This window comes from Aspergillus pseudonomiae (genome assembly GCF_009193645.1).
Source record: "Aspergillus pseudonomiae strain CBS 119388 unplaced genomic scaffold BDV37scaffold_28, whole genome shotgun sequence".
NCBI lineage: Eukaryota > Fungi > Ascomycota > Eurotiomycetes > Eurotiales > Aspergillaceae > Aspergillus > Aspergillus pseudonomiae.
In genome coordinates this window covers 256,048-320,803 of record NW_022476020.1, presented here as the reverse complement: position 1 = coordinate 320,803, position 64,756 = coordinate 256,048, and the positions used below count along the sequence as shown (strand labels likewise).

At 47.1% G+C, this 64,756-nt stretch overlaps 17 protein-coding genes and 4 non-coding genes across 21 annotated transcripts in view; 11 read left to right on the top strand and 10 right to left on the bottom strand.

Annotated features, from left to right (window-relative positions):
* BDV37DRAFT_106287 (glutamate--cysteine ligase) overlaps positions 1 to 2,446 on the top strand; it is a 2,563-nt gene extending 117 nt beyond the window's left edge. The window contains exons 2-7 of the mRNA XM_032078266.1: positions 54 to 126; positions 195 to 260; positions 322 to 464; positions 521 to 646; positions 698 to 1,283; positions 1,334 to 2,446. Coding sequence (XP_031942097.1) covers positions 54 to 126; positions 195 to 260; positions 322 to 464; positions 521 to 646; positions 698 to 1,283; positions 1,334 to 2,338 — 1,999 coding nt within the window. The 3' untranslated portion in view covers positions 2,339 to 2,446. The remainder of the gene's footprint in view (positions 1 to 53; positions 127 to 194; positions 261 to 321; positions 465 to 520; positions 647 to 697; positions 1,284 to 1,333) is intronic.
* Positions 2,447 to 2,554: 108 nt separating this feature from the next.
* BDV37DRAFT_282573 (uncharacterized protein) lies at positions 2,555 to 3,025 on the bottom strand (the record flags this gene model as incomplete). Its single annotated transcript, XM_032087078.1, has 1 exon — positions 2,555 to 3,025. The coding sequence occupies one exon, from the start codon at positions 3,023 to 3,025 to the stop codon at positions 2,555 to 2,557; it is 471 nt and encodes a 156-aa protein (XP_031942096.1).
* Positions 3,026 to 4,493: 1,468 nt separating this feature from the next.
* On the top strand, positions 4,494 to 6,350 carry BDV37DRAFT_271218 (Alpha/Beta hydrolase protein; the record flags this gene model as incomplete). The annotated part of the gene is made up of 4 exons (XM_032084691.1): positions 4,494 to 4,760; positions 4,828 to 5,014; positions 5,061 to 5,681; positions 5,758 to 6,350. 4 exons carry the CDS (start codon positions 4,494 to 4,496, stop codon positions 6,348 to 6,350), a joined length of 1,668 nt encoding a protein of 555 aa, XP_031942095.1.
* A 220-nt stretch (positions 6,351 to 6,570) lies between these two features.
* On the bottom strand, positions 6,571 to 8,058 carry BDV37DRAFT_246936 (uncharacterized protein). Its single transcript, XM_032081817.1, has one exon. The coding sequence runs from the start codon at positions 7,545 to 7,547 to the stop codon at positions 7,101 to 7,103; it is 447 nt and encodes a 148-aa protein (XP_031942094.1). The 5' UTR covers positions 7,548 to 8,058; the 3' UTR covers positions 6,571 to 7,100.
* Positions 8,059 to 8,257: 199 nt separating this feature from the next.
* Positions 8,258 to 8,731, top strand: BDV37DRAFT_246935 (uncharacterized protein). Its single transcript, XM_032081816.1, has one exon. It carries the CDS (start codon positions 8,308 to 8,310, stop codon positions 8,518 to 8,520), a length of 213 nt encoding a protein of 70 aa, XP_031942093.1. The 5' UTR covers positions 8,258 to 8,307; the 3' UTR covers positions 8,521 to 8,731.
* A 3,716-nt stretch (positions 8,732 to 12,447) lies between these two features.
* Positions 12,448 to 13,861, top strand: BDV37DRAFT_246931 (uncharacterized protein). The gene is made up of 3 exons (XM_032081815.1): positions 12,448 to 12,585; positions 12,688 to 13,293; positions 13,349 to 13,861. Exon 2 carries the CDS (start codon positions 13,026 to 13,028, stop codon positions 13,179 to 13,181), a length of 156 nt encoding a protein of 51 aa, XP_031942092.1. The 5' UTR covers positions 12,448 to 12,585; positions 12,688 to 13,025; the 3' UTR covers positions 13,182 to 13,293; positions 13,349 to 13,861.
* A 6,292-nt stretch (positions 13,862 to 20,153) lies between these two features.
* Positions 20,154 to 22,664, top strand: nsdD (GATA-type sexual development transcription factor NsdD). Its single transcript, XM_032081814.1, has 5 exons — positions 20,154 to 20,658; positions 20,717 to 20,792; positions 20,890 to 21,829; positions 21,909 to 22,232; positions 22,367 to 22,664. Exons 2-5 carry the CDS (start codon positions 20,758 to 20,760, stop codon positions 22,574 to 22,576), a joined length of 1,509 nt encoding a protein of 502 aa, XP_031942091.1. The 5' UTR covers positions 20,154 to 20,658; positions 20,717 to 20,757; the 3' UTR covers positions 22,577 to 22,664.
* An 8,522-nt stretch (positions 22,665 to 31,186) lies between these two features.
* BDV37DRAFT_t101 lies at positions 31,187 to 31,258 on the top strand. The gene has a single exon. It is a non-coding gene; the product is annotated as a tRNA-Met (tRNA).
* Positions 31,259 to 31,667: 409 nt separating this feature from the next.
* BDV37DRAFT_t102 lies at positions 31,668 to 31,739 on the top strand. The gene has a single exon. It is a non-coding gene; the product is annotated as a tRNA-Met (tRNA).
* Positions 31,740 to 32,433: 694 nt separating this feature from the next.
* BDV37DRAFT_282569 (macro domain-containing protein) lies at positions 32,434 to 33,530 on the top strand (the record flags this gene model as incomplete). The annotated part of the gene is made up of 2 exons (XM_032087077.1): positions 32,434 to 33,068; positions 33,122 to 33,530. The coding sequence occupies 2 exons, from the start codon at positions 32,434 to 32,436 to the stop codon at positions 33,528 to 33,530; spliced, it is 1,044 nt and encodes a 347-aa protein (XP_031942090.1).
* Positions 33,531 to 34,511: 981 nt separating this feature from the next.
* BDV37DRAFT_271216 (fungal specific transcription factor domain-containing protein) lies at positions 34,512 to 36,505 on the bottom strand (the record flags this gene model as incomplete). Its single annotated transcript, XM_032084690.1, has 3 exons — positions 34,512 to 35,355; positions 35,415 to 35,852; positions 35,916 to 36,505. The coding sequence occupies 3 exons, from the start codon at positions 36,503 to 36,505 to the stop codon at positions 34,512 to 34,514; spliced, it is 1,872 nt and encodes a 623-aa protein (XP_031942089.1).
* Positions 36,506 to 36,840: 335 nt separating this feature from the next.
* On the top strand, positions 36,841 to 38,353 carry BDV37DRAFT_293659 (aspartate aminotransferase family protein; the record flags this gene model as incomplete). The annotated part of the gene is made up of 1 exon (XM_032089468.1): positions 36,841 to 38,353. The coding sequence occupies exon 1, from the start codon at positions 37,034 to 37,036 to the stop codon at positions 38,351 to 38,353; it is 1,320 nt and encodes a 439-aa protein (XP_031942088.1). The 5' UTR covers positions 36,841 to 37,033.
* A 2,774-nt stretch (positions 38,354 to 41,127) lies between these two features.
* BDV37DRAFT_246894 (uncharacterized protein) lies at positions 41,128 to 41,678 on the top strand. Its single transcript, XM_032081813.1, has 2 exons — positions 41,128 to 41,495; positions 41,573 to 41,678. The coding sequence occupies exons 1-2, from the start codon at positions 41,383 to 41,385 to the stop codon at positions 41,625 to 41,627; spliced, it is 168 nt and encodes a 55-aa protein (XP_031942087.1). The 5' UTR covers positions 41,128 to 41,382; the 3' UTR covers positions 41,628 to 41,678.
* A 129-nt stretch (positions 41,679 to 41,807) lies between these two features.
* On the bottom strand, positions 41,808 to 41,879 carry BDV37DRAFT_t98. The gene has a single exon. It is a non-coding gene; the product is annotated as a tRNA-Met (tRNA).
* Positions 41,880 to 41,981: 102 nt separating this feature from the next.
* BDV37DRAFT_t97 lies at positions 41,982 to 42,053 on the bottom strand. Its single transcript has one exon. It is a non-coding gene; the product is annotated as a tRNA-Met (tRNA).
* A 727-nt stretch (positions 42,054 to 42,780) lies between these two features.
* On the bottom strand, positions 42,781 to 45,743 carry BDV37DRAFT_246890 (putative vacuolar segregation protein (Pep7)). Its single transcript, XM_032081812.1, has 6 exons — positions 45,208 to 45,743; positions 45,107 to 45,129; positions 44,562 to 45,055; positions 44,137 to 44,511; positions 43,868 to 44,087; positions 42,781 to 43,812 (listed from the first exon to the last, which is right to left on the bottom strand). The coding sequence occupies exons 1-6, from the start codon at positions 45,481 to 45,483 to the stop codon at positions 43,179 to 43,181; spliced, it is 2,022 nt and encodes a 673-aa protein (XP_031942086.1). The 5' UTR covers positions 45,484 to 45,743; the 3' UTR covers positions 42,781 to 43,178.
* Positions 45,744 to 45,816: 73 nt separating this feature from the next.
* Positions 45,817 to 50,220, bottom strand: BDV37DRAFT_246889 (ion-transporting P-type ATPase SPF1). Its single transcript, XM_032081811.1, has 4 exons — positions 50,046 to 50,220; positions 46,698 to 49,995; positions 46,508 to 46,644; positions 45,817 to 46,457 (listed from the first exon to the last, which is right to left on the bottom strand). Coding segments are annotated over exons 1-4 (3,897 nt in total). The 5' UTR covers positions 50,048 to 50,220; the 3' UTR covers positions 45,817 to 45,997.
* Positions 50,221 to 50,512: 292 nt separating this feature from the next.
* BDV37DRAFT_246887 (putative integral membrane protein) lies at positions 50,513 to 52,447 on the bottom strand. Its single transcript, XM_032081810.1, has 5 exons — positions 51,727 to 52,447; positions 51,547 to 51,651; positions 51,103 to 51,494; positions 50,971 to 51,035; positions 50,513 to 50,902 (listed from the first exon to the last, which is right to left on the bottom strand). The coding sequence occupies exons 1-5, from the start codon at positions 51,877 to 51,879 to the stop codon at positions 50,520 to 50,522; spliced, it is 1,098 nt and encodes a 365-aa protein (XP_031942084.1). The 5' UTR covers positions 51,880 to 52,447; the 3' UTR covers positions 50,513 to 50,519.
* A 3,229-nt stretch (positions 52,448 to 55,676) lies between these two features.
* BDV37DRAFT_246883 (GLTP domain-containing protein) lies at positions 55,677 to 57,143 on the bottom strand. Its single transcript, XM_032081809.1, has 4 exons — positions 56,808 to 57,143; positions 56,694 to 56,752; positions 56,521 to 56,639; positions 55,677 to 56,387 (listed from the first exon to the last, which is right to left on the bottom strand). The coding sequence occupies exons 1-4, from the start codon at positions 56,929 to 56,931 to the stop codon at positions 56,072 to 56,074; spliced, it is 618 nt and encodes a 205-aa protein (XP_031942083.1). The 5' UTR covers positions 56,932 to 57,143; the 3' UTR covers positions 55,677 to 56,071.
* A 114-nt stretch (positions 57,144 to 57,257) lies between these two features.
* BDV37DRAFT_105871 (sporulation-specific 71 family protein) lies at positions 57,258 to 60,783 on the top strand. Its single transcript, XM_032078263.1, has 3 exons — positions 57,258 to 57,472; positions 57,525 to 60,014; positions 60,066 to 60,783. The coding sequence occupies exons 1-3, from the start codon at positions 57,353 to 57,355 to the stop codon at positions 60,624 to 60,626; spliced, it is 3,171 nt and encodes a 1,056-aa protein (XP_031942082.1). The 5' UTR covers positions 57,258 to 57,352; the 3' UTR covers positions 60,627 to 60,783.
* A 1-nt stretch (position 60,784) lies between these two features.
* BDV37DRAFT_105863 (putative mitochondrial inner membrane protease subunit Imp2) lies at positions 60,785 to 61,894 on the bottom strand. Its single transcript, XM_032078262.1, has 2 exons — positions 61,269 to 61,894; positions 60,785 to 61,195 (listed from the first exon to the last, which is right to left on the bottom strand). The coding sequence occupies exons 1-2, from the start codon at positions 61,742 to 61,744 to the stop codon at positions 60,823 to 60,825; spliced, it is 849 nt and encodes a 282-aa protein (XP_031942081.1). The 5' UTR covers positions 61,745 to 61,894; the 3' UTR covers positions 60,785 to 60,822.
* Positions 61,895 to 64,756: the final 2,862 nt, after the last annotated feature.

The following is a 64,756-nucleotide window of genomic DNA, read 5'->3' as shown; positions in this document are numbered from 1 at the left end:
TACCAGACATTATTGTGCGGCTTACCCCGGGCTAACATCCAATTTTCTTATAGAGCACTAGGAACTGCCCTCGATTGGCCCGAGGCGAAGAAGCGAGCGGATCAGGTGCGAAAATGGGGTATTGAGGTACGTCATTTCCTTCTATTTCTGCTATCTAGCGATACATGAACGGGCGTTCACCTAACGCACATTAGCAATTGCTCGCCAATTGGCGCCGAGCGAAAGGGAAAGAGCGCGATGCTCTTCTTTGGGGCGATGAGGTGAGATTCCAATGTCAAAAAGACTATAAAGCTCAAAGCTAACTAATCTATCCTTACTCAGGTCGAGTACCTTGTGGTTGCCGTTGACGACGAGGCGAAAAAGGCACGGTTATCTCTTGCTCAGGCCGAGATTCTCAAGTCCCTGGCTGAGGATGAAGCCAATTGGAAGTCTGAAGGGTCAAATAGTATACAGAACAAGGAACAGTAAGGCAAACTGGTCTTCTATATCAACTCCGAGGAACTTTTCTGATGACGCCTAGTGATGGAGAGGATCCCCCTCATTTCCACCCGGAATTCGGTCGCTTCATGCTGGAGGCTACTCCGGGGCGGCCATGGGGGATTGATTTCAAAGACCTATTGAAGGTAGAGTCAAACATGAAGTGGAGGTACGTTTATCCGTCCGAAAATTACTAGCTGAGCCTAATATGGTACCTTAGACGAGAGGTTGCCAAATCTCACATGGCACCAAATGAATATCCTATTACTCTTACCACATTCCCCCGCTTGGGTACGAAAGACGACTACATTCAACCATACTATCCTCCATCTGGAGCCGCACTCCGATCTCAGTTCGTTCCTGATGAGATCGCCAATCCCCACATTAGGTTTCCAACGCTAGCCGGTAATATCAGATCGAGACGGGGTCGAAAGGTCGAGCTGAATGTACCGGTTTACAAAGATACAAACACCCCTGAACCTTTCAATGACCCAACGGTGAACTATGACCTCCACAACTGGCCTGAAGACGATGATGTCAGAAATGGAGCCGCTAAGGAAGGGCATGTTTATATGGACGCCATGGCGTTTGGCATGGGCAGTTGTTGTCTTCAAATCACCTTCCAGGCAAAGAATATGACGGAAGGGAGAAAGTTATACGACCAACTGAGTCCGTTGGGACCCATCCTTCTTGCACTTACGGCCGCAACCCCCATATACAAGGGCTTCCTTGTCGACACCGACGTTCGGTGGAACCAGATCGGTAATGCTGTAGATGACAGGACACGCGAAGAACTTGGTGAAGCTGTGAGTTATCCCTCTATTGAATGCCGGTCCCGAGCTAACATCCCAACTAGCCTTTGAAGAATGATCGGTGGAGAATTCCCAAATCTAGATACGCATCAAACTCGACTTATCTTTCCCAGGACCCTAGGCTGCGGAAGGAGTACTTGGATCCTGATTTGATCGTGGACGAAGATATCAAGAAGCGCTTGATTGAAGGTGGTATGGATGAATTGTTAGCCACACATTTCGCGCATCTTTTCATACGCGACCCACTAGTCATCTTTTCAGAAGACCTGGAGGAGTTGGACCTAAACAAGGCAGACCATTTCGAGAACCTGCAATCGACAAATTGGCAACACATGCGCTTCAAGCCACCCCCACCGGAGAAAGACGATATTGGCTGGCGAGTTGAGTTCCGCTCAATGGAAATTCAAATGACCGACTTCGAAAATGCGGCATTCAGCATATTTATTGTGCTTGTCACCCGCGCGATTCTGAGTTTTGACTTGAACTTCTATATCCCTATCCAACGCACGACCGAAAATATGGAAACTGCACATGCACGAAATGCTGTTTTGGACCAAAAGTTCTACTTCCGCAAGGATCCCTTCTCTCCTCGCGCACGCAGACCGTACCCACAGTCTTCTACTAATAGTGAAGTGTCGTCTGCCACGTCATCCGCCGTTAATACGCCACCCCCGTCACCTCCACTTAAACCAGTAGAGTCGGAATATGCGCTCATGACTATCTCAGATATAATCAACGGTTCTGCTGACGGATCGTTCCCCGGGTTAATCCCGCTTGTCGAATCGTACCTGAACAGCGTCAATGTGGACGTTGAAACGCGCTGCTTTCTGGCAACCTATCTCGATCTCATTCGGAAACGGGCAAACGGAACTCTCTGGACTGGAGCGCGGTGGATCCGTGAATATGTCGCTTCGCACCCTGCGTATAAACACGATAGCGTCGTCTCAGAAGAAATTTGCTACGATCTCGTGAAGGCAGTTGAGGAAATGTCTGTAACAGAAGGAAAGAACGGGAGTGTTGGATGGGAGCTTCTTAGAGGCAAGAAGTAATATGGCAAAAAGTTTGGCTCTCTATAGACATGGAGATTTCATTCCGGTAGTAGATAGGATTGTTTCTCCTGATATCCTCCTTCATGGTTAAGAGTTCATTTTTTTTACCGTGTGCACATTGCATCTAGCCCTATTATTATCTTTCCATCTTATTCCTCACAACCTCATCCGAGGCTCCAATGCATATTAACAGGCAGGATTGGACAAATGTATCGCTTATAGCAACGAATATTTCTCTTCTTCAGTTGGCCATCGACATGAATCAGCTAACCCGGTTACCTTCCATTCTCCGTTGAGTTTGTGAAGCACGAAAAGTTCGATACCCACATGGTTCACAATGCCATTAATCTTCGATCTGAACGGCGCCCACACCGCGGCCAGATTACCTGATTCGTATACTTTCAACTCAGGGTCCCAGATCCGCTCGTCGATGTCGTCCTGCACGTTTACAATTTGCTCCACAAAGACTCCAATTGTACAGAAACGGGGTACCATGGGCGGCGGTGGACAAAGTGACATGCCTCCTGCTCGGATGCAGTATTTCTCGAAATCGGCTGCCGACTTCGCATTCAATGCCGCAAGGAAGCCGTGCGTGACGGCGATGATGGCTTCTTCCTCAGGTGATGGAGGCGATGGAGAGACTGGAGTCATAGGAAGAGGCTCAGGTGATAACAATGCCCACCACATTCTGCAGATACGGCTGAACAGCGAATATATGACGCGAGGGTAGATACACGATGATAGTATCCTCTTGCTCTCTTGATTTTCGAGACTTTGGAAAGCCGACAATCGCATAGTGGATCTGCGATTCTCAAGTTAATGGTGCTTCGAGGTGCTTCGATTGGATGCGTGTTGCTTGACGACCGCGGTCCAGGAGCAAATTTTTGGTGCAATGAAAGGAGTTTAGATCACCGAATGCAGTTATACTTGAGCCTTCTTGCACTTATACTGTGCTAAGGAGCATGGGGTAGTTGAGATAGACACTTGCTCAAAGATACCGATTGCCACCCTTATGTGAAGAACCAGGTTCTCAAGCAAGCCCTTAAGCCAGACCGTCCAGGGGTGCTACAATGCTAAGACTAGTACGACTCTGCTTCACCAGGCAGCTCTCACAGCCGATGCATGTCAGGGCCACATAAGGGTCCCATGTAGATCCAAGGAGGCTAGCTAGCTGGTCGTGCCACAAGCATGCCCAGAAAACGAGGATCTATAACAGAAGTCGAACATGATGCTCAATGAAACCTCTGTTTTTGAACCCTTTGTAGAATGGACGGCGCCAGCTATTGAATCCTGTACGACAAAGCAATACTGGTCAGGGGTTCTCCATGTGACACACTATCTCATCTAACATACGTTATCTTGTCCGGGTGTAGAACGTGGCTAGATGGTTGATTACTGGTACATTTTAGGATACGAACCATCTCAGTAAGGTATATCAATGAGTGTTCTGGAAGATGCTGTTTCAGGAAAGCTATCTGGGCTATGTGTTAACCCTAGGGATGTGCCATTCACGTGCAGGGAAGCCTTCTACTTACACTCCAAGCAATCCCACATACAGCTTGTAACATGTCATCGTCTCTACAGCCTATTCAAGTGAACCCCACATATTCAAGCACGCAACTCATCAAGCCAGCTGCCCGAGAGAAAGAAAAAGGAAGATGGTCAATTAGCTCCCTAGTCTATCACGTTATACCCAACAAGAAGAGGCCTCTGGGGCGACCGGCAAATCTTCGGGACATTCATCAATCAAACTTCAACCGCGTGCACTATGAACAATCCCACCCCAGAAGCCCCACGAGTCGTCAACTCGGGAGCCGACAATCTTCTCTACAAGGGGAAATTCTCTTTAACCGGTTGTCCATTCATTGAATGCCAAAATTCACCCCCGCAACTCTATAACCCCAAATACTCCGGATCCCACTGCGTCATCAACTCCACCCCCACAATATGCACTTGTACGATGAAGTCGGACCTCGACCCTTTGTCCCTCATCGCTCAAGTCCCGACTCAAGTCCCGAGAGCATAGGGGAAGTTTCATATTGGGCTGTATACCCCGCAACTGATGGCCTTCCATATAAAGAGCGCAGGGTGGGTGTTGCAGGATGCGCGAGTTGGCACGGTCGTGTAGATTCTTTTTTATTTGAGGGCACACAATATGCTCAAGACAATATTCTGTCTCTCTGCGCTGTGGGTCGCTGGAAATGCTGCTCCGAGTAGTATACCAGGCCCAACAGCTCATGTCCGCAATGGGACATATGTCGGGGTAAAGAACGACCACTACCAGCAGGACTTTTTCCTAGGCATGCCATATGCGCAGCAGCCAATTGGTGACCTACGGTTTACGGTACCCCAATCGTTGAATGAAAGCTGGGATGGAGTACACGATGCGAAAGAGTACTCCAAGATCTGTGTGGGATATGGCGTAAGTGATGATTGACTTGATATGCCTGCTCCCGACCTCAAGATTGGCAAGCTAACAAGGGATATAGACGGATTCAATCTGGTATCCGATGTCTGAAGCTTGTCTTACCTTGAACGTGGTCCGAGGGTCATCTGCGAGTGAGGGCTCTGATCTTCCCGTGGGTGTTTGGATCCACGGTGGTGGATTCTATATGGGTTCAGGGTCAGATGAGCGGTATAACATGTCTGCTATTGTGGAAAACTCGTATAAGATTGGTAGGTCGTTTTGGTTGAGTTGTCGAATAGATACTGATCCATGCAGGCAAACCGTTCATCGCCGTGACCTTGAACTATCGCCTCTCCGCGTGGGGCTTCTTGAGCTCCAGTGAAGTCGCCAGTAGCGGAAACACCAACCTCGGTCTCCGGGACCAAAGACTGGCGCTACAGTGGATCAAAGAAAACATTCGGGCCTTCGGGGGCGATCCAGAGAAGATCACGATCTGGGGAGAGTCCGCAGGGGCAATGTCCGTTGGCGCTCATCTCCTCGCATACGGTGGCAGAGATGACGGTCTCTTTCGCGGAGCGATTATGGAATCAGGCGGATCCATAACAGCCAGTCCAATGAATGACACCGGCTACCAGGCGATGTACGATGAAGTGGTGGCAAAGATTGGTTGTTCCAATGCCGCCAATACGCTACAATGTTTGCGCGAGGTTCCATTCGAGGACTTGAATGCCGTTTTCAACGGCACTGATGGCAACCCAGTGTACTCCTTCTGGCCTGTCGCTGACCAGGATCTCCTGAGGGGCCGGGGAAGCGTCCAGCTGGACCAACATGAATTCATCAAAGTTCCCATTCTTGCAGGCACGAATACAGACGAAGGGGCTAGTTTTGGTCCCACGGGGATCAATACCACGGAGCAGTTTTACGCATACCTCACCGGTTAGTATTATGAATTACTTCTCGCCTCTTTCCCCTGGTCACATGTATATGTACTAAAGAACATCCACATCACCAGACGGAACATCCGGCTTCAAACTCCCATCGTCTACGGCAAACCAGATCCTCGATCTCTACCCGGACGACCCATCACAGGGAATCCCGGAGTTCCTCGGCGACCAGCGGGTACCCTCGAAGGGCTACCAGTGGCGCCGTACATCGGCCTACGCAGGGGACTACTCAATGCACGCGAACCGACGACGACAATGTGAAGCCTGGGCAGAAACCACAACCCCCGCCTACTGCTACCGATTCAACATGCGAGGGGCGGATGTTCCATATCTGTCCGGCGCTGCGCACTTTGAGGAAGTCGCCTTTGTGTTCAACAACATCGAGGGGCTTGGGTATCATTACGGGAAGCCGTTCGCAGGGATGCCCGAGTCGTACAGCCAGCTGAGCACACTGATGGCGAGCATGTGGGCGTCGTTCATCCACGACTTGGACCCGAATTCGGGCATCGAGGACGGGGAGGTTCGCTGGCAGGCGTATGGGGCGGAGCAGCCGGTCGATCTGGTTTTCGATGCGAATGTCACAAGCTACATGGAGCCGGACACGTGGCGGAAGGAGGGGATCGATTATATCAATTCGATAGCAGGGACTTATTGGCGGTAGTATAGCTGAACAGGTAGTTCTGGCTTGTTCATTACCAGATTGCACACTCCCCAATCCAAGTTAAAGTGAAGTCATGACAAGATCTCTTCGAAATGACAATTCGCCAAATCGGGTAAAGCTAGTGCTCCTAACCAGCCACAAACACAAGCCCCAGCAGGACCTACAAACATCACCTTCTTCATGCAATTTCATTTCCAGAAATAACCAAGGCGCAAAGAATAAAAATAACCCCCCAAAAATATGAATCAAACTACGTTAAATTAAATTAAACCAAGACTATAATTCCAATAGACAGAAGAAAAGAAGAAAAGAACCCAAAAAAGAAGCAGCCAAATACCGAACCAGCCAATTCCCGAACGCACTGTCCAAAAATAGCACGCTTTTAAATTAAGCAATTAAACCAAGTGCGCGTGATTATAAATGCTTACAAGCACAGGGAAAATCGACCAAGCAAGCCCCATACAGACTACGGGATGTCCGATAACGCCCCCCATTCCCGTCAAAGTGCTCCAACGCCCCAGTCCCCGAATTCAATAGTGCGCAACGTTCCAAGTGGGCGACTGGAGTCGCCTGTCATGGCATGTCCCGAGGCAGGTTGGAAAGCCGGTATTCAGGCAGAATTTCCTCGGTAGCGAATGAGACCTGTGATGATGGGGATTGCGTCAGGATCTTCAGTCTACGTTCTCTTCTCGACTCGGGAGAGGGGCAAAGAAAAACCAACCCATGTTTCTTGTTTCTTTCCTGGTAATTTTACTTGAAATTTTGCATGAATAATCTCAACCCACCAAAAAGAAATCCAGAGATAAGCCAAAAAAAATTAGCCACGCGTAGATTTAGACCCGAACGCCCGGGACTCCCGTGCAGAAAGAAAGCCATTATCAAAGCAACCCTCTCAACCATGGTACGAGCCACGGATAACACGTCTTCTAGAACGTCACAAGTCCCTGAACACGGAAATGACAAGCGAGGATCCAGTGTCTTGGTTTCCCTGGTTGAAGCGATGAAATTACCCGGTTGGCAGGGTCTTGACTCTTGAACACTCAATTGGGATCGCAAGTGGCGGTGCAAATCTGTGGTTAGTTTGATTATATGCTGTCGATCAGTGATTGCAGATTTGTATGTGGGTAATAACTGCTCTCGGGGACCTCGTCTGGCTGGCCCTCCTCCTCCCTCTTTCTCTCTAGCCGCCCCTTTCATTTATTTATTCTTTTTTTAATTTTATTTTTGTCCCATCTGCAGACCATTTTCTTATTTTGGCGCGACAAATGGCATTGTTGGCAGCGGATCTTCCCTAGTTTCTTGGTTCACACGTGTCGTTTGTATGGGGGATTGCGCATTCTAGAAGACTAGAAGGGTGATGGTTCCATGGAACGGAGTAGAGTATTGGGTTTCTTGTATTTTGGTTTTGTGTATATCCGTTTAATTTGTCAATACGTTCTGTTACGTGTACGGGTGCTTTTACAGTTCTGAGATGGGGTAGTTTTACGTTTATGGCTGGTTTATGGTGTTGAGGGGTTTTTCTGGTGGTTCTTGCCTCATTATTCAGGCAGATAACCTTGACCTCGGTCGATATGAGAAAGGAAAGAGGGGGAGGGGTTTAATGTGGTATTGTGCACCAAAGGGAAGATGTGTAAATACATAAAGGGTGAATAGATGAATAGATGCAAAAGGGAAGTGGAAACGACATACCTAGCTAATGTACTCGACCGAGGCACATTCGGCGCCGTTGCAATTCCTTCGAACTTGAAGTACGACTCCATTTATATATATATGCATTCAAGACCTATATCAACCACCACCAAGTAGACTCGTATAATTCACCCAAAATAAAGCCATAGCCCTCATAAACATCTGCACTCAACAAAGCCCTAGACTCCCCAACCAACCATACACCCCTTACCTACCCCGCGTACATGCATAGTTTGATATTCTATACAAACCCAACCCAACAACTCACATGACCAACACGCAACCAACCCACACCCCCAAGAAAGAAAACCCCAAATACAACTTAAACACAAATACTCCCTGCATCAAACCAAATCCAGCCCTCAAACCCAACAAAGTCAAACTCTCGCCTGAAATACTTCTCCATTGGGCCAGGTGCAGCTGCAGAATACCCAGCCGGGTGACTCAACCCAGACCAAATCGGCCCAGTATAGCACCGTGAGTATCACAGGGAGGGAGGTTAGAACCGACTAGTTAAAGTGCAGAGATCTGTCAGCAATCACCCAAGAATCTGGAAACCTGATCTTGGTTCCCTGCATAGTCACTGCATGGGTATAGTCCTGAGGGGGGTATAATTGTGGGTGTTATCGTATGTATGCAGGTTACGGGGATAGTTCGGCGATTCAATATGGATAGTAATATGTACGCTTTGCTTTGATTGGATATACATATCTATGGATGTGTATGTATTGTACGGTTTTTTTTTTTTTTTTGGTTGAATGTGTCTACGTTTACATAAGGGCTATACATGTATGTACATGCAATAAACAACCACCCCAGCTGATACTTACGTATATTGTATTTCGATCGCTTAACAAAGAGACATATTTCGCGAGGTATACGAGAAACCTCGGTAGGAGAAACAATCGAACCCAAAAATTGTATATAGAAAAGTAAAATAAATGAAAAAAACCGATAGTAGATACTCACAGGCGAGGCGAAAGAGGAAACCATGAGAGACAAAAAAACCAAAGCCCGTGAAAACCAACCAACAACTAAGATTTCCGGAGCCTTCTCTTGCTTTTCCTTCGCTGACTGGACAATCTGCCTCAGTTGTGGCTATATTTCGGCGAACAGGCAATATAATTTGGGGACGATACGAGTCATGGCACATCAGGTTAACTAATTTATTCTGCGCTTCTTCTAGAAAACGAATCGGGGGCGGGCTGGCAATCCACCCTCGTGTGTACCCACCCACGGCATGGGCATTCGGTTCCGGATCCGAGGCTGTTGTGTGGCTCACCGGGGACCTCGACGGAGTTCAGGCATAAGCGAAAGACAGGTGGGAGTAATGAATTGCTGCAAGGATCGGGGAACTTATGCAGGGTGTGGAATGAGATCGCATCGTTGTGTGTATCTAGCAAAGAAGTAAGTTTGATAGTACTCCATAGTAGAGGCAAATAAACTTCGGGTGACAGGCTCTTGTTACATTAGTAGAGAGAGACCACAGCTGTTAGGCGTACAGGCTACTGTAGATACTAGATACATACTTTCTAGTATCTCATCTATCATCGACCTGCCCAAACAGGCACAGCGGACGACACCGCCACTTCGTGCACCAAAATATGAGAAGAAAAGGGTACCTACCGCCAGTGGATCAACAAACCGCCTCCATAATATGCAGCCGACGTGATCCCCTAGTCGAGTCCACTCCAGTTAAGGTAGGCAGCTAACCAGATAGACAGACAGATGGCCAGTGGAGATCCCAATATCCGCATTTTCAACGGTCCTCGGACCTCAGTACGCTCGGCACGAGATGCTAAATAAAAAATAAAATTGAAAATAATAATAATAATAATAATAAATTAATAATAATAATAATAGGAAACTAGACTATCTCGTGCTAAAATCCGGATGAGAAACAGTAGACCGAGCGACTAACCCAAGCTCTGCCCCATCGCGAACGTTGGGCGGTTCCCAAAACGGCAGTTTTTAATTTAACCTGGGATCATTTTAATCAATCGAGGTTTCCATCGCTAGATGGCACTATCTGTAGTTCTGTACACCGCGATCTCATGAGATCATTCCACCGAGTCCGGATTTCCCCCTAATCGCTTCCGCGGAGGGGGAAGTTATTTGGATCAACACCTTGATTTAGTGCTCTTTTTTTCTTTTCTCCCATTGGGTTATTCGATTTCTCCCTTCGTTGTATAAAATGATGAGAAATAAAGAATTCTTAACGAGCTAGAAACGGGTGGTATGTGGACCCCTTCCCCCGTACAGTCCACTAGCTAGTTGTCGTTTTCCCAGCCCACTGTTGAGGTTGAGTCGGTTTAGTCGATTAGTGATATGGGCGTGCGTGTGTGGGATGGATTTACACCGACTTAAAGGAGATCTGTCGATTACACGGGATCCGGATGTTGAATTGATTTCATGAACGGGTCCATCCATCTCCGGAGAGAGCCAGCTCCCGGGCTTGGACAAAATCTGGGTAGAAGCAACCTGAACGACGTGGTACTGTAGTGCTGGTGGGATACTTGGCAAGGCTCCGTGTCACTTGTCTTCCATTTTATCCTTTCTTGCCCTATGGTAATTTAAATTATCTCATTTGCCAACTTTCCCCCTATAAAAGCTTATATTATCATTCGAGATCAGAGCTCAACACGGGATGAACATTTAAACTCTCGAGATAAGAAAGAGTGCTACGTAACCACCCCTGCCCGGCCATACATAGCGGAATCAGTTAAGTTCCTCTAAGTCTCCAGCGACTCGGTAGATTCGGGGAAAAAAAAAAAAGGCGCCATGATTCGATTCGAGAACTATTCTCCGAGGCTAAGTTGAAATCTTGGTACGCCAAAAGCGGGAAGGATGGGAACGGATTGAAAGGGGTGGCGGAAATAATTTCGAATCAAATGTCAAGAAACAAAGAAAGAAAGAAAGTCCAGAGACAAAAGGAAGGTTAGATTGGACAATTTACTTCACGTATTGATTTATTTATTATTATTATTATTATTTTGATTCTCGTTTTACACACTCCCAGGGGTGTGGAAACTGGGAAAGAGAAAAAGGAAGGAAAAAAGAAAAGGCGGGAGGTGGGCCGCTAGTCTCCTTTTTGGGAGGGCACATCCCTGCTAGTATCCCGTCATTATCCCCCGTACGGAAGACGGTGGGATTCCCTACTATCTGGCTACGGGGAGGGAACTACTAGCATAATCCATCCGGCCGAAAGGATATCTGAGAAACAAGAGAGAACAAGCAAGTGATTCGGGACCATGTGACTGGGAAGGTACGTAACCGGGAAACCAAAAGGATCGATTTTGGCAACAGGAAGGGACTATGTACTTCGCTAGAAATTTGTGGCTGAGGGACCGGTCGGTATGGCGTACACACTTCACGTGCGGCGTATTTCGCTGGTATGTCAATCGTGGATATTACCGCCTCCTGTACGTAAGAAAGACTGCAGCAAGAAGTAGGGCGTTACCTGATTTCGATCTTTGCTCAACTTAGTTGGTATTATCTGGTCATCAAAGCGTTTTGATTAGCTAACCGAAGTCAATTCCCAATCGGTCAGGTTGCAGCACGCGAGAGGTTAGCGCCACCCAGACTAAACTGTTTTCTGACGAAACCCCAGCTGTCAACTTCTTTTTCAGGTCAAGACATCGGAGAGTTAATCGGGACAAGGTTCCACCGATCCTGTTCTTCTTCTGATGATGCTGCCTCATTCTGTTCGCCGTTGGTGGGTTTTTCCCCCTCCTCCACCTACTAAGCGTCCATTCGTTCCCAGATTGGGCTTGGTGATGGGTCATGGCTGGTGATAGGTTCCCTGCAGGATGCCCGATGTTGTTCCCGTTAACTCATCCTCTGCGAAGTACGGTACCACTGTACTAAACCCCTTTGACAACAAGGTAGTACCTATTGCGGACCCAAATCCTTGCCGTCCAATAGTTCCTAATCGCCATGTGTCAGTCCGTCATATTGATCGCTCGTAGTGCACAATATGTCTCCCTGCAGAGATGCGCCCCTGGGAAGAGAACGCGCGCGGCTGGATTGGATCACACCCCCTTCGGATCGCAATCTAAATATTTGAGGCCGGTCAGTTGGTGTCAGTCAGAGTTACGGAATCTAGCCCATCCTGGCCAGCCTCGATGGGGAAAATTGTGGACAATCCGTGATAATAGTTCAACTCGTTGGATGTTGAGTGACTTGTTGGAAGATTGCGATCGCGTTTCGCGCCCTTTTCCATCTTAGTCGACTCGCCGGCGCTCCTTTCCCTGATTGGTCTTGGTACCCGACTGATCGTCATGGGGGGCGATCATAGGAAAATTGAGAAGAAGTGGCAGTCCCACAACGTGTCTGGTAAAAGGAAAAATGGCACCTGTCGTCTGCCAGAACTACTAGCAAGATAATAGTAATAATAATACAAAAAAAAAAAAAAAAAAAAAAAAAAAAAAATGAGGGGCGTAGAGTTTTTTGGGGCGGTTTTAGCCAGAGCGCTCTCGAGTTTCAACGGGGGCAACGGTTTTTGGTCCATCAGTCTATTCGGTCTGGCGCTGTCGATCTCATCCGCCTGGTCCACTGCGTGTCAGCTCCATGATCTATCGCTTGTTGTCGCCTGTCGCTTGCAAGGTAGGCGATGAAGCTTTCTAGGGAATTCTCCTGGAGTACGTACAATTGGTGGGTAAAGACCTAGCTCGATGTCCCAATCTCTGACTGGGTTTGATCTGCCATCCTAGTGATTTAGTCCGTCAAGTCGGCAGTTAGAGCTAAGGTTCCCGTCAACATTATCAGAGGATCAGCAGGGAGGAAGAGTGGTATCTCCATTTCCTCACAATGATCCGTGAGATTGGATGGGTGGTTAGACGCCACATGCCGTAAACACTATTCTCCGTCCTGGTCAAGGTCGTATGGTTACTGGTGAACGGCTGGAACTGTCTCTCCAGAGTAGATCCATCTTAACGGCCGGCTCAAGTACCCCACCCTTTGAGACAGCGCCGTAGCACAAACTGTATGATGCATCCTAAAACTCGGGATGTGGTCCGCCGAGCAGCTAGTATCTTGTTGGAGAGAAACCAGAAGAGATTATGTCGGTGTATACGATGTGAGATGTATCTCCACGCCGTAACGGGTCTGGTGGTTTGGTTTACGCTTGTGAGCAGGTTTTGACTAACAACCAAGGGCAAGGCCAAGCCACTATGGATGGCGTCGAGGAACAATGTCTAACGGTATTAGAGAGGGTTGTGTCAGGATACATAGCATTCTTGTAGAGAGTTATCTCCTGTAAGGTTTGTTTGTAAGGAGTTCATAATCTTTCGTTTTTGAAAGATACTGACTGATCTTCGGAGAGTGGACACCGTCGAGGAACAACCGACATCGAGTCCTCATATGCCTGGCGGACTCTTGACCTGTTCACGAACAAGACCACTTGTATTGTATATCCACCTCCATCGGTGATCCAAGCGAGAGGAAGTACCATTCCCTAAGCTGTATGTATGTACGGAGTACACAAGTACGTTCCGACGTGCCGTTGCCATCGTAGTTAACACTTTAGCGTCCCATGGCTGAAGACAGCGATGTCGGTTGGAACCGGCGTGCAGTAAGTTTCTTATCCTGGGTAAGCTGCTATCTGGTCAATGCACGACGCGGTTCATTGTCAACTTCGGGAACTCGACTCTCCAACGCGACGTCTCGGGATTTGCTTTCCTTAGTTTGATCCAACAGTACTCGCACTAGTCAGCAGGGATTTTAAGCGGAGCCACTATTCTGTCCCAAACCACGAAACCTAAGATTGGGCCAGGATTTCCAAACCCTCAAAAAAAAAAAAAAAGGGGAAAAAGAAAAAAAAAAAAAAAAAGAAAAAATTAGAAAGAAAGAAAGAAAGGAAAAAAGGTCTGAAAGAAATGAACCAAGGGAAACTGTGCCCGACCAATTTGGCTGATATTTACTGTGTAGCTTCATCGTTCGTAGAGGCAGGTATAAATGAAAATAAGGAAAATGAACAAACAATCCCAGGAACGAGGGAAAGTGGCCTTAGAGGATATGTACTTATGGGCGTTATCCGTCAGCATTCTGACAGACAAACGTTCCCTAACTTGTTACGTGTCTGATTGGATGAGTCGAGTTTCGCGCGACCGTTACTAGTCCACGGTTAGATCCATCACTGGATGCCTCCTGTAGTCTGTGCATATGCAGTCCGATCAAAGCTGATGCAGAAAGTGCTGTCTCCTTGGAGACCAAAGACTCCTTCGTTATGGTGAACGTATGATGGAGGGACAAGAAAAGCAACAATGTACTCCGTAGGTGGGGGGCGGGGGGGAAAGGAGAAAAAAGGAAAAACAGGTTCTCCAGCTCTGTGAAAGGCAAGTCACGGTACCTACATTCCACTGCCTTCACATGTTCGCATTCATTTCGATTTGCTCGTGTAACGGTCAATCTCCGACTGATCAAGTAGCTATGTTATGTAGTACATATTGATTGAGATTTGGGGGAGAAAAGAAAAAGAAAGTAAAAGATCGGATCGGGAATCGTAGCGTCATCTGCAGCAGGGTAGCTGAACTCCAGTGAATCAAGTCCACTGGGGAGCCGAGGAAGAGAAACGCTTCGACCGGAATCTAGGATGCTGCAATCCGGAGTGTAAGATCTTGCAGCTCCAACGGGCGTGATGTGACACCTCTCTCCGCATGGATAGCGTACGTATGCACCTACTCTGTAGCTAGGCACTTTAATGTAACTATGTATATGTAAGGTGTATGTGTAAGCCGGGGAGATGGCTGGGAGCGGAGTACATACATACCCAACAAGCCACAGGATGTAGTATCATTACGGTGGTATTTCAGGAAGGGGGCCTGCAGATTGAGTTAAATCACGGTGGGTGAGCGTGTTCGGCGCATAAGCCCCTGCGGACGCCTCACAGGGTCAAAGTCCTGATCCCACGATTTGTCTGATATCAAAAATTACTTGTCTTGTATTTAATACTACACTGTGTACAATAGAGTACGCAACTGGACTCGCATTCGGTAGCAGAAAGACATAAGACAAACCTTTCACAGGATACAAAAGAGGATGGCTTTCTTAAATATATGTACATACTATATGCCTATTCCCTGGGGCACCCAATACAGGACACTGAAACGGAGCTGTTGTAAAGACAGGTCGCACATGAGTTCATTGATGATACTTAGTTAATGATGATCGGCACTTAGGTCAGCTATGAGGTCATTGCTTCCTCTGCCATTCAACCCAGTCGAAAATGAGGATAAAGGGAAAAGAAAAACAAAATACTTCATGATCTACTCGGGATTCTACGATCAATGTATTGCCCGTGCTACCTTACGTACAAGTAGTGGTACAGGTGGATGCGGACTTGCCGGTCGGAAGCTGCGCATGCAGCCAGAAAAGGCAACGGTCAAATGTCGGTTGTTATAATAAAACAAACACACACTGGCCGATGTGGAATGCCACTAATCAATTCCAGTACTAGTCAAGGCCATCTGCATTGAAGGGATCACGCTGAAAAACAGGGAAATGAAGTTGCGATTCTCGGGGCATAGACCCTAAAGAAGCATGCCGCCGAATGAAAATGCAAAAAATAGAAGAAAATTCAAAACCCAAGAAGCGAGAAGGAATCCAGGGCAGAAGAAAGGGAAAAAATATCCTTCAGTCTTGACTGTTACGTCAATGAATGGGGAGCGAAGTTAATCGGTAGAGACAAAATAAGGAATGAGCTCGCCCGTTAGATATCTCCCAATCATGTGGCCCGGATCTCGGTTCAGAATTAGATCGACCTTCTATAAGTCCACAACGTGCATGATAGTTCAGATTCGATTAATTTATTTACTTAATCAAATTAATGAATCCATCAATCGAGAGAGACAAAGAGAATGACGATGAATCATGAATGTCTTCGGTACGGTGGATTGTGGATACTCTAGTGCATGGGTCTAAACTTAGTAGTACTAATATTATTTTTATCTCCTTTTTGGCTGGACGAGAGTTTCTACAACCACTTCTCGGGTCCCGTCGAACTATTGAATTAGGGTGTTTAGAAATGACATAAACTAGCGGGGGAGAGAGTGGAAGGGGGGTGTGGTGATGCGACAACACATGCGACACCATCTCTGCTTTGGGGAAATCATCCGACCCCAGGACCTGCTGATAAACGCCTATGATTCATGGAAGAGATAAGTAGTGGTGTGATATTGATTGAATCCAATCCACCCCCCAAGAAGCAACACACACTAGGTAACTCCAGGGTTGAAAACTCAATCGATCGAAGGGTGGATGTCATTGTACGGAGCCAGGTACCTAGTCAGTATATTCATTGGTACCGTCGTGGGATAGGAAGAAGCCACACGGGACCCAGTCATGGAAGGGAAAACGCTATACCCCGTCCGTCCAACGGCATACCTTTAGGTGCATTTTTGGAACATACTATACTCAATAGTGTGCTCCATTAATATCGATTAGAATCGTCAGTCCTGCCGTCGGCTTCGAAAAAGCAATAAGAATCTCTCAGTCCGAGGAGATCGTGAATGACGACAATGGTGCCACCCACCCACGGCTATGCCCGAGATCTTGAGCAAGGGAGGGCGGGGGTGAGCGTGGTACGGTACCATGGAACAATTCTCTCAGGTACAAGGGGCGGTGGATTTTGATGTAATAGTTAGGTCTGGAATTTTTTAGTCCTCTTCTATTTCGTTTGTTCTTTTTTTTTTGTTTTTTTTGTTTTTTTTTTTTTTTTTTTTTTTTTTTTTTTTTTTTAGTTAATTTTTTTGCTTAACAAAATTCTCAACAATAGGCTGTAACTTCCCATTGCTCTCTACCTTGTTCTTCTACTTTTTTAATTTGAAAATAGTTCATCCGTGGGAAAACCAGAACAAAGGCAGAGTGGGTTTTCACGTTTTTGCAGGAGGGGATCTGACAGTCAAGTTTAAAATGCTTGTGCCGTGTTGACAAATGGGCGGTCGGATCGCTTCCAAGTGCGAGTCGACAATCCTGTGTCTTTATTATCATTATTATCATTAATATCATTACTATTACTATTCCTTTATTTCTCTGGCAGTGAGGGATTACTGGCTGCAGGATACTGATGGAGAGAGAGAGAGCATGTTTATGTGTCCTGTTGATGTGCGATCCAGCTTCCCCACTCCGATCGTTTCCAGATCTGGGCCAAGCAGAGCCACTGCAGTGACTTCACACCTCACACATGACTGGACGCTTATTTTCCATGTCTTAAGTCTTTTGCCCTTTGCCCGAGGATGTGTAACATTCTTCCTCTCAGATCTCGATTTCTCCATGCTCTTCCATGTAGATATAGAAAAACGAGGATAACATGGTATGCACGTGCACAATGTTGTATTGCATTGGATTTACAAAGTAAAGAAAATATGAAAAAATTAAAAGAAAAGGTAGTCACTGCAGGGTGACTTCTATTAGGCAACAGTGTACGGAATATCTGTACGAGATCTAAATCTTATCATTGATCACTGCACTTTTGCATTGTTGCCTTAAATTGGTTGCCTGGATCGCATATAAAAAGCATGTAATATTGGGATACACTTTCTATACTCCGTACTACTGCATCTGTTACACCTTAACCGCCGAGTATTCCTCGGGTAGACACAAGCGGGCATCATTACTAAGTATGTAATCCGTACGATACATACAATAGATTGTACAACAACATTACTATGACCCGACAACTAGCCGTGTGTTGGCTATGCTTTCGAATCATAGCGACAAAACTATCATTTTTGGAGAGAAAGCTTCACTATGCTATCTTGTAATCAGCTGAAGGTATGTTGCTTCGATTCACATCTGCGTTTTTAGACCAAGTGAGTTGGCCGTAAAGGACATACCACCGATGCAAGGTAGCTTGTTAGTGGGGTGTTGAGGATGGAAGCTGAGTCCGGCAAGCAGGCTGCCGAATGAATCTGCATGTTGTGTACCTTCACTGCCATTTTTTGTTCACTTTTTTCTCCCTCTTCAGTATAGTTTCCCTTTTTAATTTACGAAAATAAACAGAAGGAAAGTATGATACTCATAAAATAATAACTCTTTCTCTTATCCCCTCGCCCGTGGACTTGGATTTGGGAACGTTAGTCATTCCCGTCTTGTTAGTCTCCTTCCTTCTGCTTCTTTCGTCTTTTCTTTAATTAAAGTCGGTCGGCCGTTCCCCTAATTTGTGTAGCGTGCGATCTATGGATCTCGATGCATCCTCCGCCCCATCGCCATCAGTGATAGGGACCACTCATCATACTATTTCGCTCCAACCCCCCTCAATTACCTGAGTGGTTTACCACCCCTCTTTCCTTTTTGCGCCAGACACTAAAAAGCCTACACCGTACTACATGGAGCACTTTGGAAATCTGTACATTAACGGCTAGTGGTAATATCTAATTTAGTTTTATTACCCATTCCCGAGCACGCCCCTGTGGCTTTAGGATGAACGCTCATCAATCTGTTAGGTGGTAATTTGGACCTTACCACTACCTCATTCTGTCGTGGATGTACTCCACACAGGTGTTACTAATAAGGACATGATGACTTTCAGATCTGTTTAGTGCGGTGGTTTCATAATTGTGACAAAATTCATAGGGAGAACCTAATTCTTAATTCTTTGGCAGAGCTTTCTTCCCTCTTTTTTTCCTCATGGTTATTTTTTCAAAGAAAGAAAAGCAAATAGAAAAGAACTGAATTTTTTTTTTTTAAAAAAAAAAAAAACATTGGGAAGATTTATGGAATAATTGGAGTACCAGAGATACATACATACTGTACAATGGATTGTATTGTCGTATTGTTGTTAATTACGTACTGTGTATGGAATACAGAGGGGGGGGAAAGAAAAATAAAATAAAATTAAAAATTAAAAAAATGGGAAAGTAAACTACTGCTAATTACTTGTTCTCTTGTTTTTATTATTTCAATTTATTAATTTATTATTATAATTTTTGAATTTTTGGTCAGGGACGACCGCCCCCCCTGGTAAGGCTCCATCGCACCCCACCCAGATATCCGCACATCGCCAATATGATCCCAACTCACTCCACACTTTGTCGAAGATCCGCAGTTCGCAGCGTAAAGCTTCTGTAATTCGCCGTAACTTTAAACTGGTCACGACGGCAAGCGTGATTCGCCGATCTTGTAGTCCCATTTTGGCTTTTCTGGCTGTCTCTTTTTAATTTTCCAGGTCTGAGCTCATCTGTCCTGGGCCGATGTCGTTAGCTGCTAGCTCTTTCGCTGGACCCTCCCTCCCATATCTCTCGTGGCCGTGTGTGTGCGGGACTGCTTGTGGCTGTCTTTTAGGACTAGTCTCGAGGTACTGGAGGTCTTTAATAGTTTCCTTATTTTTATTTTTTATTTTCTAAAATTCTCGTTTTTCTTTTCGATTTTAATTGATGAGGTACTAGGACTAGTATTATAATTATTTTATTTTATTTATTTTCCTTTGGGGATTTATTTATTTTTCGATTTGATTTAGTCTATTCGATTATAACTTATACTTTTTCTTCTGCTTCTTCATCTTCCTCTCACTCTTTCCCCTACCGCGAAGCTACCTCTCTTCCTCCCACCCTCTCGGCTCTCGTCTTCTCTCACATTCCCAGGGAAAAACAGAGGACAGTTCTTACTCTTTTCCTTCCCCCCGAAGCCATTGTCTCTGTCTATAATTTTTACCCACTAATAACTCTCACCCCTCTCGTCCTCTTCCTCTCTCTATCAATCTCTACACACGTTCCCTATACTTGGTTTTATTTTCTGCCACTTCCAGTTTCTTTTTTGTCGGGAACGAAAAAGAGACAATTAGAAAGCCTGTCCCCCTTCCACGCGACGCACTCATATCTCTTGTTATCCCTTGCGTTTACTGCGCCTCCGCCGCTCGACACCCGCTCACCAAACTCAAACCACAAGTCGAGTCTATCTGAGGATTCGAAATCTGACTGTTAAATTTCGCTGTGCGAATTTGGCTTTGGACAGATGAGTCTTCCAGACGCAGGAAGGGCCGTTCCGATCTGATCTGTTCGCTGCGCACTACGGGTGCGTGCCGTACTTTTGCTATCGAATTAATTGCATTTGAATTGCGGGTATTCTAATCGCGATCGCATCGCCTGCAGACTGCCTGATCTTCCCCCCCAACGCCACTTTTTTTTTTCTCTCACACACTCTTGGAGCTCCTCCCCAATCATCGAGTCGCCGCTCTCTACTTTAACTATTCCTCTCTGGGCCACTCACGGAACCGACGGGTCTTTTCCTTCTTGGGTTCTTCTTACGTCCGCATCTCGCCCGACTTGATCTCTTTCTCTTCATTTTCCCTTCCCCACAACCGCCACCCACCCCCAGACAACTCTGGTTCAAGGGAAGAAAGGTGGCCTGATACTTTCTGTTTTTTCTTTCTTTTCTTTCATCAATCGGAATTAATAAGAAAAGAAAGAAGAAGAGCCTTCGAATTCGATTTACTCGACTGGTGACGCGCACTCGAAGGACGGCAATCGCTTATCGGAAAAACGGTTGGAATTGTTATTCCTTTCCATCCCTTCGCCTCTGAAGCTCACTGTTCTCGGCCGGTCGCTTTCGCCGTTGATACCCACTCACGCTATTATCTTTTTTATCCCTTTGATTTATTTTATTTTTAATAATTAACGAATCGGTACCCTCTCCCACGGTACGCTATTATATTTTAGCCGAGGTGGCTGATAGTGCATGAGGTCAAGGGCGAAATCGCAAAGATATAATCGGAAGCATTGGCATGATGGGGTCATTGGAAGCCAGTCATAGGCATAGGTTCGTACCTTATTAATTCCATCGCCTCCTCGTCACCTCAAGCGTCCGAGTTCATTTCGGATCACATGTACTGATTTCAACCTTCCTGGACACGTAGGGACCATCTACCAGCCCTTGGTTTTCTAGGAAAAGACGGATCGGGATATCCCCCAAAACACCCAGCTGTTGCACCGGGCCCTGTAACATCGCCAGGAGCTCTTCTCAGCCCAACAAGCATGTATTCCGGCCAGCCATTACCATGCTCGTACCCAACATCGTCCGCCAGCGCACCCTCTGTGCAGCCTGGTTATATCTCGCCTACGGATTCGCGGCGCGTACTTGAAGAGGAGAAGGAGAAGCAACAGTCACAACCACAAAGGCAATCACTTCCGTCCATCCACGAGGCTTTAGGAAATGATAACCCCCTTCCGTATCCTGCGCCCACGTCGGCGGCTCCTCAGCAGCCTCAACATGCGCCACATTCGCATCTTCTATCTTCAAATGTTATAGGACGACCGACTGTCGAAGCACCGCCAGGACCATCGAATCCGTTTTCAAATGTAATATCATCAGGGCCTTATGTGGTGCGGGACTCAGCGTACCCTCAACCTCAACTGCAAGCAGAAGCATCTCGGGGGAGTTTGGCGTCAGTTACCACTCAAGATTCGCGAAATCACTCGATTCAATCCCTGAGTTCGGGCAAATCACCCACGCAGAGTCAAAAAACGGGGATCACGTCAATTGCTGGCTCACAGACGGGATCGGCCTATGAATATAGTGCTCCTACTTCTGCGGGCAGCATCGCCTCTCCCAACGGCTATGGTCCATTTCCGCAGAACTTCTCCTTCCAGTCGCAGCCTCCACCAAATGCGCCAGCGTATCCAGTTGCGTATGACACCCGACCCTACGGTACTACATGGAAGTCGGGTGTGCCCGAAATGGCGCGTGTCGAGGAAATGAAGGCCGGACATACGGGTCGTGCTATTGCGGGACAGATCCCGGGCGATTCTGTCAAACGGCATTTGGACGTGTATGATGTGGAGACATCGCTCAATGAGGTACGTGACCTTGTCCCCTGGGAAACGTGGTTTTAGAGTGGATACTCGATCCTCTTTTCAGTTGGCTAATTATGAATAGATTGCGGAGATGAGCACGCGCACGCTGGACTTTTCACGGCACTACGCTGCAAGAGCGCACCAGTCCCAGCGTTCTGGGCCCGTTGTAATGCCCTCTCTACAGGAAGTGGAGGAGATGCTTAGTGTTCAGCGCCGGAACCAGGATGCCTTACTACGTATACGAGCTGCAGTTGTGAGCCAAGAGCACGCATTGGCAGAACAAATGGCCCAAAGAAAAGCCTTCAAGGCTGGTGGGGTCCGTGACGATGACCACATGGCAATGTACCAAGATGAATACAAGGGTAGTGGCGGCTTTGCCGGACCAGATTCGAAGAAGCGACGAGGGGTATGTTCCCTTTTTTTTTCCCTATTTTTTTGCTCCTTGCTGTCTGTGTGTGAATGGGCCCCATGGTCCCAGTACCCTGGATCCATCCGGTTTATCCCTGTTTTCCTATTCGCCGTCACTAACACAAACTATAGAAAGCAGCCCCCCCTGGCCGTTGCCACAGTTGCAACCGAGCTGAGACACCAGAATGGCGCCGCGGTCCAGATGGTGCTCGGACTCTATGCAACGCATGTGGATTGCACTATGCCAAGTTGACGCGCAAGATGGGTGCCAAACAGGCATCGTCCTTGGGTTCCAACCTTAAACCCAAGACTCTTGACTCCGCATCTCCAACTGGCCGTTAACATATCAGACGTCCCTTTATGTGGCGCTGAAAAACAGAAAAAAAGAAAAAAAGAAAAAGAAAAAGAAAGAAAGAAAGAAAGAAAGAAAGAAAGAAAAAAACAAAAACGAAGAAAGGCTTTGGGATTAGAAGTGTTTGGCGTTCTGTGCCTCTATTTCCTCGTTGATCATAAACCTCATATGTTGGTGTCATTCCTGATAATTCACCTTGGACATGATACAGTTCGATTTGTTTTGGGCTCCGGGTTTCCTTTTCAGGTGTGGTTACGAAATGTTCCGAGCATGTTGGACTTTTTCTGTTCTTGTCCGATTGGTCGTTGGAGTTACTTTTTTAATACCCCTCGCACGTTGTGGGAAAAAGGCATCTGGATAGACTTTCGCTCTGGTTATTGTGTCGTTTCTGTGGGACCAGCATGTACACAGTTTCTTTCTCCTTGCCTTGTTTTTATTTTCTTTTGTTCACCGGTTTTTCCTTACTGTTTTGCGATCTGTTACAATTATACCCCAGTTACCCACGTCTCCTACCCAACCTTACTTGATTGCCCTACACTCCCAGTGTGCCATATGATGTTTCTTATGCACTCACGTTTTCCATGGGAGGTTTCAAGAGGCGCTTGACTCGATGCAGTGATTAATGTAACCTTATTTGATTGAATTTGCCTCTGTTCGAAAAGTTGACTAGTCACGGACAATAATACTATACATATCTGATGTAAACCAAGATCTCTATTCGAGTCGCTCTCTCGTTCTGGCGTAAGGCACCCAATTCATGGATCCGCAGTGGTGGCGAATATCACACGCCGGGCTTGGCTCGAGGTGGTCTGATCAAGATGGTCATCTCCTACTTGAGCCTTGGATGCAAGTTAGGGGGCAACGTATTATGTCCAAATCGGAGGTGTGTTTTGTATCGATCGGTCTTCCCGAGACCCTGTAGATCCGCCACCGCCGTCATCGTGTTGACCTCCCCGACCTTATGATGGTTTGCCTCCTAGTATAATTATCCATTTTGGGATGATGGATACCATTCCCACTAGTTGCGTGGTCATCGGGATTCTGTCCGCTACCACCAGTGGTACTAACTAGGGACGTACTGCATGGTTGGATCTGGTCTGATGCCATGTGAATCTGGACAACCTCTTGTGACGCCTCGCCCTACGTCATTCTCAAGACCTGAGGCTCTACGAAAAAAGTTTTATTTGGATCAAAATACATCATTTGGCAAAAGGAAAAGGAAAAGAAGAAGAAAAAAGCGTCTCACATAAGCATATACGCCCGATTGCGAAAAAGTCAAGTTTGCCATCGATACGACACAATCCTCAACTTTCCAAATCCAGTATAGCGTATACAATTTACGTAATCCGACTCAATTGCCTAGCTGCCAAGCGTTGATTGGCTGGCAGTCCATGGCAACTACGCCAAGCGGCCCTAGAACAGACTAGAACCAGCTCACGGGACCGGTTCAAGATGGCCTGAGCGTTGCCATCGATCTTTTTCTTTTTTTGAGCGGCTTAACGCTTCCCGCGGAGAAAGCGAGATTTGGCCTGATCTTGTTGGGGGTTTAAGGTTCATCAAATTCTTCATTTTCAGATTCTTGGTATCGCAGAACGATATTAATCTTAAACAATTTAGTTGGGGTGGGCTGGTTGGGTCCAAGGGCTGGTTCAAGGGGCGCCAATGCGACTATCGAAATCGATCGGGATCTGATCTCATCGCATCTCATCTCATCTTGCATGATATCGGCTTCAACCGATCATGGCTTATGATCCCAACGCCACCAGATGGTGACGGAAACATTTTGTCTCACCGCTCAATATTTTCAATATGCCATGCCTTCTAGAAACACGTATGTACAGAGATGGCGATGGAGATGTCTCGGATCTGTTCTCCTGTGGTTTCGGCCATCTGCGGCTTTCGGTGGGTGTAACATCTTGTGTATGGTATCTGGTATTTTCGATTCGAAGATTTCCCTGTTCATTTGACATGATTAAGACAAACGACAAAAGTTTACTGGAATCCGAATTTTCTTTTGAATTTTCCGTTGTCTTTGTCTTTATCTTTTCCATAGTGAGGCTTCAATCGAGGGACATAAGGTGTCTGCCCTGACATACCTAATTAGGCAGGAAGCACTTTAACTCGGTTCCTAATCTCGGTCCCCTACCTAAATTAAATACGATACATACATTACATACGTGTACACCTGAGTACCGTGCAAGTACTATACATACCGCTACTTGCTTGGATTGCCCCATCTGTTTGAATGACTTGACGTTGAGTATTTGGAATTCGCCTGCCGTGTGCATCGGTGCCTCACTTTTGATTTCAAATCAGTTTGATCATGCCACCGTCTTAACCTAGACGGTACTAGGCTCCGTTGCCATGCAAATCCTTCCATCCGAGGATTTGCCCCATTAGGAAGTTTATGGTATGATTGTGTTCCAAGGTTGGAACCGTCTGTCGGTTTAAGTTGGCCCCATTGATCCAAAAGAATGGAGCGTCTCCGAGACCCGGCCGGTCGGGTCCATGTCGACGTCATTTGGGACGTAATTTAGAGTGTTTGTTGACTTTGTTCTGGAAGATTTTAAGATTGCTTTTGGTCTGGGCGTGGCTGGCTAATTAGGTCATTTCTCCATCTGCTAATTATGGGTGTTTTGTCTCTCTAGGACTTACTCTTAATGTGTTCATGGCTCATTGTTTACTAGTAGGTCTCCATATCGAGGCCCTGTTCCACGCATACCAAGTACTCCAAACCACCTCAAATATCATTCATGACTCCAACGATCATCCCTTACCACCGAGTCAAATGCAGTCCCATTGTTTGACCCTTCGAGCGGTCAATCACCGAAAGATCATCCATCCTGCGCAGGACACGTCGTCCTTACCTGAAGGGCACGAATAAAAATAAAACCAAAACCAAATCAAATAATATTGGCAATAACAATAAAAACAAAGACAGCTGAATGCCTTTCTCCAGCTGCACCCCTTCAGGCAAGATGGATCTGCACCCCGGTGCTTGACTGATAACCCCATTCAGGAAGCGGTCCGCGAGGTTCAAGTTCTGACTGGCAAACAACGAAGAGAAAAATGTGGGGTATATGCAGCGACGTCCCCTTTCTTGACCATCCTCAGCTGAACTCATCGTGGCTGTGTACATGCAACACGTACATGATGCATGCGTACGTGCATGGCGTGTTACCGTACTCCGTATACCCGCCCGGTACTTGTCTCTTTTCTCGCAATGACTCAGATAATTTTATAGCATCGAGCATCTCGGAGCCTCGAAATGGTCCTCCGGTTCCGAGAGCTTTGGCATCTGATTGCTTGGGTATCTTTGCCGTCTTGTCCCCATAACTTACTAAGGACTGCAGCAGCTGGTTGGGTCCAGCAACCGGAACGTCCCGATCACGGTTTTTGATGCCTGTCTCCACCGGCTCTCCGATACGCAGATACGTTGTGTTGAATATTCAGCGCTTCGCTTCCCACTTTTCATGTTTTTTGTCCCTTGCGCCGGGGAAGATCTCGATTCGGGCTCTCGGGGAGGAAGAGAAGCCCGTGCTCGGGGAGTTGTAGATCTTCAGAACTATCTTTGGTTCTGGATCTGATTCTGGTCCACATGCTTTGGTTTAGTTTTTGCTTGGGAGGATGTTGGGGTACGGATTCACCAGCTACAGTTATTTTTATTACTAGTTCAATCCTTAATTTTGCGTTTAGTTTTTGCTTGTGAGCTTCTGCAGCTTAGCTATCTGAGGGATAACAATTCGAGGAACACCTGTCCATGTATACTTACACATACATACATACATACATACATACATACCGTACAGATCTTTCTTCGTGAATGAAAAAAGGAAAAAAGAAAAAAAATCTCGCCGAGTCTATGTACCACCTCCAACCCAACTAATTGGATCCAGCCCTCGAACTAGTCAGTGTACAACGTTACGTTCGCAACCGGTCCGTAGTGCGGTACATATGCCGTGGAACACGAGCTGAAAAGAATAATGAGATAGTTTATTTGTGGGCGTGCGTATCAGATTTGCAGGGATAAGTGTTACACGGGCCGTGACTGGGTGGCTTTTTAACTCCTCATTAGGGTTATCTGGATTGATCTCATGCTTCTGTTGCATGATATCTTAACCTAGTTCGTACATCTATGCATACTTTTTCTTTCTGTGGGCAGTTTCTCTGGGAATACAAATAAGCCTGTACTCCGTCAGGGTATGTTTGTATGCAGCCGTATGTAAAACAATGAATTCAACGGGTTGCAGAAAAATAAAAAATATCGGCTCAGACTATTGAAGTTGATCTCGAATTTAGACTTCCCATAGTCCCGGGATGATCGGAAGCACCAGCAAATAATCCCTGTTATCGTAGTGGGACACGGACATGGACACGGACTCTCTCTCTGGCCCCTGAGGGAAAAAAAAAACGGGGTTCTCCGTAATGGGACATGGAACGCGGCACGAACACGAGGGGATTTAAAAATAAAAACGAATAGTAGTCATATTTCTTTTTTCTTTTTGGTTTTCCCTTTTCCTCGTTGAATGGTTCGATGGGGTCTGCATACATGAACTGTCTCCCCTAGTGCAAAGTCATATGTATGGTTAAATGCAGTGTAAAATTCTATAGGACAGAAGAAATTAACTTCGACATAACGCTGGAACTATTTGCAGACCATTTCCGTACTCGGTGTTGGATCACTCCATAATACATATACTATCCTCTGGTTGGGATTATAACCATCTTCCATCCTTCCGTTGGCTGGGCTCCAGCGAAAATATACCGAGACAAGGACATAATGCAGAATATCGCAATGCAGTATGCAAATGCACATACGGGATTTGATTCACTCCTTCAACCCCACCGGCAAATCCCGCCGTCGTCGTCGCATGCCTAAAATGGAGAACCGCTGTGGAAATTTATTTTAGGCCAATAATGGTGGGTGTGACCATTGTTCAACTAAAAGTTGGTCTAAACCCATTTCCAAAAGGCGACGGCCTTTGGATCGGTGCCAAGTGGGGAAGCCTGAGGCAGCTGCTTATCGTTCTTTGGGTGGAAGTCTCAGCCGCGATCGCCGGGTGAGAGATTATCGGAAATCGGATCGATTATGGGTCCTGGACCTGGCGGTGGGCCGTTTTTCTTGCGTTTGTTTTTCTTTTCTTTTCTCTGGAGAAGTGGACAGAGAAGTTTTGGTTTTTTGAGAAAAGAAATATTGAAACGGGAATGGCGTCGTAATTTTGGTTTTTTTTGTTCCCTCTTTGTTTCAGTTTTCGTCCTTTTGTTTTGGTTTTGCAGATTAGAATTTGGAATTGTAGTTAAAGGATCCGAGTCTGCATCATGGTTCGGATCCACTCACTGGAGATCGTTGGATGTCTTAGTGAGAAACCCAGATCGCTAGCTTGAGATCGCTCCTACCATCCTCTCTTCTTATTTGTTTCTTTACTGTGTCGAACTCTGGGACTCGGCTGCCGATCGACTCGTTGCCGACCCGCCTTTCATGTTGGTCTCCTGACGAAAAGGACACATAGTTCAAGCGATAGTCTCAGAGGCTCTCGCTACCAGATATCGACTCGATTAGGCGTCCCATATCGGTGAAGCTCGTGAATCCTTCGATTTGAATTGCCGTACGCAAGGGATGCGTTGACAGCTGTCATTGATAAGAGCTATCAATTTCCCATCCGCCCCAGGCAGCCAAAAAGGCAACGGCATTACTGGCCTGTATTATAACTTACTAGCCGTCAAATCGGACATTTACCCGGAGGCTTAGTGGGATCTTGACCGTCTTCGCCCTTGAGGTTATCGCCAGGGTGACCAGACATGTTGCAGCAGACATGTATCATCCGTATCACAATCGGAACCAATTAATTTAATTGATGGATATCGATGCTGCAATCACAAGATCCATGCGTGGAAAATATCCTGGAGCCATTTGTCAGGCTTCCAATTGGGACCATTGACACCTGCCCTTGCATTAGCTGGCCCGGAACGGCTGGCGCTCGCTTAGTAGTCTCAGGGCTTTCGGCGTTTATGTGAAATCATGCAATAAGTTGTGCTTATACAAATAATGAGGCTCGGCATTGTGACATATATCCCATGATATACGTATCGCGATTGCCACATCATGCAGGGCCCTCGAACCATCGCGTCATCGGTATTTGTTGGCTGAGATGTTGGCTGTCAACGCTGCATTGTGGGACTCTCCCCAGGTATCAGCTGCGCTGGTCACTATTGTTGAACCTGATATCACATCGCTAGCTTTATATGTTGGTCTCCATGCACGGACTGCAAGGAGCCCTGTGCGATCTCGATATTATTCCGTTGGCGCCAATAAACTGAGAATTTATTAGGAACTAGATGAGTGGGGTATCTTGAACCAGAAATTTGTTTATATATGCGATTCGCGACGAATCGAGTGGTTTCTTGCGAGGTTGGTGTGGGATGAGCCCGATTGATTGGGCGATCGTTGGCAAGATGGAAACTTTGTAGAAGTCTTTCCACTGGGGCGCAGACAGACTTTCTTAGAAACTGAACACTTCTAGCTGATAGTGAAGCATGAAGCGACTTCTTACTACTGATGGACATGGCCAAGTGGATGTGGACTTGACATAGAAGTCGAGAGGTAGGTAAATTGGGAATTTACCTGTCAGTTTTTGAACTCAAGACTTAGTAGACACATACTCTGTGGAGAATATGGGTCAAGGCTCCCTACGAAGCTGTCGATGTCCATTCTCCATAGCTTGCTCTATCGATGCTTTACTTCTCAGAATTTGAGGCGAGGGATATCTTTCCTTCTGACGTGTGCTACCACTCTGGACATGATGAGTGTTTCTATCCTACTTCACTAGTGAGGTATTATGAACGTACCTAATATTGCGGTTATTATTAGACGCTTCGGTTGAGACTCAGAAAGCCAGAAAGTAATTACATCCTACATGAGGTGAGTAGCGTGAAATCCGAAGAAGTATGGGCTATGTTGAATGATGAATTTTGGAAACCTAAAATGCTACAACAAGGCTTGTATTAGCTCACTTCAGATAGTGATGAAGGGTGTGTCAGTGATTCACACATGCCGACGTTAGGATCAATGTTACGTCAACCTCTTGTAAACCTTCTAGTGCTAGATGTCAGAGGTGTTCTCTAATTCTGTCTAAAGCTACAGATAAACCTCAATACTTCCCTAGATGGTGTATTGCCCCCGTCTCTCCTCGGCGCGTCGATAGGCAAAAAGAAATATGCTAGTCGTAACGCCACCGTCTTTCCAGGATGTCTACCTTCACCTACACCAAAACTACAACTATACCAGCTGAAGTATCTTCTTGGATGGCTACGTTATTATCGCGTCTGACTATGCCAATACTAGGGGCAACTGTGCCCAATTCAGATACACTAGCTTCACTGCGCATATCAAAAGTCTCCGTAATAATGTGTTTGCCTCTTCTGGGACTTTAACATGTACGAATGGGTGTTAGACTGCTCGAGAGAGTGGTTTCGACTAACAGCTTCCAGAACGACCAAATATCTTCATAGTTCTTATTTGCGATTACCCTGAACTACTAGAAATGTATTCCAGTGGAGTTTCTATGGGTATATCAAGTATGGTGCGGAGACCACTAAGTCCCGGATTGCCTACAACACTGGCTAATGCCCTTTCAGAGCTAGGAATCATCTTTCTGACGAATTGCCCTTCGGGTTCTGATAAATAACCTATGGCCGGCAGATTAGTTGCTGCTATAGACACTACGCTCCCTATTATTGAAATACTTGAACCTCCGCTGCTAATTAACAATTCTGCCATCTCCCCGGCGCCTGAAAAGTTGATGGCAATGACTTCTATGTTTCGATCGTTAGATGGAATCATACAAGGACACCCTGACATGATTTACCGAGTATCTCGGGTATGATACCTAAAGCTTTTCCGATGTGTGCCTTGCTTTTGCAGGTTTCTAGGCGTATTATTTGCAAGTTACCGATGACCAATTCCCTATAGAAAACTTCGTCTATTATCTTCCAAGATCATAACACAGCTAGGTTTTCTCCGGTGGTGCTAGCTGCAGTTCAATTAGTAGCTAGATACTTTCCACTCATCTCATTTGTCTCATTTTCTCATTGTTTTCTTTTCTTTTTTTTTTCTCTCTTTACTCCTCTTCTCTTCTCTAGCCGAGTTTCTTGTAACCCCATATACCACTTTCTCAATCGTCGATGCCCTTAGGATGTAAAAACGGCGGTATCAATATGGATACCAACCGGATAGAATGGGTAAAATCAATCAGGCATTCATACTAAAGCCATAGAACATAAATAGAACTGGTACCGTGAAAGAAAGCATATACCGCATGGGATCTGTTCACATAATTCTTATGATTTGCACATATAATAACCGGCTGCCAGTAACTATTCTAGACATAGCAGCCTTTACTTTCCAGCCGCTTATGACACATTAACAACCGACAAGCCAGTTTGACTAGTAATCGAAGCATTTCCAGTTTTATAATGCAGAGCTAGAGGGATCCTACATGTCCTACTACCCTGCCCTACCCTTTTGCCTCTTCCGAGAATTAGATAGAGACCAAGGCATTTTATTTAAGTATGCTATCTTATACGGATTTTTCACCAATCAGAGCATGTTAATTCAGAGGAAGAATGCCGGGCTCATAACCCGGAAGCCGCTGGATCGAAACCAGCACATGCTACGCTTTGCTTTTTGCCTTTTCGAAAGATCAGGATGTCTTGAAATTGACCGAAGGAGAGCCGGTGGTTGTTTTTCTATGTTTGACTTCCACCTGCATATAAAGTCTACGTAGATTAGCTATCGGTTCTGCTGTTTTTATATGCAAATGCATTGAAAGAGGCCCTTGAGCCTGTGTTAAGTCTTTCCCTTCCCGAAAAAAATCTGCCGTCATTCGATAGTCGAAGCCGATACCTCTCAGCAACAAATGATGTAGCTACACTACCTCAAGAGAACCTTTCGATCACTCGAACCCGTGACTTATTTGACATGTATCGACAAAAGTTCACCATTCCCATTTCCGAAAGCAAGACTTCCGGGCTTTTTCTCCCGATTTATATGCCAAAAGAAGAAGCATATCTTCCACCAATCAAAGCATGTTAATTCAGAGGAAGAATGCCGGGCTCATAACCCGGAAGCCGCTGGATCGAAACCAGCACATGCTACTTCAGCTTTGTTTTTGAATTCTTTTGCTATTTAGTGAGTTTATAGAGTGGGTTCGAAGTAGGGCTTCGGTGGATATATGGTTTGCGATGTTATTTTGCCGAATATCGTTGACCGCCTTCCCGATAGTGCAGTCTGCTTAGGGCTAACCTGCAGACCGCTTCCTTCTTTGACCCACTTATCTCCCTTTCTATTTATGTTCGTTGCATTGAACTTGTTAACCCGGAGGTCCCTGTGAAGTAGACGATCTTTCTGAGTAGTTAAGGACTATTCCATCTGTTATAGATTTTCACTAATCAGCGGACTCTGGTTAGGATGATAAATCAGCGATTTCGGCCCAATTTTACTTTGCAGTTGCTTAGCGCTGCTGAGCCGCTCGCATTACTCAATTTTCTTGGCGGGTGGCTATTGCCCGACCTAACCGCCTTCCTAAACTAGCTTATCTCAGAGGTATCATGTGCTCTCACGTGCGAGAGAGCTCCCCACCACCAGCTCCATCTCAGAAATCACCATCACCACTGTCGTGCTTTATGTTATCCTGATCAGGACCGGGGTTACCTAACACTCCGGCTGAATGAGTGTTGACGAGGCCTAAGTCTTCTACTGATCACCCACCCACGCTTGAAGCAACTCCAGTGTTCAACTGAGGCCTTCGTCGGCTTAGTGTGGTTGGAGAAGTTGGATGCGGATTGCAACATGGCGGCCCCATATTTACCTATTATGGAGATCCCAACCGTTTCCTTGCTGTACAAACTGGGTCGTTTGGCTCCAACCCCATCCCCGAAGTCTCAGCCATCAAAACCATTCAATGACATCATTTCTCTTATTCGTAATGACATAACTAAACTGCAAGGTGTGGATTGCATCGTCAACGCAGCAAACAAATCCCTCCTCGGGGGTGGAGGTGTGGACGGGGCCATTCACCGTGCTGCTGGCCCCAATCTCGTACAGGAATGCCGAGCCTTAGATGGTTGTGATACCGGTGATGCTAAGATTACATCGGCCTACAATCTCCCCTGTAAGAAGGTCATCCACACTGTTGGACCTATCTACCGGTACGAACTGCGCGGGGGTGATGCTCGACCGGAGGCATTGCTGCGGAGTTGCTACCGGCGGAGTCTCGAACTGGCCGTGGAAAATGATATGAAGAGCATTGCATTTGCGGCGATCAGCACCGGTGTGTACGGATACCCCAGTGACGAAGCAGCTCGGGCGGCTCTCGATGAGACTCGAAAGTTTCTGGAGAACCCGAGAAATATTGGAAAGCTGGAAAGGATAATCTTCTGCAACTTTGAACGCAAGGATGAGGTTGCCTACGAGGAGATGATCCCGTAAGTATCTCCGTTCCTCCTCACTTGGCTTTATGGTCGCTGACCGGTATCAGCTCGATCTTCCCACCTGTGGAGCAGGACCTTCCGAGTGATAATATACCGAAGACCGAATCTCAATCAATCGCTGACGGTGAGTCTTCGCCGTCGCTGGACTTGCTCGCAGCCAAGCTTCCTGACCCGCCGACCGTTGACCCTACCCTGGATGGCCAGCCGGGAAGCAAGAAACAAAAGATTAACGCAAGCGACGAACAGAGTAGTAGTATTCAAACGGAGGACAAGAGCGAAGACGATTGGGAGGAAGTCGATAAATCCGAAGATGGTCGGACCGAAAGACTAGATGATGAACCGATTGAAGTTGACCGACCACCTTCTGCGGCGGATGTCCAGAGTGTTCAATCCAGCGGCATCATTGATATGACCGATTCCCAGTCGACTGGAAGCTTATTAGGAAAGGATTGGTGATTGGATCCACGGATCGGTTGGTGTCCATGCACTCCGAATGTTTATGACTGAATGGCTTTTAATGAACTGGCGTTGGATACGGGCGAACTCGGTTTTATATGGATGGCGTTGATCTTATTCCTTCTGCTGAATACAATACGCTGAACAGGGATTATTTTATATTCCTTGAATCTTTACCTGTTGACTTGTGTGATATTTAAAGGAATGGGTTTCCCACGGTTTAATTATATCGTCTCTCCAACTCAATCCAGTTTTTCAATACTAAACTGCCCCCTAATGTCTTAGCTTAGGAAGCCTAGATTTCGACGTTGAAACATTATGCTAACTATGTTCAACCTGAAACAAACGAGGTTAGTTTATACGATCGTCGAGATATGCTCCACATTAACCGAAACATAGAAATGTACGCCGTCTAAGTACCAACCTGCATCTTCCCAGCGCAGCCTTCCATCTCTTCTCTATAGCAGGCCTCCAAGCGGTAACAACACTCTTTCCGCATTCGAGAGAAACTCGGCCATCGAACCGTCCCCTCGATCGTCCTGTTTGAAACTGATGGTGTGCTGGGTTGTTGCAACAGGTGGGTTGGTCTGGATTTCGAGGCCGTTGGAGCTAGTATACCTGTTGGTGATCACCAAAGCCGTACGAAACGCTATAGGACATGTTTGTGTGCCGGCTTGGGTGGCATTGTAGGGAAGTTAGGGCCTTGTTGCCGGGCTCACCTATGGACTGGCTTGAGGTATGTCAGAGATTATTTGAAGGTTTTAGTTCTTTTGGTATGAAGCAACTACATCTATGAAGACTGACTGTGCTCACGTAATTTCTACTCCAGCAATTCAATTACTAGCGATAACCGAGCAGTTTTATTATGTTGTTCTATTCCAGATGCGGTGTAAACCATGTATTGCACAGATTGTTGTGACTGAGAGGTCAACAACAGGATTTATACAGGATAACGCCGAACTTCATCTCCTCAAATCCAGCTCAATTCTCAACCGAATCTGAAAGTCCCGGGAACCCGAGAAGCAGTTCATCCAGAAAAGCCGGGTTACAGAAATCAAGTTCTTGGAAAGCGGGCACAGCAGACAAGGAATCGTTCCCAGCGTCGCCAGAGCTCAGATTCTCGACTAAATCGCTGCATGTTGCCAAACAGTTGTCCGCAAGATCCCAAGAAAACCTGTTTCGATGTGATCGGAGTATACTGACCATATCTTTGGCAAGGTTGAGGGGGGCGTTGGAGCGTGCATTCCTTCTACGAAGGCCGCTTCGGAGCAAGAAGGTGGTGGCGGAGGTCAAGGAGAAGGCATGCACAGGGATCCAGAATCCGCGGAGATGTGACTCGTCTAGCTCCTTTACCAGATGGACAATTTCTTCCGCAGCTCTTTGTGCTTGTGTGTAGAATGGAGAGGTGGTGTCGTCGTCGGCTTTCATGGTATCCGCGTCGAGGTCGAGTTGGATGCGTCTGAGCAAAAGCTTGACTGCTAGGTAGGCTAGTCGGAAATTTGCTGCCCCTGGAGCATCTAAGTGTGTCCCTCGGAGCACTATGCGACGGATATCGTCGCTCAAAGATTCTTCCCAATCGGTGAGAAGCCGCTCGAGGTCCACGGAAGACGTTTCTGGCGGATACGGCGAGCTCTCGGACACCTTGTACACGTGTTGAAGATACGTACCCAACAATTCGGTGAGTGTGATCAAAGAGAGGAAGACCAGGGCAGCTGCTATTTGAGAAGGAGATGCATTGGGGGGACAAAGGTCGTCCATGGTCGGATAGGGCACGTCGTATTGCGCACAGTGGATCTGGAGGGGGGTCCCGTAGGCCAAACTGCACCTGTGCGGGTGTGTTAGTGCGTCCAAGACAGAAAACCTCTAGATAAAGATGTTTAGTACCAGCGGTCATGTATTAGAACGAGCCACCAAATGCGAATCCGAAACCCTTTCTCCATTGGACGAATATTCCAGTTGGAAGGGTCGCGGTTTAGACCCAGAGCATTGGACAGGGCGACTGCAGTCCCAACCATTCCCCCGTTGCCGAACATGGAGGTACTTGGCCTTCCACAGACATTCAGAATAATCGCCATGACCGTTGATATCCCGGGAGACAGGAATAGCTCCGAATGGAGAGCTTCGTTCGCTTGGTTCCAAATAAAGCGGATATCAGGATAGCGACCGGATCGCAAACTAGGCGAGTTCTCCCAGTAGATCAGAGCGTTGGCATACAGATTGCAAAGGAGAGCCGGTGAGATATTTTCTTTGTGTCTGCAGTAAACATGTCGAAAGGACATTTCATCAACTATAGGAAAGCATATGTTGACATGGTGAAAGAACCTACATATTCCATGGAAGCAATCAGCCCGTCCTGAACGGTTGGGAGTCAACTTGACTACTCACAGGTCCACAACATCATTGACGCCTGGCTCTAGGTATTTTTCGATGAATTCGCACTTTGTAGCGGGAAGTGACTGGTTTGCAGAAACTCCTAATGGCCGCCTGGGTACAGTGTTGAACAGCACTGGTCTCACAGGCCGTCTCGAGTTCGGATCCGTCCGAATTATCGACCTCCGCCGAGCATCTGGAACGGTAGAGAGGTAGCTCTCGAGAACATCGTTATCTTCGGCTACTGCAGGACTGACTATATGCGAGCTATCGTCGCCGGCCTCGGTAACGATGCCCACCAGGTTAGGAAAAGCCTCTCGATTAAAATGGTCATAAGTGGGAGGGCACGATTGTGCCTCTAGACTGGCTGCAGGCCTGTTGATTGTCTGTAGGCCGAATTCTCTTAGGGGGCTAACTGCGTCTACTGCATGATTGGATACCTGTTGGGTGTGAAGGGAGGCTGACGCTGAAAGCCTCTTCTTCGGTTGTGCTGCCCTTGTCTGTCGTGACTTGGGAGTCAACTTCCGCGGCAAAGCTACAGAGCCTCGTTGGGAGTTATCCCCTGACCGAGGATAGACACAATCGGTACCGTGAGCCCGACACATGATGCATATGCCGGACGAGTCTGTTGTCCTGCAGCGGGACTTGCGCTTTTTGCAAGGTAGGCAGGCCGGATACAGGTGAGACCGATATGGCCTGGCTTCAGCGGCGTCTCCCTCATCACGAACAGTAAGGTCTCCCTCCATCTCAATTGAGTATTCACCTCTTCCCTTTGACAAAGGGAGGTGAAGGTAGAAGTCACAACAATACAAGGTGGGGAGAGGAGTCGAGAGTGTGGTCCCGCGGCAAACCCCGCGGCCAACTCCACCGATCTTGTCTACCCGCGAATGAGATATGAAGATAGGGTATACTCACACGATCCGCGGCCAACTCCAGAGTATACTATACGCTGTCTCGCCGCGGAACATCTGGCCGCGGTGCTCATAGTTGTTATATAAGTGACAGCACTGTCGAAATTGAACACTAATATTTATACCAAGTTTCGCTGGCTGGCTATCTCAACCAGCTTCCTATCTTCGCCATCTTCATATGCCGTCTAGCTCTCAAGTCAGAATAAAGCCAGCATACACACCATGGCCTCCACAGATACAACCGTATTCTTTTCCATGGCGGACAAATATCTAATGAAAACGGGGGTCCCCTTCTCCCCGCTCATTGTGAAAAAAGCCAAAGGCACCAGACTTTACGATGTTAATGACAGACAGATCCTCGACTTCACCTCTGGCCAAATGAGCTCTCTCCTGGGACATTCTCACCCGGAGATCGTCGAGGTAGTCCAAAAGTACGTCGCGGAGCTCGACCACCTCTTGAGCAACATGATCACCTACCCCGTCGTCGAACTCGCAGAACGCCTAGCTCGCTTCCTCCCAGCACCTCTAGAGAAATCCTTCTTTCTAAACACCGGTTCGGAGGTCACAGAGGCGGCTATCAAGATCGCCAAATGCTATACTGGCAAATTTGAAATCGTTGCTTTCGCCGCAAGCTATCACGGATTAACTCAGGGGTCGGGCTCGGCGACCTACTCAGCCGGTCGTAAAAGCGGAGGCCCCTGCATGCCGGGCCAGCTTGCCTTTCCTGCTCCTTATGCTTATCGCTCGCCGTTCCGGAAGCCCGATGGATCGTACGACTGGGAGGCAGAGATGGACTTCGGCTGGTCAATGATTGACCGTCAGAGTGTTGGCTCCCTGGCTGCGTTTATCATGGAGCCTATTCTCTCCACAGGCGGTATCCTCGAGCTCCCCGCGGGATATCTGCAACGCATGAGCTTGGAGTGCAAGAAACGCGGCATGCTGATCATTATGGATGAAGCCCAAACCGGGGTTGGTCGAACTGGTCAGATGTTCGCTTTTGATAAAGATGGAATTGTACCCGATATCCTTGCCTTGTCGAAAACGCTTGGATGTGGTTTGCCCCTTGCATCTGTCAGTACAACCGCTGAAATCGAACGCGGATGCATGGAAGCTGGCTTCCTGTGGCTCACTACCCATCTTAATGATCCGCTTACCGCTGCAGTGGGCAGTAAGGTCCTCGAGATCGTTGAGAGGGATAACATCTGTCAGCGAGCTGTGGAGCGTGGTGCACAGTTGCGCGAGGGCCTCCTTAAGCTGCAGGAGAAGTACTGGTGTATCGGTGATGTCCGTGGTCGGGGTCTCTTGCAGGGTATCGAGATTATCTCTGATGCGGAGACCAAGGCCCCTGGGCCAGGCCTCGGACAGGCGGTTTCTGATCGGGCCATGGCGGGGGGTCTCTCCTGCAATATTGTCAATCTTCCAGGTATGGGGGGCGTGTTTCGTTTGGCTCCGCCTGTTACTGTTACCGCCGAGGAGATTGAAGAGGGTCTAAAGATCTTAGACGAGGCATTTGATTTTGTTTTGAATGAGAAGAGGAACTAGGTTGTTTGTAATTCGAATATACTTTGTGTACTTGGTCAACACCTAGGTTGGAGTCGTAAGGTTTATGATAGTTTAACGCTTAGGGTGCTGTACCAAGGTATATAAAAGATGCGGTACTATTTATTACTGTCTCTTACTTAGCTTGCCCTACGAACTAATAATTTATTGCCAAGCTGATGACTGCAAGGCTGTAAAGTTGACGCATATATGTTTCATGCAATAAAACGTCCTAAACCAGGAGCAAGCCTTGATCCAGCACTGTAAAAAGGCTTGCCCTATTGCTAGATAATACGGGTCTCTCGTTTCTACGTCTATCAAATCGACTAGGAGCCCTACAGGAATACTGTCGCGGTTCATAGGTCTCCCTGCACTATCGCACCGGCATTGTTGTTCACGCTTCGCTCGACTTCCCGCGTAATCGTTGCCGGGAATTCCATGGCTCTCTACTTCATTCAGACAGACATTCACGACGTATAGTTGAGTGACAGCATCTCAACTGTGAAGGCCATAGAACTTTCCAGGTACCGCGTTTAGAAGTAGTCATTCTATGTAGTTTCGATATTCACTATGGAGTCTGATTATCACATTAGCAAAGGCTTCACACGAACGAGGAGGTAGTGCTATATGAATGCAAAATGGCCCGATCTAGGGGTGATGTTCATGAACCCTGCAATATATATACTAAGTATTGGAAGCCGACTAATTATAAGAATACTAAATTAGCGAAGAGAATAGGCTAGATCGTTTCACATGAGATCCCATACATGAAACTTGGGGGAAAGGAGCTGATTAGAACACAAATCGGTGGTACGTATTTACACAGCATATCAGGGTAGGAATCGCGCTCCACATCCATATTTAACAGTTAATAGAGCCGGGCTTTATCATTACCATGGACATGTAAACATTGACAGGAATGACTTGAAAAGTGAATATCAAGGCTGTTGCCTCCACTCCTCCTGTTAGACAAAGGAAATGTTGGGACGTCTGTGAAAATGGTGAATTTATGCTCCGGGTATATATAACCCGCTTCTTCCTCCTTTCTGGCATATTGTTACTAAAACGTATCTACCCCTTCGTGGAATATACATCCATATCCTGCGGAGAAGGAGCAACCCACAAAAGTTTCTGGTTATACATTACAGGCAGCAAACCTCTGCGAACGAATTCGAACGCAATATGATATTTACCGCTGGAAACGCAGCCCATCGCTGCATTACCATGTTTGGGACTCAGCTGACGACATGGGTTCGATATTCGTCATACCAGGCATTACTGAAGAGCCAACATCTGTCAAGACACAGCTATTGCTGAGTCTCGTCGAACTGGTGATGGCCTTGGTCTTTCAGACAATGACATCATTGCACCTGGACGAGTATCTCCCCGAGAGTGTAAAACAGACCTTGACCGGGGAATCACCTCGATGTCGCACTGCCTTTGTGGCAAGGCTTCACAGATGAGGACCAAGCTGTGAGCGAATGTCTTTCCAGCAGTAATTATTTTCCGACGACCCGACAATTCGTCAGCGGGCAGAAAATGCAAGAGACGCGTTTCATGATATCCGAAACTCTCCCGACGCTCTACTGAGACAGTATTATCAAAATCTTCTCTCCAGGTGTCGAGCCCCGGGCCAGCAAGCCTGCCAGGAAAGAAAGTCGATGAACATCATGGAATACTTCGAACCAACAAAGACAACAGTAACGGCGTCCCACGGGGGTGAAACGTGTGAAGTATCATGCGGTTCCTTCATATTTACAATCTCACAGTTGCTTGGACTACATTTGAGAGATGGTGACGAAGTCTTTGTTCAACTCCACCTAGCTGGAAGCCGTCACCCCAACACCTATGCTCAAATGGCTGAAACAAGGGACCCAGCAAGTCGACCGGCAATTTGATTCAGCGACCATGATGCCCAGGGAAGTTTCCACACCTGGCTCCAAACCAAGGGGATCCGAGGTGTTTTCAAAATGAATTCTCTAGTTGATGTGCTGGGGGGTTATTCCTTGGAGGAAAGCCAAAATTTCCAACGACGTTGGCATTCAGTGAGGCGACTACGTGTATGCTAGGGTTCCATTTGCATAGTCTGTTCGGTTTAGGCAGCTATTGGCAGAAAGTATGTAAGGCGAGGGACTTCCAGCCTGTAAAGACATTAAGCAGCGAAGAAACTGTACCAAGAATAATCACCGAACTCCTAACCCGTGGTAAGGAGACTACCCGTTTTCTTAGTAATAAATGGTTGGGACGGTCTTTCTACCATTGCGATTGTGATGGTCGACCTCTTTGAACAATATATACACGAGATTACTATATCTCTTCGGATATTTACTGCTAAACTGCGACGATTCTTTGATATAATAAAAGCTTTGCAAGGGGATTATAAGAATAATAATATGACTTCTAAATTTATTAGGATAACTGGATATCCAAGCCCTCCAAACGCTGCGGTGCTTAGAGTTCACCCTCGCGGTTCTAATACTCTTGGAGGCCAGTAGCTCTTCGTCCAGTCTTGACAATACAGAATACAGGTGCATCATCGATCATTATACTCGGCCAGTGATGTCACTATATCTTTGTTTATATCTTTTCTACTTACTTGATCATTAAGTTATTATATTTTGTTGAACGGTCAGGGAGGTTGAATTCTTGATTATGCAGCAGTTCAATAGCAGATACATAGCTACGGAGTAGCGATTGTATTACTCGATACTCCTCTCTATTAATATACCAATTTCCATAGGATAGTTGAATAAGACAAGTTCTCCATTTTCCCATGGGCCGTAACCAACCGGTAATGTATGGATGAGTATTCGACGACGTGAGTGCTGGATATCGGGATTTGACATGGTAGCAGTGTCAACATGGTGATCAGCCAATCCAACCACAGTCAATACCCTATTTAGTCCCACAGCTACTTCCAGTCGGGAGCTGATTCTCCGGTGAAATGGTTCCTGTATAGGTTATCCACCAAGTTATTTAGTCCTAGATGGTGTTCACGTAGCAGGCTGCCGAAGATAAACCGCGTGTATGATATGCAATGTAAAACTGTAATATGTCAATTGAAGCCAACAAGGCTAAGTATTGATCGGATAAGCGGTATCTGGTATCTTTTCAGCATAATATCTGTGTCTTGTGGAATGTTGATCTGCAGAATTTCTGACTTTCATCAGTGTATACCAGGCAAAAAGATTTAGCACTCAGAGACGGGTACAGGTGGCTAACCTTCGAGTCTCACAGTCAAAAATGCAGTGTTCATTCTAATGATTATTATCATTGATAGTGATGATCATCGTAATGATCGTGGCAATTAACCAACGCAACAATGGTGAAGGACTTTGCCTGTAGTTCTGGCCTGAGGGCAATGTGTCGGTGGCCGTGTGACTCCTTGACCTCGATCGATCATTCAGCAGGCAGGTTGATCAAAAACAAAGTTCCCTCAAAGGGGAGGGGAAAAAGATAGCATGTCCTGGTTTCGATCCAGGGACCTCCGGGTTATGAGCCCGGCGCTCTTCCCCTGAGCTAACATGCTGTTGCAAATATTTGGATATATTATTGATATATAACCAATTTTATCTAACGGGTAAGAAAATATAAAAAACAAAGCTGAACAGGGAAATTCAGACATTATGTATAGCATGTCCTGGTTTCGATCCAGGGACCTCCGGGTTATGAGCCCGGCGCTCTTCCCCTGAGCTAACATGCTCTGATTGATATATTTTGCCAGAAATATATGAGTCTTAAAGAAAGACAACTTTGAATGTCCTGCATTGCACGTCGGTTTCCCATATCTATTTAATCTGCCTCATCTGTCCGATAGAAGTTCACTTTGACGGAGGTTAGCCTTACAAGAATCAAACCAATTGGGTCTAGAAAAGACACTAAAATGGTCACTCAAGATAACACACATACTTGGAAAAAACAAAAAAACAAAGGGGCTCTGCTACTCATCAATCTTTTTCCCAATTGTAAACTCCAGGGCAAGACATTGCACATGTTCGTTACGAAAGATATCTAAGTATAATCATGCAATTACATATATGCTGCCTATGCTAATCATATCATCATCTGACATTTGTGCCCGCTATGGGGAAATAATAGCTGGAATCATAAATAAAAAGGCATATGTCGAACAGCTAATTGGTTACGAGTATCTATTTGACCCAACTATCAAAGAGATAGACAAGCTCCCTTATCGGGAATTTCATACAAAGAGAGTTGAAGATAAAGGAATAGATCCCAACGAAGAAATATTGGCGTAGTTTCCTGGCTTGTCATATTGGAAGACCCTCACAAGGCACATGGCGTAGGTCCATTATAGGTTTTTGAGATATATAAACAGCCGCCATCTCAGTAGAGGTCATTCATTCTTCCCGCTATTGTTATAACTCAGCTACCGAGGAGATATCGATGCACCAATACCAACAAATTCCCTGTGATGCGTATAGTGTCATACGGACGCTTTGTGTGATGAACACCTTTAGTCCCAGGTTTCAAAGTTACGATAGCGGAATAGGCAGGTGAAGTATAGCTGGCAATGTATAGATTCGATATGACATCTGATATATCTATCATAATGTAGAGAATAATCAATAGACCGGGCCAGGTGGGCCATAGTCACATACTAGAAGTAACGGCAGAGAAATCAATCGTAAAGGCCGCCATAAAAGGGGGGAGCCCGACACACAAAACGCCCAATGCTATGCAGAATTATCGATCCTAAACGCCGCTTCAGCCACCATGCGACCAAAACTCATCAGGATTTATTGCTACGCGAACAAGGAGTGGGTGTAAACGCTAGCCAACGTAAGTCGAGTTATGAAAATCGCTATCAACTGGTTGACGGGTTGCTGGTATAGACGCTCTCAAAGTCTATCCTCTCTAGCATCCCATTCACACGGTCAATTTCACGGGTGAGATCCTCCACGTTCATTGCCAGACTGCTGACATCGTCGAACTTGCGGCGTCGGTTCGCATCAGCGATCATTTCAGAGACGAAGAACTTCTGTTCCTCAAGAACAATAAGCCGCTCACGGAGCGACTTTTCTTCTGCTTCTAGTGCGGAAATGGCGCTGCTTGTGTCGCTAGCCAGGCTGCTGTTACTGCCACTTGCAGCCACACTACTATACTTAATAATAGACAAGGCAGAGCCTTGTCGTCGATGACCACTCGTCGAACCATTGTTAGGGCTGGGTGAGCTGGTAGGAGAGCTTGGTAGTCGGCCATTGAGCGTTGAATGTTTGAGAACTTTGGGCAGAGATTTTAAAGGAAGCATATGAAGATGGAGGAAGTTGCTGGCCTGCTGATATACAGCCTTCTGGAGACGTTGCTGTGCTGAAGATTCTGTAGGCAGGTCGCGTATGCGTCGAGCGGCGACATCATACTGGGCGAAGGAATCAATAAGTCGCTTGCGGATTTTGGACGCTTCAGCTATTTGAGCGGACGATGGTGGCCGTCTGGGGTCTCTAATGTACATGATTAGCATACAAACAGCATTTATATGGGTGGCAGATCACATACTGCAGTGCCGTTAATAGCTTTTGAAACTTAGGCAAAAGGATTCGAATGCCCCTCTCAAACTGTACCAGATTCTCATAAGCCCTTAAGTCTGGGGGTTTCCGCATGAGGTCGGCTTCGAAGTCTCGACGGTCAAATATCGTTGCCCTGCATTCTTTACAGAGTCTGACATCAATGTTCATTATGTCCATGTTACTGGACTTCTCTGTGGATGTTTTCGATACTGCAAGTTATCAGTAAAGGTTGTTTTAGCTACTAAGTGATAAACTTACAAGGGGTGATGCTCAGAGGTACTTCAGTAGAACACCCGGTGGCTGGGTCACCGCAGACAACTCGCCCGCAAGTTCTGCAATGATGCCTTCGAAAAGTATAGCTGGTAAAGTCTTGCTGACAAAATGGACATCTCAAGACGCTCGAGTCGTCCTGCCAGCTGACGACTGTTTGCTCAAGGGTCTTTCGTTGGTCATTCTGCCACGCTATGGACCAGATCTTACTTGTGTTCGACTGGATCTGTTCCACAGGCAAGCTAGCTAATAGCTGGGTGAGTCGTGTCAAACGCTTTTCTAGCCGGGATACTTCTAGGAAAGCCTTGTCGACTGTTTGTTTTCTCACAGATTTGAAATCGTCCGTTCGGTCCCTTATCAGGCCTGTAATTATTAGCAATTATAGAGCGACGCACACGCGGAACCCGGTTTACCATTGTGATCATTATACCCCTCCCTAGACTTATAACACGTTTCGCAAACCCTACACCATAAACCTCTTACCGGTTCATGTTGCGCCGACCTCGATAACTTCATCTGGTACATGGTGTGTTCCTCGCAAAATAGCTTCCCGCATTTTCGACAGTTGACACATCCATTGGTGGCATTAAGTCGCTTCCCGCACGACGGTTCCAGACAAACATCATATAGACCTCGTGTTTGCCAATGATCTTTTGTTATGATGTCGTCAGGGTCAAGTGGTTTCGGTAGTTCAGGGGCAGGCGCTTGGATGGATCCAGAAGGACGACTGGGGCCGGCGAAGGGTTGCAGATTGTCGTTCGACTCGAAAACATCTAGCCCCTTTAATTTCTGGTTCAAGACGGCAAGAGGCTGGAACCGTCTCGCTTTCTCCATCTGTATTTTGAACCAATCCTTGACTTCATCCTGTCGATCATCTTCTAAGTTCTGATGTACGTCATCAAGATGTCTGCGACTGTATTAACGGGGGGCGGGATAAAATCCGTGGAGTAGGTAATACCTATTCAACTGTAACAGTGTTACCTGTACGGCTGTCAGTAAGTCGCCTCGTGTTGAGAATAGATGTGAAGACTATGGACAAAGAGGAGCAAGTAAACATACCATCTCCTCACTGCAGATTGGACAAGCCAGTTGAGCTCCGGCAGCTGCCGGGGCGGCAGGAATCGAGGTACCGACATTATCAAGAGAGATGCGAGAGGTGAGATCTTGTGTTTCGGAGGAAAATTGGGAGGCAGAGGCCTGGGAGCTAAGGGAAACGCTGCTGGCGGTCGGTGATAAGAGCCTCGGTTTGGGTTGCGGAGACGGGGTTGAAGCCGATGGGGAGAGAGCGTTCGCGCTGCCTAGGATACGACCTCCACCCAACGTCCTCCGGGACATATTGGCTTAAATTAGTAGAGCATGGGAGGGAAATTCCGCGGAAAGCGGTAAGGAAGGAGATCTGGGCGGGAAAGTAAAAGAAAAGAAGAGTAAAGGGAATAGTGTAACAGCCGGCCGTTCATGCAGCGCAGCTTTGATGTTTCAGTTCTGGATCGAGGCGGAGCCTTGGGGATGCAGCAACGGAGGACAGCTGATCCAGGCTACCTAGGAGGGGCGGATCCCCCATGTGATGCCTGAGGCAAAAACACCCATGTATGCATGTACTTGCGGCGTACTCCGTACTGTACCAGGACATAGACTTGCCCTGAATTCTGAACAGTACACAATTTGCACGGTAGAACGTGGTCCCAAACTGTACTCGACTATACATGTCTAACATTTTGTATTGTATAGAACACTTTACAACATGAATTCTCCCATACATGCCAAAAGCATAGACTTCTATCCGCTCGCAGCAACAATAGTATATCTAAACAGCATACCCCCTAAAAATATCTAGAGAAGAATAATTAATTTAAACCTTCCTCTGCGCTTCTTGCGCAGACAACTTCTCCAGCTCCTCCTTGGCCTTACGAGCGGTTTCCCGCTTGAGCTGGTCCGGACGGCGCACGGCAATGTCCTTCGGGCGGAAATCACTGAACAGCGTCTTCAGTACATTCTCAATAATCCAGCAACCGGCGTAGTCAAAAATCATGAGGACGGTCAGCGTTAGCTTGAACTCTGTGCTAAACGGGACGAGGCGTAGCTTTTCGTTGAGCTCGGGAATGAACTCAGTGGCGCAGGAGAAGGCCATAGCCGATGCTCCCACCAAGCCCCAGTACATGGCCTTGTTCTCCCGGATGGACTCTCTGAAAGGACGGCCTTGGTAGTTGATAGAGAAGGTAGAGATCTGTTGGATGAGTTGAAGCAGGTAAATGGCGCTGTTGAGTAGGGATGGCTCGAACTCTCCCTCCAAATCGATGTCGGATTTTCTCCTGGGGAGTGTCAGCAAGATTCCTAGCATAATTCAGCCAAAGGGACATACGGTTCAATGGAATAGACGTAGTTTGACAAGTAGATCAGAGTCACAATGTGGATCGCAAACTGCCCAAGTACCGAGCCAATGATGTATACGTTGAAAATATTAGGCTGAGGGCGTTCTTTGGACAGACCTTCCACAGACTATAATATCAAGTTAGCATCGTATTGAGCATGTCGCTTGCGTGATTTCTTACCTTTGCGCGCGAAATTGAAAGGAAGCAGACACTCATCACCATGCCACTGATGGTCACCTGACCGTCGCCGAACTTAATTCCATCGAGGTAGATAACGCTCAGACTGTACGCACTGATCAAGCAATTCAGAGCAAGAATTTTGTACATCTGGATTGTCGCAACGAGCGTACAACGGCCTTGACGAAGGATATTGGGAATGGCGATAACATTGGCCAACTTGCTAGTGAAAGGCGCAGCAACCGATGCGTCTCCCAGTTTGATCGTGGGAGGTTCGCTGTCATCCAATTCCTGCTCCAACATGGAGCTGGTAAGCTTGTCTGCCAATCCAGCCGCCGCCGCAGAAGCTTGCTGCTGGCGCTGCTGTTGAGGAGTCAAATTAGCATTGGACTGCTGGAGTGCTTGCGCACCAGGCGATGTAATAGTTGGAATGCTGTCGGCTTGATTTTGAGTGTTTGCTACAGCAGCTGATCCTCTCTTCGCCGCTTCCCTTTCCATGGCTTTCTGATAGTGTGGGTTGGTGGGGCCAGGAGGATACAGGTGGGCAATTTGCAAAGGCACAGGCGGCGATGGCTGGTTGAAGCGCTGCATCATGGCGACCTGCTTCTCGTAAATTTCCTTCATCTTTGTCGTCCGGTAGTGCTCGGCAATCTTGGTAAGATCTTCAGGGGATCCATTCAGAAGTGCAACACCAACATGCGCTTGCTTCAAAGCCCCAACATCATTGGTGCCGTCACCACACATCAGAGTAGTATAACCAGCATCTTTGAGGCCGAGGAGAATGTCCTCCTTTTGTTTAGGAGAGACGCGAGCATATACCCATGTGTGACGTAGGAGCTCCGAGAAGGCCTTCTGACCTTTGAACTTAGCCAATGCGTAGCCAGTGATACAGATGTCTTTCGTCTTCAGAATCTCAGAGTCCAAGTTTTGAGTAGGATCCACATCACGGTTAAACTTGTCATCAATACTGCGCCAGACTAGTCTGGTTCCAGAGGTGTCGTGTTCGGGTGCGTCGAGAATCAGGACTTCACGATCTACGATCTCAACTTGGCGTGCGACATGAACGGCGGTCAATGGGTTATCGCCAGTAATCATTACAACGCGGTGGCTGCTCTCGTTCAACATGCGCACGGCCTTGATGGCATCTTCCTTCAAAGGGCATTGCAAGACAAGGAAACCAGCGAAGATCAGTTCTGATTCTACTTCCTCACGAGTATAGTTGTTGATGCGTCCCTGGGACAATTCGGCCTCATGAGAAAGATACTTATAGGCGAGAGCAAGAACACGAGCACCATTACGAGTGAAGTACTTGAACGTCTCTTCATAGTTGGGGGGTGCGTTCACAAGCATAGATCTGATAGTCTCCGGAGCACCTTTGACGCCAACAAAGGTTGACTTGTTCTTCTTGGATGATTTTCGATCATTAGTGATAACCGTTGCGATTGTGCTCTGACGCTTCAAAGCCGAAGAGAACTGGAATCGCCTCTTGACCTGAACTGATTCGGGGGAATGGGAAGGGTCGGCTGCCGATGCATTCTTGGGAGTCAAAGTATCGTTCCTGCCAAGGGTCCAACCGAGCCACTGTAAAGTAGCTTTCTCCATTGGATCACCAACGACTTCTCCTTCATCCAGTTTGACCAGAGCGTGGGCGCTCGCAAGGACAAGAGTTGTGTCAACTCCGATGTTGCCGCCTTTGGCAAGCTCGGTATGAGCGCCGTCCTTTTCGACCTTCGCGCTTTGATGACCTAAGGTAAGACCCGCAATACCATCGACGACGAGATCTTCTCCAGTCAATGTACCAGTTTTATCAAAGCAAGCCACATCGACACGTCCCGCGAAGGGGATCCGGAAGGGCTCAGTGCAGAAAATAGCAAACTTGCTCAGAGCAGCAAGACTTGTATTGACAGCAAGGCTGAGTTCCATGGGAAGCTCAGGAGGAACGACGCTGGTGATGATGAGGACACAATCAAGAAGCAACTTCGATCTCTTGCGGTCTTGTGCGACACCTTCTTGCCACACATACCATGAAGCGGCGAGGGCAAAAATGAGAAGGAACAGAATGAAAAGCAAGGCTTCCACATTGTTGGCCGAGACGCGTTCTGTCGAGTAGATCATAGTACGTACGAGGCTACCTTGGCTTGTTTCAAAGCCAGTCTTCACCACGATACCGATGGCGCCATTGTCAGGAGGAGAAGGAACCTTCGACGTGCTCTTCTCTGATTCCTCCAAGTTAGAGTTCGGATGAGTGATCTGCAAAACCTTGGTACCACCATGCACAAAGGCATTCTTGTCTAGACCATCCGGTTCAATCAAATCGTCCCCAGGTCTAAGTTGGATAGACTCCTTCAGGAGTGGAGTACTCTCTCCCGAGAGCATGGCTTCGTTGACGATAGCACTGCCTTCGACCAGAAGGATATCACAGGCCACTCCACTGTCTTCCTTAGTCCGACTCACTGACATTAGATCGCCGGGCAGAAGCTTGTCACTAGTGATCTCCTGCCATTTCCTCTCACGGTACACCCACACGTCGTAGGGTTTGATATTCATTCCTCGAAATTCACTAAGAGTCCTCTGACGCTGCCAAACTACGGTGCTCTCGAATGCAACCAGCATGAAGAGTGTGAACAGGGAGTAGTACCAATATTCATCCAGCATCCACAGTCCGACGCAGAAGATCTGGAAGACGAAGAAAGGCGCCACAGCATGCTCCTGGAAAAGCTCAATGAATCCCGGAACAGGAATGTCAAACTTGTTGTCCCCATAATGGTGCTGGATGCGCTCTACTTCGGCCTTGGACGGTAACCCCTGGTTCTCTTGGAAAACCTTGATGGCGGGCTTGGGTTCGGCATCAAGGACGTATGACAGGGGCCCAAAGCACCGACGTTCCGGATAATACAGGAACCGGCGCTTCTGGAACAAAAATGAGATTGTGATCTTTCCACCCATGGAATCGCGTATCAAAGGACATATTTCGGCCGACCCAGCGTTGGCCGCGGGAATCACTTTGATGAGCTGTGCAGAATCGATAGACTTTGTACTCGTTGCGGTGAACAGTGTTTGGATGTTGATATTCCATTTCGTCATCAACCAAAGGAGCGATTGAGCCGTGATAATCGATGCAAGCCAGACAAAAGTCCATTCTTGGCCTTGAATATAGGTATCATAGCGCTCAGGAGAGAGGTAGATGGACAAGAACGCAGGCCAGACGATTAAAAACGGCCAGACATAAGTGTGAAGCTGGACAGGAAGTGGGTTATGGAACGACGAATATTTGATCTGCGGATCATCTACGAGTTTTGCCCTATACGCTGGTTAGTCTGGAATTGCACTCGACAAGAGGCTATCACTAACATGGTGAGTACTCGAGTGACCACGACTCGGGTCAAACGACGCGAGGCTAGAAGATGAGACGGGAGATTCAGTAAACCATAGGAAAAGGTGAAGTAAGGCTGCCGATCTGTGCAGGTTGTTGCATTCGAAAGCAAAACGCCGTCAAGAAACGCCGCAAAGAAGCCACCTCGACACTATAATTTTCCTTCCGGAGGTTTCGCCGCTTAACTCTCAAGGTCCGTCGTCGCGCGTCGTCGATTGGCTGACGCCACGTGCCATGTACGGAACTGACATTTTCCAATCCGATGCAAGTACTAGCGAATCACGTTGAATTGATCCATGGGCAGCAACAGTTTCTATGATATGGACTCTGCTTTTCTATACCAAGTTTCAGAAGAATTTCAAGCAAGTTGAAGTTTTCATTTCATTTTTTTTATTTGTTTTTTTCTCTCTCTAAACTCTAGTGAATTCGTGTCATGAATTACAATTAATACTTTACATCTCATCGGATGATACATAGAATGATTTGTGCACGTTGACACCGTTCATAGGGTGCTGTTTAGGATTCAAATCCTCCTGACTGCTATTCCCACTGTGGGAAGTCTGGACTGTGGTGACGATCGCATGAGAGTCTTCGGGATCGATATCTGGTCTCCAGTACCTTGTTGCTGCCGCACGATCATTCTTGGACTGCAGCGTCCCGTTGCCGTTCATACTTGACAGAGGAACGCTACCGGTCGTTCTTTTTACACTATGGGTGGCACCATAGCTAGTTCCCCGGAACCAGCGGAAGAGCGGGCGGAGGGTGACGAGACTTCCTGCCGTTATACCAAGACCAGCTTCAACATTGGACCAGATTGAAATATCGGTTGTTGCATCTAAGTAGAGCTGTGGGTTAGCTGGGAGAGTCTTTTGGTTTCACGCAGGGATGACAGCGAGAACTCACAGAGGAATTCTCTGTCTTTATAGTGATGAAGGTAAGGAATGCGGACTATAACGGCAGCACTCGCACTAAACCCCAGACAATCAGCAATAGAACCAAAGGCAAAAGTATGCACCTATGGCAACTTAAACTTACATGCAACCCAAGCTTAGGATACCGGCCAAAGCAGCCTTTGTCTTCGTGTTCATTTGCAGGTTCCACACCAGGGCGATGGGCAACAGACCCAGGATAAAGTCGCAAAGTGTGGCGAAGACGCTGTAAACGTAGGCGATATCAATGAGGTGCTGAGTTTTCATACAAGTTCCCGAAGCTCCCGGCCTCATCCGCTGCCAGAAATACTCCACCGGTTGACATTGTAATGTCAACATAAACCAAAATACAAGGCCCACGACAGTTGAGACGCCAATGACGACCCAGAGGAGTATCGTATGCATTTTAGCGACCGTGAGGCGAAGAAGTGCCAATGCGATAGAAATCTTGGCAATTACACATGTGAAAACATAGCTTGTCTGGCCGAGCCACCACCACTGTATCGAGCGCGTCAGTCAAAGAAGAGGTTCAATCTGGGATTCCACGCACAAACAATGCGGCTTCAACATGTTCAGGCTCAAGGTCATCCAACTTCCGACCTATACCATAAACCGCACCTGTGATACCGCATAAGGCGAACAATATATTCAACGCCTGCGATTGAATTATAACATGGTTAGTTTAGTCCAACAAGGCATACTCCGGCAACCCAGTAAGCCAACCACATACCATCGCGAACACCATGAAAATATCATCCCACCCGAAGGCTTTTACCAACCTCAGCCGAACAAAACATCGCAGACAGACGGAGATGAAAGAAATCCCCAGAAAAATGATGGTGACGACAAAGATTTGTTCGCTGCGACCCTTGAATTCTACCATCGTGAAGCAAAGGCTTGATTAGATCAAGCAGGATGCATAATCTAGAAAGCCAAGGACATTTCCTAGGAGTAGTGGAAAGGATAACCACAAGGTTGAATGTAACTCAAGACATCATCCTTCCAACTGCGGGATACCATACATTATTAGGGGGGGGGGGATGAAACTGGGCCTCTGCGCTAAAAAAGCACGCTTTGACAATTACACTTTTACAGTCGCAGTGGCAAGCATGCGACTCCAGGGAGTTAGTTGCATCGAAAATGCCGGCTGGAGCCAACTCCAGGTGCCACTTCGTTGGGTGTGTGGGGATAGCGCCATTGTCATTTTCATTTTATTTGGCTCGAGAAGCAGCATGCGGTAGACTAGAACTTTAAACGTGCCTCATAGCCGGACTTTCCAGGACACTATTGGGAAGCGAGCCTCCTCAGTAAGCGCATGTTCGGAACTACAAGGATGACCTCGGCTGGTCTATTGTCTACTAGTCCTTAGTTTGGTTGCCCTAAGGCGCAGGGGTTGAGGCCCATGTACTCCGTAGGATGACATGACTCAAAGTGAGGAGAAAAAGCGATGCGAAATGGCTGACTAGGGTTCATCTGTCTTGGACAAGAATTATGGGCATTAACCACGGTACTTGAGTGGGCTTCTGCTTGTGATGGTCCATAGTTCCGACGATGGAATAAGTGGAGAGACGAAGGACACGGACGGCTTAGTGATAAATTGGAATTACCTAACATCGAAGGTGAAGGGGTTCATCAGTGGAGGCAAATACGGACTTGCGCGGAGCCATAGCCGTCGTAATATCCGCTCCGGCCCGATAATGTCCCAGTTCGCATGGCATCTCAAGAACCTCGCTCGAGCTTGGTTCAATTATGAGTGTTCTTCTCCCAATCTCAATTGTGAAAGATGCAGAGTTTGGCATCAATGCGCCTGCAAAAGTCCCTTACTCGGAGTACAAATATGGTCGGGACGTGCTTACAACAATCACATGGGTTACCATTGGCCACGAAGGAGTTTTATTCACAATATTACCTAAGGAGCCCATCTGCCAAGCGAAGCTAATCCAGTAGAGCCACCAAATACTCTTCCTTTTTAACTTCTTCATTCTTTTCTTTTCTTTTTTTTTTTTTTTTTTGGAGCATTCGTTGGCCGACAGCGACTCTCTCTCTTTTTGGTGACGAGTCAAGGCAAGAAAGAAATCCTGCTTCGATCACAAGCCTTTTTTGTTTCTTTTTTTTTTTTTTTTTTTCCCCCTCCTCGTGTGGATAGCTAAGCTATGCACATTCCAGACCGTGCTACAGGGCAGAGTGGGTGAGCAATCCATGGTTCAGATCCTAGCCCGTTTGCTATAAATGTAATGAATCTAATGATATCCAATTAATATACCGCCTAACGAGTCATGGGTTTGTCGGCAACGTCAGGAACATTTAACTTATGGAGCAAATAGGTTAAATCCCCTTTTACATTCTGAAGGATCTTCACATGCGTATTCCAATTTTCGTGTTTCGCCTCTCGTGGGATATCGAATACGAGAATCAAACTCTGCTGTGCATGGTACCCTAGTATTGAATGCTGATCGGAGGTCCAGATGAAGAAAGGCTCCGTAAATGGAATTGATCCTATCTTAAGATCGGCATGATAGACTTCATGGCTCGAAGTAAGTTGGTTGAAGCGGTGGCTATTAAGATTCTTCCATCATAGGGATCAGCACACACCGAAGACCAACTATAAACTATAAACCGCTAGCTGCCCCTTTTCAGCCTCCAGCGCGTCTACTTACTGTTAGTAGCACCATCGCTAAGTAGTGTGTGAGGATCGCTTGTTTCTAGACTATTCGCTAAACCTTGTTTTTCTTTCTCGGATAACCCGTTTGACTTTCCGTGAGTAAGAACAAAGCTAACCCTCACTGGCTCACTCAATCACCGGCGGTATAACTATACACATACACTTGCACTTTATACCCACAACGGCTTGGCAACTCACATGTCCACTAATCCTTTAAAAGCGACACCGCGGCGATAGGTTACATTCAAAGTAACATGGCACTGCATCCAAGCCGGAGTTCTACCAAGTTGGGCACTGGCGGCTTAGCCCCAAGTTGGTAGGGTCGAGTTCCCGCCCCACAGGACTCCGTAGTGGTATCCGGGAATCCACAGTAATTTATCTGCTTTGCCGATGGGATATTTTAGGCTGTTTAGCACATTCTTCGCCTGTGTCATTGCTCTACTCCGGAGTATGCTGTGCATAATAAGATCACAACAGGGCAAAAACGTGGTGCTGTAGATTCATTGCCACCCTCTCATTCACCCTTTCATTTGTGCATATACATCTGTGCACTACTAGCAATAGGTATGCACGGTGTTATACCTACATACCTAGTAGTGATTAAGAAACAGGACCTCTGCCAACTAACTACTAGATGTAAGCACAAGCTATAAGAAATCTCCTCCCCGAAGACATTATATGGAGTAGCACGATCTACTCCGGCCGATACTAGTGCCATGTTAAGCAATGTTGCTATTCGCTAGATTTGGCGAGAGGCCGCTGAGTGGTCTGTTTCATCGACCAAGAGAATTTTTATAGAGCGTGAACTGCATATCAATTATGCTATTTTAGGAATTGTTAGTGCAAATCCGCTGCCGGGAGCGGCTTCTGTCTTCCCCCTTTTCCTTAGCCTCTCCCACCGTTTCCACGCCGTTCAAGTTTCAACTGCCGCAGCGGGGAATGTTCGATTTGGGTACTCTTTTCCGCGGTGAAATGTACCCCGTAGCGAGCAGACCAGCAATGCTTGTTGACGGCGCCTTGTTGATCAAATCCTGCTGTGACGATCTGCTCCCAATCCGTAGCTAATGCTATCAGCTAGGTTCAGCTATCGCTCGAGTCTAATCTTGCCCTCAAGAGAAGAGCCGTCTTTCGGTATTCGATTCGGCAATACCTCCGCGAGTACCGAGTACATGCGCTTGATAGACTAGCTTAGCTTCCTTGTCGACTGTGTACGCTGGGCGTGAATGTTTCAGGCTATCTCAATCTGACACAGGCATCGTATCACGATCTTGCGTGACATGCATAAGGCTGGAGTCCGGTCTATGTCTCTTTTCCATTTATATCTGCACAGATGTCACCTCTGTGGGTTATTTTTAATTGGAAGAAACCGGTCAATTGTTTATGTGAAACTGACCGACAGTGACAAGCCATCCCGCCTAAACTCTATTTCAAAGAGATAAAGAATTTCTTATCTAACCGTCTTCCTCTTTTAGCCGGACCATCTCTGCTATACAACTCATTAAATCAGGCCGTCGAGGGAAGTGATCTGTCAGGGCATTCCTGGGGTCATTGTATATTGCGTTTTTGCCCAGCATGTCAGTTGACAGTGCCTTTGCGGCCAGTGCTCGACAACGCAAGGCCTGTCAGCATCTCCGAGACCGGGGTGGGGGGGAGGTTGTCATACGCATCTACGGAGTCCTCTTTTGAAGACCACAATGTTGCACCATTGTGAACTGTTGCTCTTCATATAACCGCCAAACTTCGGTCAATGACTGTCACCGTTGTGTTGAACTACCAGTAGACACATAGTGAAGCTTGTTATCCCTGTGTCCACTGCAGTGTCCCACATGGCGGCTCTCGGCCATGGTCCAAGACCAAACCCTAATGCAGGGACTAAACGCGAGATCGAGTCCCTCCGATGCACCAAGCTACCCCATCGATGATGCAGATGGTAGGCAGTGGGAGATGGTGGAACTCTGGTATTAACGACTACCAAAGGTTCCATTTACTGGTTACGAATACCATTGCTCAGGGCAACTCCAGTATCCAGGTACTTCTTGCAAATTGAAAAGTATAGCAGACATCGCATGTCGTTCTGTGTTAAATTGGACTACAGTGTCTAATACTAGGGCTTATGCATGGCGTCATAGCAAAACACAAGCCGTCTGTCTGAATCCGCTAAGTCACAATGGCGATCAAGAAAGGCAAAGGCAAGCCAGCACAGCAACATAATATGTAGTATTGTATGATATCTTTGAATAATATGATGAGCTCTTTAATAAAGCAACTGTGTCCTGAATAGAGGTCCTGCTCGCTTCTGAAATCAGGTATGTATAGTCACCTATATACATGTTTAGAGCATCATGCGATGAAATATTATGCACTAGAAATGGTTCTGAATGAACGGAAACAACGCCAATGGTCATCTTTAGATCTACCACTTGGCGTCCGGCTGCTCCTGGAACTTCTGAAGAATGGAAACGATGTTCTCCAGAGCTTTCACCTCGCGGGCCAACTGCTCTTGGATCTTCGCCTTGACCTCGTCGGAGACAGAGGTGCTGGAGGCCAGGGACTTGTAGAAGCTCTCGTTGTCAGGGGCAGCACCCATGGCCAGGTTAAAGACCGGCTTTATAGCCCAACCATGGTGCTTACTGAGGGTAACGCCGTAGGCTCCACGGAAGGAGTCAGCGAGCTTCTCGGAGGTGTTGTCGACGTGGCGGCGGAGGGATTGGGCTGTGAAGTCAAGACCCCTATTTTGTTTCGACGTGGTTAGCTAATTGCACAGTTACAACCATTCCATATATTCGAAACATCCATGAGTGGAGACGTTTCAACCCCCTGATAACCACCCTAGAAGAGTTGAGAGCAACGATCAGTCCATACCTAACAAGCCAGAGCAGACCCTCAGAGGCAATGTGCTTCTTGGTCTTCAGCTCATTCACAGAGAGAGACTGGACAGTCTCAGACTCGGCGGGGGCAGCCAGCTGCCGGTCTTTGAGTTTCTATACTGAAGTTAGGTCTTCCTGCAGTTGAAGGTGGGGTAAAGATTCTCGGACCTTGACATTTCCAAGGAGGTCGCTCTTAACGGGGTAGAAAGCCTTAGATCCGAGCACATCTAAATATCGTCAGAATTGGACAGATTCCAGGGTCAAGTCAGTTCAATTTCGTACCGAACAAGGTAGTCAGGGATTCGGCAGCTTCAAGGAACTCGGTGGTAGAAATGGAGTTGTCTGCGCCAACGGGAACATCGGCGAAGGACCTCTTAAGGCCGTCAAACCAGGTCTGGGAAGCCATTTTGAATTGTAGTGTACGAGAAGAGAAATGAGAGAAGAGAGCAAGAAACAACGGAGCAGAGTAGAGAGAAAGGAGGCAGTTTGAGGGGCACCAGCTGTTATGTCTACCTGTCACACCGCCGTTAGCGGGACAATGGCCACGCAAGCGGCAAGGCCAATCAGCGGGTCCAGACTCTGGCCCCCTGATTTACATCTGCAAACGAATCAAACAGCACAAACAAAGCAAACGGGTGACCAGGGCTGAAGAACAACGACGTCATCGCCTGAAGTCCACCTTTAGAACTGGGACTGATCGATCGGTTCCTGATTGCACATCGCCTCTGTGGATCTTGATAGGCCCTGGGGCTAATCAAGCTAATTTGTCTAATGTTATATAAAATATCTCCCCTTATATTCACATCTGATGTTTGTGGAGGCGTGCAATGAGCACTCAATACCCCCTAGTTCAGCATGCTGGCGACACAATGGAGACCAACCTACACACCGCATTTTATGACCGCCACCATGGCCTGGAACCGGAGTTCTATACATCTGAGAAATTGGTAGGGGTATCATCATTCTATACACTGTCAGAAAAACTAACCAGTGTTAAAGCGTTATGCATCTGCCAATCATGTCCATGTAACCACCAGACGATTCTTTATCGGGCCAATCCCCAAAGGCTGGCTGCAAAACCATCGCAAATCATGGTATAAAACGCGACTTAGATTCAAGAATTACTCCTCCAAAACCGTTACTTTTCGGGCGGAAACCGATATTGCACAGTACTCGCAGGACCCTGCGGAGTTATCTCCAGAATTGACAAAGAACGATGAGCCAGAGGATACTATAGAGGGTGAACAGGAAGAGGACTCCAGTGAGCAGGAGGCTGGTGGTAATAAAGCCCTCAGGACTTTAAGTGAACCGCTAGGGGAAACCACTGAAGCGCCCTCTTCCCATACCTCTGCCACACCCGGCCCCTCAATGTTGGTCCCAGAGAGGCACAACCAGACTCCAGCTAGCACAGCGACAGATGCGCAATCTTACATAACAGCAAGAGAGGTCGCCGCCAGCCCAGATAGCATACAGCAGACCTCGGGTGACCACAGCAGTGGGGAGACCATCAGACCACTGAGCAAACCAACATCAAGGACCGTGAGTCAGTATGAGGCCAGTCAGTCAAGCCCCATGGCATCGCAAAGTGAGCTTGGATCTACGACCCCGTTGCTAAGATCTAGGTCGCTGCTCAAAGGGAAAGGACGAATTACTAGAGCACTCTCAACACCGGACCCTGAAACTCAGGAAATTGAAAGTACCGGAGACCTTGGCGATGAACGGCTTCGTTTCCACAAACGAGCCATAAAATACAATGATAATCTTTTGGATAGACAGCAAAGACTCCGATCTCGAATTTCAAGGACACATAACCTGGTCTCAGGAACGTTGTCCCGTCGGCGCAAAGTAAAAGCAGGCGAGATTATCAAGGCTGAAAGGATGCTTGTTCGGATCGAGGAGACGGAGCATGAACTTCCAGAAGACTATGGTGAGAATGACAGCTGGAGGATGGAAACTAGAGTTGCCGATAATTGGAGGGAGTTCTTGGTGGTTCTTCGAGCGACGTCTGATGAGGATGCGCCGTTTACTCTCCAGATGTATAAGACGCGCGTTATCCCCGAGATCCAGAGACACAACACTAAGGCGAAACCTTACCATGAGATCTTGTTAGGTCGCAAGAAGGTAAATTTGAACCTGTACTCTTCTCTGGATAAGACTGTTGTGATCTGGGGTCCCTGCAAGCATGGCACAAAGATCTACATCATACGACCTAAATCTACGGCGCACGCTGTTGAATGGTACACGTCTCTAGGTTACGCGTTAGGAAGACGCCGGGCGTCTTCACTATCAATTAATGTACCAGACCTTGGGGTGTCGCTTACATTTGAAAACCCTTTCAAGCAATTGGAAGCGCGTCTCGAGGCGAATGAGAGAAGTGGAATACTTTCTCGTTCTACCCCGCAGAAGGCAGCAGCAGCAGAGATCATTATACGTGGTTGCTTTGAATTGTTGGATAAACATCCTGAATGGACCGATGTACTGCAGAAATGGTCTAAAACTGAGAGAATGGGCCTTGCTTGGAAGCGATACGATCGTTTGGAATGGGTCCACGGCATCAATGAGGAAAGAATGTACGGAACCTTAGCGATGCAAAGGACTCACGAGCTCGAGCTCCGACCGCGACAACACTATCGTACGCATGTACATAATGATGACAAGAGGGACGAAGAACCAGAACCAGTGGAGGGCTTTCTGATTCGCCTTACATCACAAAGAGGTGTGCACCAGCGCATGAACAAAATGTTCTTCAAGCGCCTATATTGCTTCACTCAAGACCACTATTTATTTTTCTGCAGACCCGCAAAGTCCCTGCCACCAGCTCCCCCAAGACTTTATGCAGATGATTCAAATATCCCATCAACGCAAGACATTCTGAATGAAATGCCACTCTCATACGATGTTGATCCGTTTCCAATACAGAACGGAGAGATAACTTGGCTCTCAAGTGGCAACAAGGAGCACATAAAGAGACACGATGAGGAAGCATTTGCACAGCTTCGCAGGAATCTCCACAATCTGACCAATGCTGATGGCCACATCGATATCTGTCGAGTGCAGGAAGTGCGTGATGTGCAGCGTAACAGTTGCCCTGCCGACCGAAATATCCGGGAAGGGCCAGATGTTGAGTTCAATCCCGAAGCGAGAGACACTCGGCGAGATGATGGCGCAACTCAGAAGTTCGACGACGATAAAACATTTGAGATGCTTCTAGATAATGACCTTGTTGTCCGGTTTCAGGCGTACGACGAGGGGACTAAGAATGAATGGATGAAGAGGCTTGATGCCCTTGTGAAATACTGGAAAGCACGGTGTGCAGCTGATGCGGCGGAGCTCAAACTCTTGCGACAGCGCAACCTAGAGATACTTGATATTGACGAAGAGATGGAGTCTGTGGTAGGACAATTCGCCAAAAAGTGGGAGGTTAGACGGGCAGAAGCATCACCTTTGTTACACAATATGTGTGCTTTGACTGGCTGTCGAACAATCAAAGTAGGTCCCATATGCGTTTTTTGGGTAATCAATGATACTGATATTGCCCAGATGTCTGGTCAGCTCTTTCGGAAACCACGGCGGCACTCAACATTCAAACGATGTAACGTCATTCTTACCGACGGAAAATTGTTGATTTTCCGGTCTTCGTTGAGGAAGCGCAATGGTGTTGAAATCCCTCATGTCCATTCTAACCTTGAAGCAACTATAGATCTAAGCGACTGCTATGTTTACTCGGGACTGTTGACAGAGTCCGATCTGCTCTATACCAACCAAACTTTCGATAGCAATCGCCCAAGCCATCGCACCTTACCCCGGGCTTATCTTTCTACAGACGCTTATACGAGCAGTGATGAAGACACGGCCATTACCTTCGTGGTTTGGCAGCCTCTGCGCAAGAACCTCTTTCGAGCACACGAGCAAGAGGAGAAAGGCCAAACAAAGCAGACATTGAAGCACGTTTCCAAGCTGGGTGTCCATGGGCGAACTGCGGTGTTTAAAGCACGGAGCCGGATAGACAAAGATCGCTGGGTCATGAGCATTGTATCCGAGATTGATCGGCTGCAAGAAAGCAAACCGGAAGATGTTCGAGTAATTGCAACACACGGTTAATACTTGAGCTCACTGGATGAGTCACTGCTCCTAGTCCGATAAATCGGGGTCTGTTGCTCAACTCATTGCGTGCTTCTTACGCTCATTGCCCTAAATGTTCCCCACATCTTCTACGTATTCATACACGTCTTTATAATAATACAAAAGCTCTATGTACAGTACAGCATATACCCATAATGGCAAGAAGTAGAAGCCTCTATGATAGAACAGGCCGCTCCAACTTGACCGCTTCCTTCGACACGCGATCCCTTACCTCGTGACGATAATTATCCCCTAACTTGCGCTCATCGTCACCCTCAACAAGCCCCTGCTCCCAGTCCGTCCATTTAAGCATCCTAAACCGCGGATACATCACAGCCATCACCCTTCCCGTGATCAGACTAAGACTCACAGGTCCATAAGTATTACTATCAAGCGACCTCTTCGGGTCCGCCGCATCACCCTCCAACCAAACATGATTAAACGGCACAATCTGCGAGGGCTTCATACAAGGGTCGCGGGTTGTGATCCGATCCCCTGGAAGCCCAACCACACGTTTGATAGCAATATGGCCCGGGTTAGCCGGCGACCTAGAAAAAAAACAACAGTCAATAACCACCGCAGCCATAAAAGAAACCCATACAGATCCGAGCAGAAACATACCGGAATGTAACAACCATCCCCCTCTCCAACCTCCTCGTCCGCTCCCAGGGCCACCCAGCCCCGCCCCACGGCCACATATTCACAAGCACCATATCGCGCTTCGTATGCATCTGCTCATAGTCCTCATTGAGGTAGGGCGTCATTGACGGCCCGCTAACCCACATGACCCCCAGGACATGCTCGGAGAAGAAGAGCCCAATCGGGACTATGGGCGCTAATATGCGGAGAACACGGAAGCCTGTGCGGACAGAAACGGGCAGGGCCGCATAGCGGCTTCGGAAGTAGGAGAACGGGGAGAATGGCTTGCGAGGTGGTTCCGGGGCAGGTTGAGCGGCTTGGGGTGCGGTAGAGGGTGCGGCAGAGGATGGAGACGGGGTGGGCGAGGGTGATGGTCGGGGTTGTGATCGCAGTTTTGCAGCTTCTGGTGTGAGCACTTGAAATCTGGGGCCCGGAGGCTTTTGGGATGAGCTTGACATGTCTGCTTTTCTTTTCTCTCTTTTTTGCTACCGCGGGTCAGGATGATGGCGTCATGGGCGGCGTAGTGCGGGGTTTGTGGGTTAAATATCGTTGGAGGGCTAGTTGTGCTTTTTTAGGTATATCATACCTTATTTAATAGTCAGTTGCCATGGAGCTGTGGTGCAACTACACGAAGTTGATATAGAATTGATGATGATATCGGGGAGCTTCTGTTTGCAGTGTTTGCAGTGTTTGAATCCATCCCTGGCGTCATGGCTTTGATTGTTGCAACTTGCAAGCGAGACAACATTCGAGGTAACTGAGCTTTTCAATGTATTCTATATCGATTCCTGGCTTAAACTACTTGAATTGCTTAAATTACTCTTGGGTTATGTGATTCCTTCGCTTCGTATGTCTTTCCAGCCCACAAGAGGGGCTGGAAGTCCCTCGTATGATGTAGGGCAACACAAACAGTATCATGAACTCCTCCTTTGACCTGTCAATGATTCCTATAGCCCAGTGTACTTACATCTGGGAACTCAGATTGTCTAATGCTATGCTGAACCGGGGTCCGGGGAACTCGGTTCATGGCTATCCTTTGCACTGTATCACGCGTTTCGCCCTGAAGCGCTATAAATCTTAACAGGCTCTGCTATATAGAGGGCCGTGTGTATTGTATATAACATGCTTGCGTGAGGTTCTCTTGGTGGGAGTAAAGGGTAGTTAGGGCTTATGAGGAAGATAATGAACATGTGGGGGTGAGAGCAGATGCCCTACAAATAGAATCGGATTGCCTAGCAATGCCAATATTACACAACCTACAGTGGCCCCGAATAACAACCCAAACAATAACTCATGATATTCCAAAGGCCTGATCCCATCGAGTGTTGCTATAGCATGGCGAAGTATAGGTAACTATCAACGAATTCAATCATCTGGCCCGTAGTGACACGACAAGGCCATGATTGCGGGAAGTTATAGCGGCAATGGGTACCGTAACTTGGGGAGGTTCTCAAGCTAGCATGAATTATTAGTATTAACTATCCAGCTAATCCGGACGTGGCTCAGGCGTACGTGACTTGTCTTGTATCCATCTTCACTGCCTTTCCCCGTGCACCATACTTGAACGGTGATTCGGTTTTTGAACGTACGATTGCGTCCATTATCATATCGTTACCTCGTTTTATGCAATCGGTCCATGTGTATGCAATTCCCTTTTACTATATGAGATCTAGTCATATGATCAAATTCGCAATTCAGGAAGTCATACACTGATCTCCTACTTCAGCTATATGTTGGCGCATCGGGACATGGAATTCTCTTATACTGGGACTAGAGCACTCAAATTGATCAAGTTAATTGGATTATTCAATTGATCAAATTGGTTGAATTGGTGGAGCTGATTGAATGCCTGGAATTTGATGAGTTAATAGTGTTTTAGCTCCATCTTGGAAGGTCTATTTAAGAGCTCAGTCTGTCGACTCTTTCTTGTCATCTCTTGCTTAGGGATATCCACCAAGAAGACCGAACTTGTTCTTTTCATTGCTCAGGATCAAGCCTCAATGAGGGTGCCTCAGTAGTTTTATCTTTGCGTAATAGTCATGAGGCCTTTCCGCTTTATATCGCATACTACATAGTATGTTTTGAATTGGGTAAGCTACCACACACTTCTGGGATACTTCGCCATTCTGCTCAGCAAATACGAGTTCATCTTGCATAGGCTGCAGGCAGGCAAGAAGGATTATCGACAAGAATGCCTGTCCTTCACACGTATGTGGGAGGAGATATGCTGGGGACACAAAAGCCTTCGTTGACAGACTGCAGGTAGGGAAAATTATCTTAGGATTTGATGGAGTGGCGAGGTGATTGTGCCATAGAGATTGTGTCTGGGCAGCTTTTGAATGCCGATATTGAGTCAACTATTGAACTGGGACGGTCTTTCTACCAACAAAATGGTGACTGTATATGGAAAACCGTGTTCTTCCTTGTCCTTGGGAGTCGGGACAAAGGATCCTCGTTGATAAGGTGCCGGCACCACCGACACCAATGTGACATCCGGAAGGAGAAGGAGGAGTAGAATAAGGGCCGAGGGAGGCAAGTTAAACCTATCTTTATCTGATATATTGACTAATATTGTAAGTACCTGAAGGCCGCTGCCTCCGTCCCTCTCAAAATGACCGTAAGTAGAGATCTCTTTTTCCTAAAAGCTTCAAGCCACCTAGTGTCTTGACACTGGGTTTTGCTTTGAGCTTTACTATAGCCTTGACTCTTTCTATTTTATCTCAAAAATACACCAAATCTTTCCATTTATAAACTTCAATTGTCATTTCTATATATTAAATATATACTAATTATTGTTTACAGTGCACAAAATACGACGAGGTTACTAAGAGCATGGGCATAGCCACCATGGTAAGATATTTATTTATTGCTACTATGTATACAATATTAATTGAAAAAAGCTGCTCCATCAGCAGCTGCAGCTGCTGGAGCAGTTGCAGCCAAAGCAGCAGCAGTCGACGAAAACGACTAAGAAGACTAAGGCAAGTTAAACCTATCTCTATCTAATGTATTTACTAATATTGTAAGTACCAGAAGGCCGTTGCCCCAGCTGCCGCCGGTGGCGCCTCGCGATCAAACACGAAGATCGCGAGACGCAACCGGCACCAGAGCGCCAATAGAAAGGCGCGCAAGGTATATATTTACTTCGGCCTGTTTATACGTAATGGGAGACTGATATAGAGATTAGGCGGCAGAGAAGAAGGAGAAGACCGAGGAAAAGATCGATATCGACATCGATGCATAAGCAACAAGCTGAGATAGACAGACCCCATGAAGGGCATAATGTTAGTCCAGGAGGATGGTTCTCTGGGGCCAATAAGCTTTCTAGATGGCCTTTGGTTGGATTCAGATTAATGCAGCCGGTGTTCGTCTGCGTGGAGATCGAGGTGATTGTGCCATGGAGGATTGTGTCTGGGCAGCTTTTGGAAGCTGGTCCTGATCTGACCATTGAATTGTGACGGCCTTTCTAC

Excerpts from the sequence above, each read along its gene's own strand:
- BDV37DRAFT_246936 (XM_032081817.1), bottom strand. The coding sequence starts at position 7,547 with ATGAAAGGGGCGGCTAGAGAGAAAGAGGGAGGAGGAGGGCCAGCCAGA.
- BDV37DRAFT_246935 (XM_032081816.1), top strand. The coding sequence starts at position 8,308 with ATGACCAACACGCAACCAACCCACACCCCCAAGAAAGAAAACCCCAAA.
- BDV37DRAFT_246931 (XM_032081815.1), top strand. The coding sequence starts at position 13,026 with ATGATGCATCCTAAAACTCGGGATGTGGTCCGCCGAGCAGCTAGTATC.
- nsdD (XM_032081814.1), top strand. The coding sequence starts at position 20,758 with ATGATGGGGTCATTGGAAGCCAGTCATAGGCATAG. Across the intron at positions 21,830-21,908 it reads TGGAGACATCGCTCAATGAG|ATTGCGGAGATGAGCACGCG; the intron begins GTACGTGACCTT and ends AATTATGAATAG. Across the intron at positions 22,233-22,366 it reads ATTCGAAGAAGCGACGAGGG|AAAGCAGCCCCCCCTGGCCG; the intron begins GTATGTTCCCTT and ends CACAAACTATAG.
- BDV37DRAFT_246894 (XM_032081813.1), top strand. The coding sequence starts at position 41,383 with ATGCAATGTAAAACTGTAATATGTCAATTGAAGCCAACAAGGCTAAGT. Across the intron at positions 41,496-41,572 it reads GTGTCTTGTGGAATGTTGAT|CTTCGAGTCTCACAGTCAAA; the intron begins CTGCAGAATTTC and ends CAGGTGGCTAAC.
- BDV37DRAFT_246890 (XM_032081812.1), bottom strand. The coding sequence starts at position 45,483 with ATGTCCCGGAGGACGTTGGGTGGAGGTCGTATCCTAGGCAGCGCGAAC. Across the intron at positions 45,130-45,207 it reads CAATCTGCAGTGAGGAGATG|GTAACACTGTTACAGTTGAA; the intron begins GTATGTTTACTT and ends ACAGCCGTACAG. Across the intron at positions 45,056-45,106 it reads ACACTGTTACAGTTGAATAG|ACATCTTGATGACGTACATC; the intron begins GTATTACCTACT and ends ATACAGTCGCAG.
- BDV37DRAFT_246889 (XM_032081811.1), bottom strand. Across the intron at positions 46,645-46,697 it reads TTTCAATTTCGCGCGCAAAG|TCTGTGGAAGGTCTGTCCAA; the intron begins GTAAGAAATCAC and ends TTGATATTATAG. Across the intron at positions 46,458-46,507 it reads TACGTCTATTCCATTGAACC|GAGAAAATCCGACATCGATT; the intron begins GTATGTCCCTTT and ends GACACTCCCCAG.
- BDV37DRAFT_246887 (XM_032081810.1), bottom strand. The coding sequence starts at position 51,879 with ATGGTAGAATTCAAGGGTCGCAGCGAACAAATCTTTGTCGTCACCATC. Across the intron at positions 51,652-51,726 it reads TTTTCATGGTGTTCGCGATG|GCGTTGAATATATTGTTCGC; the intron begins GTATGTGGTTGG and ends ATTCAATCGCAG. Across the intron at positions 51,036-51,102 it reads ATCCTAAGCTTGGGTTGCAT|TGCGAGTGCTGCCGTTATAG; the intron begins GTAAGTTTAAGT and ends TCTGGGGTTTAG.
- BDV37DRAFT_246883 (XM_032081809.1), bottom strand. The coding sequence starts at position 56,931 with ATGGCTTCCCAGACCTGGTTTGACGGCCTTAAGAGGTCCTTCGCCGAT. Across the intron at positions 56,753-56,807 it reads ATCCCTGACTACCTTGTTCG|ATGTGCTCGGATCTAAGGCT; the intron begins GTACGAAATTGA and ends GACGATATTTAG. Across the intron at positions 56,388-56,520 it reads GGTCTGCTCTGGCTTGTTAG|GGGTCTTGACTTCACAGCCC; the intron begins GTATGGACTGAT and ends GAAACAAAATAG.
- BDV37DRAFT_105871 (XM_032078263.1), top strand. The coding sequence starts at position 57,353 with ATGAGCACTCAATACCCCCTAGTTCAGCATGCTGGCGACACAATGGAG. Across the intron at positions 57,473-57,524 it reads TCTATACATCTGAGAAATTG|CGTTATGCATCTGCCAATCA; the intron begins GTAGGGGTATCA and ends CCAGTGTTAAAG. Across the intron at positions 60,015-60,065 it reads CTGGCTGTCGAACAATCAAA|ATGTCTGGTCAGCTCTTTCG; the intron begins GTAGGTCCCATA and ends GATATTGCCCAG.
- BDV37DRAFT_105863 (XM_032078262.1), bottom strand. The coding sequence starts at position 61,744 with ATGTCAAGCTCATCCCAAAAGCCTCCGGGCCCCAGATTTCAAGTGCTC. Across the intron at positions 61,196-61,268 it reads GGGATGGTTGTTACATTCCG|GTCGCCGGCTAACCCGGGCC; the intron begins GTATGTTTCTGC and ends TTTTTTTTCTAG.